The 68,055-nt window shown below is 57.8% G+C and overlaps 4 protein-coding genes across 4 annotated transcripts; all 4 read left to right on the forward strand.

Annotated features, from left to right (window-relative positions):
- Nucleotides 1-3,842: 3,842 nt before the first annotated feature.
- On the forward strand, nucleotides 3,843-4,781 carry LOC141476412 (olfactory receptor 14J1-like). The gene has a single exon (XM_074165089.1). The coding sequence runs from the start codon at nucleotides 3,843-3,845 to the stop codon at nucleotides 4,779-4,781; it is 939 nt and encodes a 312-aa protein (XP_074021190.1).
- A 3,945-nt stretch (nucleotides 4,782-8,726) lies between these two features.
- Nucleotides 8,727-9,665, forward strand: LOC141476413 (olfactory receptor 14J1-like). Its single transcript, XM_074165090.1, has one exon. It carries the CDS (start codon nucleotides 8,727-8,729, stop codon nucleotides 9,663-9,665), a length of 939 nt encoding a protein of 312 aa, XP_074021191.1.
- Nucleotides 9,666-23,748: 14,083 nt separating this feature from the next.
- On the forward strand, nucleotides 23,749-26,646 carry LOC141476397 (olfactory receptor 14J1-like). The gene is made up of 3 exons (XM_074165074.1): nucleotides 23,749-23,790; nucleotides 25,390-25,438; nucleotides 25,625-26,646. Exons 1-3 carry the CDS (start codon nucleotides 23,749-23,751, stop codon nucleotides 26,644-26,646), a joined length of 1,113 nt encoding a protein of 370 aa, XP_074021175.1.
- A 14,088-nt stretch (nucleotides 26,647-40,734) lies between these two features.
- Nucleotides 40,735-43,632, forward strand: LOC141476398 (olfactory receptor 14J1-like). Its single transcript, XM_074165075.1, has 3 exons — nucleotides 40,735-40,776; nucleotides 42,376-42,424; nucleotides 42,611-43,632. The coding sequence occupies exons 1-3, from the start codon at nucleotides 40,735-40,737 to the stop codon at nucleotides 43,630-43,632; spliced, it is 1,113 nt and encodes a 370-aa protein (XP_074021176.1).
- Nucleotides 43,633-68,055: the final 24,423 nt, after the last annotated feature.

Genomic DNA, 68,055 nt, shown 5'->3' on the forward strand with positions numbered 1-68,055 from the left:
TAGGGGTGGGCTAGCGCTGGCCAGGCCGCCAGGCTCTCTGGCCCCACGTCTCCAGGCCTCGGGGCTTTTTCCTCTGGTTTGCCCCTTCTGTGGGCAGAGACAGGGGCCACCGTGCCCTGAGCACGAGGGGGTCTGAGGGGTCACTGCTGCCTGTGCTGTCGGCCAGGGAGACTGTGTTTGGGCCATCACCGGAGGGAGAAACGGGCCCTCATAAGACAGAGCTCAGAGGCAACGGGGGAGGACAGGGCTGGCCACGGGCCCTGCACCCGGGCTTGCCCGCTCTGTGCGCTTGCCCAAAGGCCCTCCTGAAGCCAAAGGAAGGGACCTCCTGAGGAAGATGATGGCAACTGTAATGGCCCACGTTGAGGAGGCACCTTCTTTGGCCTCAGAGGGGAGGCAAAGAGACGGCGGGGTCAGGAGGTGTCTCCTGGGGACGGAGCTGGGGCTTTCCCATCGCAGGGGATGTAGAACCATGGAATCATGGACTGGTTTGGGTGGAAAGGACCTTGGAGCGCCAGCAGCTGCCCAAGTGAAATGCCAGCTGATGCCCAAATAAAGACCAAAGGAACCTTGTCCTACTCCTGATGGCCATGGCCGTTTTTAGAGGTGTTCACACGAACGGTCGCTGTCAGGAACCGCAGGGACAGCTGATCTGTCTCTTTTCCATCACCTGAATTTCCCAGCTCTCCAGTGACTACAGTGTTCGTCCCCACGTTGCCCTATAGCATTCAGGGCAGGTTCTCAATTTCGTGTCCAAATCCAGGCCCACAGAACTCCATGAGACGCGGAGGGTGGATGGACCACACAAGACCTAGAGGAAAGCAGTTCCCATTGCAGGGGGGTGCATGACAGGCACCCCAACGGCACCGCAGAGAGTGCCACTTGTTGCCCGTGTGGTGCCGTGGGACACCCCCCCGCATTTGGGGAGTACACCCTGTTTTTCCAGCGGCTCCCAGAGGGGCTCAGTAAACCCCAAAACTGGGAGTGAGGAGGGTTCAGCTGGGGGAGGAGGCGGCAGTCAGAGAGGAGGGTGCACCCCCATTACTTACGGCACCAACCATTATTTAGGGCACCCCTGATTATTCAGGACGCACCATTTCCACCTCCCAGCCTTCCCCATCCCTCTAGGGCAGCCCATGTGCCCCCTGACACCAAATAAGCCCCCCACCCAAAACCGCAGAGCACCCCAGATTCCCACTGCCCCACCCCAGGGTCCCACTGCTCCCTAAAATCCATTTTACGCCCCCAAAATAGAACGGTGTCCACCCTAAGTTATCCGCCTTCCCCCTCACGGCGTCTTCCGCTGCGCAGGCGGGTGGTGAAATCCCCCCTGGGGTTGCGGGGCGCAGGTTTCCCCCTCGTCCCATACCCCAGGGCCTGCCTGAGGGGAGTTCGCCGCCTCAGCCGCGGCTGCCATTTTGTCACCTCTTCCCCCCCCGAGGGAAAGGCTCTGGTGGCGCCTTACGAGGGGCAGTGTCAGCACAGGTGCTTTAAATCCCTTTCTTTTGGTAAAACCGGCTATTTTGGGTGGTTTGCGGGTGATCGTATCTTGGTTTTACCAGTTGAAACCACGCGGCGCGGCCATTTTGTGGCCCTGAGGGGAAAGGCAGGGGGGGCACTTTTCCTGCCTTTTTCTCCACCCGAGGAGCTCCCTGCAGGAGCGCGGGGGCGGGGTGAGTGCAGCCGCTGGCCCAATGGCAGCACGAAGACGGGGGGGGTGGGTGGGACAAGGGTGGTGGGTGAGCCAATGGGAGGCGGGGCTTGCCAGGGGTGGGCGGGGCAGAAGGGCAGGGCACGCAGGGGCGGCCTGAGGGAAAGTGAGTAACGGTGGTGGCAAAGGGTCGTTTTAACAGGTCCCAGGGGGTCTGTGGCCTGGCTGAAGGGGGCAAAAGCGAGGAGGGGATGCGGGAGAGGGCGATGGGGACGCCCTCGTTGCGGTTTCAGTCCGCCCGACGCTTCTTTCTCCCTCAGAACGGCTGCGAGAAATGTCCCAGAGGAAGCGCTGTCCTTCCTGCTGTCCAGCCATCCACCTAACTCTGACAAGAAAACCATCACCAAACCATGTCCCTAAGTACTATGTCAACCGACCTTCTAAATCCCTCCAGGCACGGTGCCTCAACCACTTCCCTGGGCAGCCCATTCCAACGCTTAATAACCCTTTGGGTGTAAAAATTTCTCCTAATCTCCAATCTGAACCTCCCCTGGCACAACTTGAGGCCATTTCCTCTTGTCCCGTCGCCTGTGACTTGGGAGAAGAGACCGACACCCCCCAACCCCCCCGGCTACCCCCTCCTTTCAGGGAGTTTTAGAGAGAGCGAGAAGGTCTCCCCTCAGCCTCCTTTTCTCCAGGCTGAACGCCCCCAGCTCCCTCGGCCTCTCCTCACAAGACTTGTTCTCCAGACCCCTCACCAGCTCCGTTGCCCTTCTCTGGTCCCTTGGATGTTGCACCTCCTGGCCCATAGACTGGGAAAGGCACCCTGTAGGGTGCTGCACCTGGGGAGGAGTAACCCCATGCACCAGTACAGGTTGGGGCTGGCCTGCCGGAGAGCAGCTCTGTGGAAAAAGACCTGGGATTCCTGGTGGACAACAGGATGACCATGAGCCAGCAATGTGCCCTTGTGGCCAAGAAGGCCAATGGCATCCTGGGGTGCATCAAGAAGAGCCAGCAGGTGGCCAGCAGGTTGAGGGAGGTCATCCTCCCCCTCTGCTCTGCCCTGGGGAGGCCCCATCTGGAGCACTGGGTCTAGTTCTGGCCTCCCCAGTTCAAGAAGGACAGGGAACCGCTGGAGAGGGTACAGCAAAGGGCTACCAAGATGATGAGGGGACTAGAATATCTCTTTGATGGGGAAAGTCTGAGAGACCTGGGTCTTTTCCGCCGGAGAAGAGAAGGCTGAGAGGGGATCTCATCATATGCTTATAAATATCTAATGGGTGGGTGTCAAGAGGATGGGGTCAGGCTCTTCTCAGTGGTGCCTGGTGACAGGACAAGAGGCAATGGGCACAAGCTGGAACACAGGAAATTCCGTTTGAACGTGTGGAAAAACTTCTTTACTTTGAGGGTGGCAGAGCCCTTGGAACAGGCTGCCCAGAGAGGGTGTGCAGTCTCCTTCTCTAGGGATCTTCAAACCCCCGTGGGACAGGTTCCTGTCCAGCCTGCTCTGGGTGACCCTGCTCTGGCAGGGGCTTGGATTGGATGATCTCTGAAGGTCCCTTCAGTCACAATGAATCTCACTACAGGCACAGCCTCTCTCAATGTTGTCCAGGTCCTTCTCAGGGGAACATCTGGGCGCGCTGGCCCTCCAGCTCCGAGGTGGCAGCCGAGGGCAGCTGAGAACAGGGCTGGTGGAGACACTGGCTGTCCTCACTCCACACACAGGGACAGTCCCATTGCCTCACAGGACCCACAAGGGCTTCTCCTGGAGAGAAGCAGAAATGGCAAGGATTTCTGCCTTAAAAATAACGCTCACTGTGGCGGGGCAAGAAGAAACAAATAAACCCAAATCTCCACAGCTCTGCTCTTGCAGAGTGTCACCTTTGGGAGTGACAAAGCTGATAATCCCTCTAATGCCACAGGTGGGTTTTAGCTGTTATGACTCCCGGTTCCTGTATCTCTATTGCTGTAGGGCAGGACTGACTCCTCCAGAACCCACCGCGGAGCCCTCTGCTCCTCGGGGGATCCTCAGCCAGCACCCACCAGACTTCAGCCAAAGGTCTTTCTGAAAGGGGAGAGGTGACCTGGGGGGTTTCCATGACAACCAGAATACGTTTTGCTCATAGACATCTACCTGAACTTGTCACAGACTTTTCCTCTTACAACAGGTCCCCATGCCCCGAGGCAGCAAATGTCCAATGGCAGCTCCATCACTGTGTTCCTCCTCCTGGCATTCGCAGACACACGGGAACTGCAGCTCTTGCACTTCTGGCTCTTCCTGGGCATCTACCTGGCTGCCCTCCTGGGAAACGGCCTCATCATCACTGCCATCGCCTGTGACCACCGCCTCCACACCCCCATGTACTTCTTCCTTCTCAACCTCTCCCTCCTCGACCTGGGCTCCATCTCCACCACTGTCCCCAAATCCATGGCCAGTTCCCTCTGGAACACCACGGCCATCTCCCACACGGGATGTGCTGTCCAACTCTTTTTCTTTCTCTTCCTGATGTCAGCAGAGTTTTCTCTTCTCACCATCATGGCCTACGACCGCTACGTTGCCATCTGCAAACCCCTGCACTACGGGACCCTCCTGGGCAGCAGAGCTTGTGTCCACATGGCAGCTGCTGCCTGGGGCACTGGGTTTCTCGACGCTCTCCTGCACACAGTCAATACATTTTCCCTACCCCTCTGCCAGGGCAATGCCCTGGACCAGTTCTTCTGTGAGATCCCCCAGATCCTCAAGCTCTCCTGCTCAGGCTCCTACCTCAGGGATGTTGGGGTTGTTGTCGTTAGTGTCTGTTTAGCATTTGGTTGTTTTGTTTTCATCGTGCTGTCCTATGTGCAGATCTTCAGGGCTGTGCTGAGGATCCCCTCTGAGCAGGGACGGCACAAAGCCTTTTCCACGTGCCTCCCTCACCTGGCCGTGGTCTCTCTGGTTGTCACCACGGGCATGTTTGCCTACCTGAAGCCGCTCTCCATCTCCTCCCCATCCCTAGACCTGGTGGTGGCTGTGCTGTACTCGGTGGTTCCTCCGGCAGTGAACCCCCTCATCTACAGCATGAGGAACCAGGAGCTCAAGGATGCCCTGAGGAAAACTATGACTCGGTGTTTTTCAAAAGCAATGAACTAGCCATCTTCATCTCCATAGCAGTCACAATGAATCTCACTACAGGCACAGCCTCTCGCACGTATTTTGGGGTGGTGGTGTTATACTTGCGAGAAAGTTGTTTACAAAAAAAATGTCTTTTTTCATACCATTTCTAACTTGGTCCTTGCCTGTCCTGTGTGACCCAGAGACTGTGTAAATGAGGCGCTGCGCTGAGTGCTTAAATAAAATAAAGGACACTCATTGACTTGGTTGTCTGAGATCTTTCCACCAGGACCTTCTCTGGAGCTGCGGGGGCAGTGGGGGTGTGTGGAGCTGAAGGGGAAAGGAGCCCCAGCACAGCCAGGGAGCACCAGTGCTTGGTCTCCACTGAGTTGTTCTGTCTTCACTTCCACACTCTCCTTTTGAGCCCTTGCACGAGTGTAAGGCCTGAGTGCTCTTGGAGCTTGGTCAGAGTCCTACAGTGTGGCTGTCATAGAATCATAGAATGGATTGGGTTGGAAGGGACCTTAAAGACCACCCAGTGCCACCCCCTGCCCTGCCCTGGGGACACCTCCCACCACACCAGGTTGCTCCAAGCCCCCTCCAGCCTGGCCTTGAACCCCTCCAGGGATGGGGCAGCCACAGCTTCTCTGGGCAACCTGGGCCAGGCTCTCACCACCCTCACAGCAAAGAAGTTCTTTCCCAGATCTCATCTCAATCTCCCCTCTTTCAGGTTAAAACTCTTCCCCCTCATCCCATGGCTCCCCTCACTGATCAAGAGTCCTTCCCCAGCTTTCCTGGAGCCCCTTGAGGGACTGGAAGGGGCTCCAAGGTCTCCCCGGAGCCTTCTCTTCTCCAGGCTGAACCCCCCCAACTCTCTCAGCCTGTCCTCACAGCAGAGGGGCTCCAGCTCTCGCAGCATCTCCGTGGGCTCCTCTGGACCCGCTCCAACAGGTCCATGTCCTTCCTGTGCTGAGGACTAAAAGCTGGACACAGGGCTCCAGGGGGGGTCTCCCCAGAGCGGCAGAATCCCTCCCCCCCCTCCCTCGCCCTGCTGGCCACGCTGCTGGGGATGCCGCCCAGGATGCGGTTGGCTTTCCGGGCTGCCAGCGCACAGTGATGGGTCATGTTGAGTTTCTCAGCCACCAACATCCCCATGTCCTTCTCCTCAGGGCTGCTCTCCAGCCATTCTCCTCCCAGCCGGTATTTATACCTGGATCACACATTCCACACCAGCCCCCCAGGAGTGGAACCAGGCAAGCTCACAGTTGCCCTAACATTTCCAAAATCCTGTGTGTGTGCAAAGCTTTGCTTCAGAGCAGAGACATGGCACGGAGAAAACCCAGCTGAATGTCTTTCCTGCCCTACGACCACCAGAAGACGTAATTCACTAAACTGAAGACATCCCCCCAGCTTGGATAAAAGAGCTCCCGCTGCTTTCCTCTTCCTGGTGTCCTGCCTAATGACAGGACAAGGAAAGGGAACGCTCACGCCAAACTCTTTTCCTAAAAGGAGAAATGACACCGCTGGAAATTAGTGTCTCTCCCCAGCTGAGGGAGGAAACATCAGGGATTCCTTCAGCCTGTTTCACAGCAGGTTCCCCTGGAGCCCTGAGGACACCTGGAGGGAGCCCAGAGGGGGCAGAGAAAGTGCCACCTTGGGCTGGTCCCCTGCTGCTGAGCTGGGCCGGGCTCCTGGGACGGAGGGAGCTCCTGGCCACGGGGCAGCGCGGCAGAGAGACAGCTCTGCCCAGGAGCAGGGCTGGGGGCACTGCCTGCAGGCAGCGAGGGGAGAGGTTAAAGGCTGTCTGGGGTGGGAGGAAGGTGAGAGCTCACCGGAGGGGAACTCTTCACAGCCCTTGACTGGGTAAGTCTCTGGGTTCCAGGCAGTGAAGCTGCAGTTGCTGAAGGGATTTCCAGAAGGCAGAACATGACATAGTATACGGAGTCTTTCCAGAGGACTCTCCTCTGCTTTAGAGGAGAAGGATGTGCTGCAGAGCAGGGATTCCCAGTTACACCAGGACAGGGCATGAGGACTCAGTTTGCCCAGAGACGGCTGCAGGGGGTGAAGGTGGGTGTGCAGCCAGGGGTGCCCAGGGCTGTCCTTCAGAGCAGGGTCCCTGCACCCCAGGGGGCTGTGTGCTGGGGCAGGGACTCTGCCGCCAGGGTCAGCTCAGCCTGCCTGGGGAGCTCCCCACGGCAGTGTGGGGAGAAGCTGTGGCTGGAAGAAACCCCTCCTGGCAAAGCAGGGTCCTTCTGCTGCCGAGAGTGTGCCGCCTGGGGCAGGTTTGCTGCAGTTCCAGCTCAGCCTCGGGCATCACCTTGGGGACATTCAAGAAGAACATCAAGGTAGCATTTTCCGGAAAGGTAACAGGGCTTTGCTTTGAGTTTTCCACCTTTGGTGGGCTGGGTGGGCAGCGGGAGATGGGCATTTATTTCCCTGCTCTGGAGGAGGCACTGAGCCCCCAGTTCTAGTAGGGACCTGGCCAAGCTGCTCCTGAGCCCCTGCACTCCCAGAGATGCCCCTGGGCAGTGCCCGGCTGCCAGGAGGGGTCTGCAGGGCAGAGCTGGGCACCCAGCGGGTGGGATGGGGTCTGTGAGCACAGACAGGGAGGAGACCTGGGCACAGAGAAACAGCCCCCGGCAGGGACTTCTCCAGGAAGCAGAGACACAGGAGAGGGAGCTGCTCCCAAAAGTGCCGTGGGAGGGGGGGCCGGGCGCTGCAGATGCCTCCCCTGGAGCAAGCCCCAGGTCTCTTCTGCCACCCAGCAGAGCCTTCCCTTCCAAAGCCATGGGGTCCATGGCTTGAGTAACCTCCTGAGCCCATGGAACCCTGTTGAGAAGAAACTCCGAGTACCCATTTGTTTGTCCCTGAACTGCCTCCACTAACAGGAAGATTGGGAATTTCTCCATTTCCCCCCTCCTGTTCACACTGCCTTTGTTCCCAGCTGAGCTGGGAGTCTGGGTCCAGCAGAGGCCCCGGAGATGCTGGGAGGGCTGGAGCCCCTCTGCTGCGAGGACAGGCTGAGAGAGGTGGGGGGATTCAGCCTGGAGAAGAGAATTCGGGGCAATGCTGTTTGCAGGGCTCAGGGAGCCAGTTTTCCATTCAGAACATACGCTCTTGAGGACATTCAGTGATTTCCCTGCCGGGGGTGTGTGTGCTGTGCTGCAGGCTGTCCTCCAGAAGGGCACAGCTCTCCGGTTGCATCTCTCTGTTGCCCAGCAGCCCCCCGGTGCCAAGGCCATGGAGGTGCTGCTGGAAGGCTGTGTGCGAGCGGCCGGAATGGGCCCTCCAGGTCCCTGGCTGGGAGTGGAGAGCTGAGGTATCCCTCAGGAAGGATGAGGCAGTAGGAAGAGCTTGGAGATCTGCACTTGGAAATGGGATTCACCCACTCTCAATGTTGTCCAGGTCCTTCTCAGGGGAACATCTGGGCGCGCTGGCCCTCCAGCTCCGAGGTGGCAGCCGAGGGCAGCTGAGAACAGGGCTGGTGGAGACACTGGCTGTCCTCACTCCACACACAGGGACAGTCCCGTTGCCTCACAGGACCCACAAGGGCTTCTCCTGGAGAGAAGCAGAAATGGCAAGGATTTCTGCCTTAAAAATAACGCTCACTGTGGCGGGGCAAGAAGAAACAAATAAACCCAAATCTCCACAGCTCTGCTCTTGCAGAGTGTCACCTTTGGGAGTGACAAAGCTGATAATCCCTCTAATGCCACAGGTGGGTTTTAGCTGTTATGATTCCCGGTTCCTGTATCTCTATTGCTGTAGGGCAGGACTGACTCCTCCAGAACCCACCGCGGAGCCCTCTGCTCCTCGGGGGATCCTCAGCCAGCACCCACCAGACTTCAGCCAAAGGTCTTTCTGAAAGGGGAGAGGTGACCTGGGGGGTTTCCATGACAACCAGAATACGTTTTGCTCATAGACATCTACCTGAACTTGTCACAGACTTTTCCTCTTACAACAGGTCCCCATGCCCCGAGGCAGCAAATGTCCAATGGCAGCTCCATCACTGTGTTCCTCCTCCTGGCATTCGCAGACACACGGGAACTGCAGCTCTTGCACTTCTGGCTCTTCCTGGGCATCTACCTGGCTGCCCTCCTGGGAAACGGCCTCATCATCACTGCCATAGCCTGTGACCACCGCCTCCACACCCCCATGTACTTCTTCCTTCTCAACCTCTCCCTCCTCGACCTGGGCTCCATCTCCACCACTCTCCCCAAATCCATGGCCAGTTCCCTCTGGAACACCACGGCCATCTCCCACACGGGATGTGCTGTCCAACTCTTTTTCTTTCTCTTCCTGATGTCAGCAGAGTTTTCTCTTCTCACCATCATGGCCTACGACCGCTACGTTGCCATCTGCAAACCCCTGCACTACGGGACCCTCCTGGGCAGCAGAGCTTGTGTCCACATGGCAGCTGCTGCCTGGGGCACTGGGTTTCTCGACGCTCTCCTGCACACAGTCAGTACATTTTCCCTACCCCTCTGCCAGGGCAATGCCCTGGACCAGTTCTTCTGTGAGATCCCCCAGATCCTCAAGCTCTCCTGCTCAGGCTCCTACCTCAGGGATGTTGGGGTTGTTGTCGTTAGTGTCTGTTTAGCATTTGGTTGTTTTGTTTTCATTGTGCTGTCCTATGTGCAGATCTTCAGGGCCGTGCTGAGGATCCCCTCTGAGCAGGGACGGCACAAAGCCTTTTCCACGTGCCTCCCTCACCTGGCCGTGGTCTCTCTGGTTGTCACCACGGGCATGTTTGCCTACCTGAAGCCGCCCTCCATCTCCTCCCCATCCCTAGACCTGGTGGTGGCTGTGCTGTACTCGGTGGTTCCTCCGGCAGTGAACCCCCTCATCTACAGCATGAGGAACCAGGAGCTCAAGGATGCCCTGAGGAAAACTATGACTCGGTGTTTTTCAAAAGCAATGAACTAGCCATCTTCATCTCCATAGCAGTCACAATGAATCTCACTACAGGCACAGCCTCTCGCACGTATTTTGGGGTGGTGGTGTTATACTTGCGAGAAAGTTGTTTACAAAAAAAATGTCTTTTTTCATACCATTTCTAACTTGGTCCTTGCCTGTCCTGTGTGACCCAGAGACTGTGTAAATGAGGCGCTGCGCTGAGTGCTTAAATAAAATAAAGGACACTCATTGACTTGGTTGTCTGAGATCTTTCCACCAGGACCTTCTCTGGAGCTGCGGGGGCAGTGGGGGTGTGTGGAGCTGAAGGGGAAAGGAGCCCCAGCACAGCCAGGGAGCACCAGTGCTTGGTCTCCACTGAGTTGTTCTGTCTTCACTTCCACACTCTCCTTTTGAGCCCTTGCACGAGTGTAAGGCCTGAGTGCTCTTGGAGCTTGGTCAGAGTCCTACAGTGTGGCTGTCATAGAATCATAGAATGGATTGGGTTGGAAGGGACCTTAAAGACCACCCAGTGCCACCCCCTGCCCTGCCCTGGGGACACCTCCCACCACACCAGGTTGCTCCAAGCCCCCTCCAGCCTGGCCTTGAACCCCTCCAGGGATGGGGCAGCCACAGCTTCTCTGGGCAACCTGGGCCAGGCTCTCACCACCCTCACAGCAAAGAAGTTCTTTCCCAGATCTCATCTCAATCTCCCCTCTTTCAGGTTAAAACTCTTCCCCCTCATCCCATGGCTCCCCTCTCTGATCAAGAGTCCTTCCCCAGCTTTCCTGGAGCCCCTTGAGGGACTGGAAGGGGCTCTAAGGTCTCCCCGGAGCCTCCTCTTCTCCAGGCTGAACCCCCCCAACTCTCTCAGCCTGTCCTCACAGCAGAGGGGCTCCAGCCCTCCCAGCATCTCCGGGGCCTCCTCTGGACCAGCTCCAACAGGTCCATGTCCTTCCTGTGCTGAGGACTAAAAGCTGGACACAGGACTCCAGGGGGGGTCTCCCCAGCGCGGAGCAGAGGGACAGAATCCCTCCCCCCCTCCCTCGCCCTGCTGGCCACGCTGCTGGGGATGCAGGCCAGGATAGCGGGGTTTCTGGGCTGCCAGCGCACGTTGTTGGCTCGTGTGGAGCTTCTCAGCCACCAACACCCCCAAGTCCTTCTCCTCAGGGCTGCTCTCCAGCCGTTCTCCACCCAACCTGTATTTGTGCCTGGGATTGCCGTGACCCAGGGGCAGGACCTTGCACTTGTTGGGTTAGTATCTTGTGGGCCAGCAGGAGGCACATGGCTGCCAAGGTGTCCGTGAGGTCACTGCTGTCTCTGGAGGGGACAGGCCAACAGCAGGAATGTGGCTGGGAAAGGGGGCTGCCAGGTCACTTCTTTCTGCACTCGCTGGTAGGTCAGCCCTTGAGTCATGGCTGGGCAATTTTAGGCTCAGGTCGGGCAGTGTCTCTGACAGGCCAGCAGAAGGCATCTGGAGGGCAATAGGTTGTTTTTTTCAATTAGGTGAGGGAAAAGAAATCTCAATCAAAGCGGGGCATTGTGGTGCTAGAGGTCACCCACAGGGAGTCTGGATCAGCCCACGCCTCGGTGTTTCAACGAAAATCCAGCAAGGATGCAGAGACATCAGGGAAGATACAGAAATGCTGGGGTGAGAGCCCGGTGGGAAAGCAGGATGGACGCCAACAGACTGAGGGGAAAGGGATAAGGTGTGGGACGGTGTAGGACAACCTGCAGTAGAGACGTCACAGGGCTCTGGCGAGGCTGCAAGGCCCAACAGGACTGAGGTCTTTGTCCCCTTAGCTTAGGGCAGCTTCCTCTGCCACCGAGGCCTAAAAGGAGGAACTTTGTTTGGAGGCTCTGGACTTCATTCCTTCCTTTGCCCTGCTTGGGGAGGCCGGGAGGTGTTGCCCAGCCCTTGAACGCTTGGCCTTGCTCCCCCTCACACCCGATCACCCCAGGAAGGGCCCTGAGCCCCACCTGAGGGGCAGGAACTGCCTTCCCAGGGCCTGGCGGTCAGGGATTGGCCTTTCTGCTCCATCAAACAAACCGAGGGGTTCCTCAGCATCTGAGCTGCCTGCACAGCACCTTTGCCAACCTGCAATCATGGCCTCCTGTGATCTGCTCTAACGAGTCCCTGGGGAGGCTTGGCCAGTAACGGCCCTCAGTGGGGCCCATTAATGCTTCCAGGTGCTCTGAGTTTTTTTTCTCAGTTGGATTTCTTGAGCACTTTGTTTGCTCTTCTCTCAGGAACTGAGGTTCGTGGACTGAGGGGCAAATACACCGTGGGGCTCATTAAAATACAGAAAGCCCTAACGAGCTATGTCTCTTCCTGCAATTTTCTTCAAGCCTTCAAGACTTGTACACCTGATTGGAGTCATTTCACAGTGGAAGATTTCAAAGTGCACCTAAACCAACGATGTTTGATTGTAAAGGGTACATTTTACTACTTTTCCGTTTAGAGAAGAGGTGATGGCAGCATTCTGCTGTCGATATTGATGCAGAGGGTCTCCTCAGGAGGTCTGGAGGGGTAGAAAAAGCGGTCCCTTGAGGTCCACCACTGTCTGGACAACCTTGCTCCTCACTACTTCTGACACTAGCCGCCGGGGACTTACATCACTGTTCCTCGCATCAGACTGCTCCACTCAGGTCTGCAGCTGGAGGTTACAGCTCCACCAGCTCTCCTCGGGGAACTGGCCGCACCCGGCCACAGGAGGAGCTTTCCTATTTGTCACAAAAGAAAAGCAAAGCACAATAAAGTTCCATAAACAACACCACTCAGCAACTATCCGCTAAGTATGTGTCTTTCTACAAGGGCCAATCTTATGAGAACTGTATTAGATATAGATAGATTGATGGATAGATAGATGGGTGGGTAGATAGATGGATGGATGGATGGAGAGATAGAAAGAAAAAGATAGATATGAACATAACATAAAGTGTTGTGTAAAGGGAAGATTTGGCTACAGTAAGACAGACAAGCTTTTAGAACCTGCAGTTCACAGCGGCAGCAAAGGTTAGAGGTATTCATAGGGGCTACAAAGATGATGAGGGGCCTAGAACATCTCTCTTACGATAAAAAGGCTGAGGGACTTGGGTCTGTTTAGTCTGGAGAAGAGAAGACTGAGGGGGGATCTGATCAACGCCTATAAATACTTAAAGGGTGGGTGTCAGGAGGATGGGGCCAGCCATTTTTTGGTGGTGCCCAGTGACAGGACAAGAGGGGATCCTCAAACTCCCAGGGGATCTTCAAACCCCCGTGGGACAGGTTCCTGTCCAGCCTGCTCTGGGTGACCCTGCTCTGGCAGGGGCTTGGATTGGATGATCTCTGAAGGTCCCTTCCAACCGCTACCATGCTGTGATTCTGTGATTAACTAGTCCTGTCTGTAGGACTGACGTACAAGTATCTTGCATCCTGTACAAATTGCCAACGAGTGGTGAAGTTAAATCGACTCAGCTGGCCTTTTAAAACGGAGCGTTACTGTCTTCGGGCTGAATCGTGTTTTGTTGATGTTTGATAGTGCCCTGTAGCCATAAGGACTTGCTCTTTTTGCATCTTACTGCCCCAAAAATGACTTGCAGCGCGTGAGGTTGCCGAGTAGTGAAACGTACGTGTGTGTGTGCTCGCGTACCGGCAGGGCCCACCTTAAATCGGTCAGTAGCTGTGGTAGTTCACGTGCTAGAAAGGAGTGGAAATAAACCTACCCTTCCTCTGTGCTTTTACAGGCTCAAAGCAGCAGCGGTTCTGTCTCAGAAGCAGAAGCTTTCACACGCTGTCCGGTTCTTCAATTTGCAGTGGCGTTATGTCAGCAGCGGAAAGAAGCTTTGCCATAAGCATACGGAGAGGGAAAACACAACCCAACCAAACCAAATATGGGAGAAAGAAAAAAACACAGGGAGAGTGACTGCTTTGAATTAACTTCATTGATTGCTTTTGTGTTGTGCTTTGTTTAAAGGCCCAAGTCTGCCTATAGCGCTTCGTCTCACTCTGGAATTTCGAAGCTACTCCAAGTCAAGACCAGGTTCTTCCCGCTCTCGCTCCTGCTCTCGGTCATTTAGGCGTTCCCCGTCTCGTTCCTATTCGCGATCGCCACCGTATCCAAGAAGAGGCAAAGGCAAGGTCCAGTGTATGGTGTGAGAGCTTCCTATGGCAGAGCTGTTGATGTTAGAGTTCCATTTGAAAAGGAAAGATACAGAGAACGGGAAAGGACCTCTAGAGGATGGTGTGAAAAGTTTTCCAGGGGCCATGCTGTTGGCGCTCAACCTCGACCTGGTCCAGTAAAGAGAGAGAACTGTTCTCCGGACAGGTTTGGTCCACCTGGGACCAGAGGAGAGAAATCACCATATGCTCGGGGACGTAGGGAGGATTCTGCAGGAGTGGGGCTGCAGGTGTTGGCGCTGTGGGGCACGTGTGGACTTGGTTCCCTCCTGCCCCTACGAGCCGTTCTGGCATCACGCCTGGGGTGTGTCTAATCCCTTCAGAGCCATCCATCGCCAGGCACAGGCCAGTCAGTCCAACTGGGAACAGCCCCAGAGCTCTTTATTTCGTATTGATAGCTGCATGCCCGCAGCTGAGGTGAGAGGCCTCCCGGCCCTTGGCTAAGAGCCACTGCCGCAGCCGCCGCTCCTGGCACCTTCTCCTCTGCTGCGGTTCCAGCATCTGGTGCTGGGGAGGAAGAAAGAGAAGGGTCTGATCGTATGGACGGGGAGAAGGCAGAGAAATCCTGCAGGCGTAGCTCAGGCCACCTGTGTTGGGATCTGCTTGCCATGAGGCGTCTGTGGAGTGGGAGAGGCCCCTGATGCCCGGGCCCATGAGAAGGTCCCGGGGGCAGCTGGTCAGCCTGGGGCTGAGTCCGGTGGGGCCGAGACCTTGGGTGTCCCGTACACGTGTCCCCCCTGGGGGCAGGACTCTGCAAGGGAAGGACACGCTCTCTGGTTTGGAAAGGAGAGCGCCCTCCATCAGAGGGATCCATCCCTCTGCCTTCAGCCAGGACTTTTACATCCCCCGTGGAAAGCCGGTTCTGGGTGCCCAGGCAGCCCCCCTGGGTGTCAGGGAGTTCCAGCCCAAAGCCAGCCTCCAAGACCTGCTTCTGTCTCACGAGGGCTGTGGGAGAAATGCCCTCTTTGCCCCGGGACTGCCCTCGGTGGAGGCAGGGGCCCTGCAGCCGGGGGCGGCACCATCCCTTTTTGGAGACACTTACCAGGGGAGCTGCCTCTGCTGCTCTTGACGCCGCCTGTGGTGCTCAGCGACGTGCTTGTAGATGCCCCTCTGTGTCTGGTGCGGCTCCAGCCTTCTGAGGACCTGGGCGGCTCGTGGGGAAAGGTGGCTGCGACAACAGGGAAAGGTCATCCCTCAGCCTCTGCCGGAGACCCCTCCGCCTCTCCCCGCTCCAGCCCCTGCGCCCACCCTGCGGGTGAGTTTTGGGCCTCGGCTGTGTGGGTAACCCCGGTCGTGCCCGGGGCAGGAGACACCGGAGGCTGTCCTATGGCACCCCAGGACGCAGGGACGGGGAACCTGGACATCTGTGTGTGGTCACGGCTGCTGGACTGCTCCAGGCTGTGCCAGAGCCGGCGCACACTTACTCAGGCCGCAGTCTCTCCCGCTGGGCTGCTGCTGCCCTCTCCTCCGCGGGGAGAGGATTTTCAGCCTTCCTCCACCTCCAGTTGACCTCCCTTCTCCTGGGCTGGGCTGGAGGGTGGGGAGTCCAAGCGTCTTCAGTGCCGAGGGCCTGCCAAGGAGGAGACGCTCTCAGCAAACGGCAAACAGAGGTGCCGTTTCCCAGAGGACCTCCCGTGAAAGGAGCCCGCAGCAGGACCTGGGCGCAGGAGACTCAGCACCGCGTGCCCGTCATCACGGCCGGCGGCTGCTTTCGCCCCTCGCGTCCTGCCGCCGATCTCTCCCGCACGGGGATGAGCGGGCAAAGCCCTGGCCTGCAGCGGGGGTCAGTCCTGCTCCCACCCCCGGAGACCTGCCCCCCGGGTGGCTGCTGCTCCCAGCGGTGTCACTCGCCGCCCGTACCTGGGGCGGCTCTCGGTCCTGCCCTGCAGACCAGGCTTCCCACGCCGCCGCTTCTGCCTTAGCTTGCTGCAGCCGCTCTTGCCACCGGGTCTTTGATTGGTCCCACTCTGCAGACAGCTGCCGGACCTCCTGGAGAGGATAGAAATGCAGCAGCAGGCAGGATTAGTCTCAGCTCCTGGAGGGGCTTCCTTCGGCTCTGAGCCACGTTGGCGCCCCTTGCCTCAGCCGGCAGCGCTTTGCCCCGCACAGATCCAGGGGCGTGGAGTCACGCCACGCTCCTCCACTCATGGCAATCGCAGCCGAGTGACCAAAGACCTCCACTGTCAGCAGCCTAGAAAGGACCTGGACGCTCTCCATAGCCCCTGGCCAGAATAAAGTGTTTCGTTACAACCCAGGGGGCAATAACCAGCGGGAAGGGTCCGCAGAACCTTCCTTTTCACCAAGAAGATGTGAAGGAGGGGACAGACAGGGGACAATGAAAACAGGCCAAGGGACCCTTTGGGGATGGCTCTCCGCACAAAGAGGATTTGCCAAGTCTCAAGCGGCACGGTAGTCAGAGCAAGGCAGAGCAGGTACCTGCAGCGCTCTCCTGCAGCCTTCAGAGGACGGGAGCGCAGCGGTGGGCCTGGCTGGAGGCGCAGGCTCCTGCCTGTCGGCCTTCTCCGAGCTGGGGGAGCTGCCTGGACATGGCGGGAGCACACTGCAAAGAGACAGCAGGAGGAGTCGGTGTGAGCACGGGGCAGGTTGCTCTCCCATTTTCATCTGGGATCAAAGCTCCCCAGGCTGGAAGAAGAAGAGGCAAGGGAGGTGAGGCCGTTTCCCGTGGGAAGGGGGAGCCTTTCCTGAGCCACATCAGGCGGATGGGATGGAGACGCGGCAGAGAGGACTGCCCCTCAGGTCTGCTGGAAGGGCAAGCCAAGGGATGTGGGGCGCACCCAGCATCTGCCACCTTCCCCGCTAAGGGGCCTGGGATGAGGCAAAGAAGCTCCTGAAAACCGCGGGGCACGTGCCGGGCACCTTCCCGAGTCCCTGCAGCTGGAGTGGCCAAAGGGCATGTCTCTCCTACATGGGCTCGGGGATCCCTTTCGTCCCACCCAAGGAGGTCTCACCTGGAAGAAGTCTTCTTCCCCATGTCTTGCTGCCTTGTGCCCGGGCTCTGGCTTGGCAGCACGGGGAGGGAAAGGTTCCTCGGCCTCTGCAGCACCTTCTCAAGAAGCCCCTCGGTAGCTGGGAAAGGAGGACGCTCTTCAGAGCAGCCCCGTGGGGAGCGCGTCTGAACCGGGCTGCGGTCACCCAGCGTGGGGAAGGGCTCGCCCCGGAGAGCTGGGACGCGGTTCCCGTACCTCTTCTCATCCTGTGCTGTTCTGAAGCCTTCCTCTGCTGGGTGGCCAGAGCCTTGACCACCGCTCTGCTGATCACAACGAACCGAAACCTGGAAAGCAAACGATGACACAGGCTTGAAGAAGGGTGACCCCGGCCCTCTGCAGCTCTCTCCCCAGCGCTTTTCCCTCCTGGCTGTCGTGCGAGGCACGGCATCCCTTTCCCTCTGCGGCCATGTACAGCTCTTATTTGCAACCTGTCCCCAGTGCCACAAAACGTAGCTTCAAGTCCTCTCTGCGTGCAGCCGGTTCTCTCTGCTGGCAATGACGGTGGGCTGGGGGCGAGAAGCACCATCACAATGCCCGGTCACTCCAGGAGAATACACGCCTAGCCCAAACTCGGCATCAGTGAACCAGAAGCCAGGCACTCGAGGACTGATCCCTGACTCGCTGCCGAGTGTCGAGCCCCAACAGCGCGCGCTCCTGAGCAGGAGCTGGGAAGCCCCCCGCTCAGTCGGTCGAGGGCTGCAGAGGAACCGCACTCACTTGGGGAAGGCGTAGTCGGGAGCAGTCGGCGTCCCCCGAGCGGTGCTCGCTCCCCCGGAGATCGCTGCACCCGGCATCCACAGCCTCTGCAAAGTGGCACAGAGCTGTTAGAAGCTTTCCAAGGCAGTTTCCTCTTGGCTCCTCATGGAAGCAGATGTGCCTCCTGCTCCAAAAGAAAGCCACTTCTCCAAAGCCCTCTCCCAAACCCTCCTCCACGAACGCTAGCCCTTGCTTTGCTCTGCTCTGCTCTGGAGAAGCTGCACAGCAAACACGGAGACCGCGCAATAGAACGCTGCCAGGCTCTTTGTAGGGCAAGGACCCAGAACCTCAGCAGAAACTTTCTCTGCCGACGCAGAAGTCAGTGGGGGTGAGCGTGGGGAAAGGCCCTTTGACTGGCCGGCCACGTCCAGGCTGGCCAACGGCGACGGGGCTGCTCACCCTTCCGTAGGCTTCCCTACGGAAGACACTGAAGCCCCCTCCAAACCCGAGCCACTCACGGTGCGAAGCAGCGCGATCCGGCTGGCCTTGCTCTCCAGCCCTGTGACGCAGTCGTAATAAAACCGCATGCACAGGACATCGTCTCGGCAGGACAGAACGCCAATGTCCTTGAAGGTGAAGGAGAGGCGCTGCCTGTTCCTCAGTTGGAAAGAGTACAAGAGTATGGTCTCTCGCACACAGTCCTCCACCATGTGCCGCGGGAAGGAGGTGGCTTGCGAGAGCCACCTGTAGTTCAACGGCTTGATCTTGGCATCGTCTGCAAGGAGGAGGAACATCGTCACTGCCACGGCAGGCTGAATTTCCATGTCAGATCCATAACAGAACGCCACAGAAAGGGGCGTTTATGAAAACAGTTCTTGGGGAGGGGTTGGTTTGTTCTGGGGGAGGGAGCTCAAGCCGTCCCCCGACCTTTGGAGGCAATTCTCTACTTCTCCCAGCCCTTTCCAAAGGGCACGCAGCTGCCCCCGGACGTGGAAGGGGGAAAGTGGAGGCTGGCCGCTGCCTTCTCACCGGGGATAGTCACTGTCTGGAACATGAGCTCCTGCAGACACGCCCCATCAATGCCCAGCTGGAAGACTGGTCTTCGAACCATAAGCACCTCCCTTTCATCCTGGAACCGCTCTTGGACCAGAGCGAAGGTCCCGAGTCCTGGGAGCAGGACACCCTGCCCGGGAAAAAAGACAAAGGCTGATGAGTGAGTACTTCAGAGACAGGAAAAGTGAGAGCTCTGCAAAAGGCCCAAGGTCTCCGTTTGTTTCCTCCCCCTCCTCAAAACGTTTGCTAACGTCCCTTGGCAAGAGAAGATCCCAGGCATTTGCAGCAGAGGGAATACCCCTGGGACTGATTCCCGGGGCTTATCCTTGGCCCTTGGCCCAGCGTAAGCCCCTCTCTCTCTGCCTGGTGTCTCCACTCTGACCGTAGCAAAGGGTGAAGCCCTATCGTCTGCCGAATGCTTTCTCAGACAAGATCTGGACTTGGTTTCTCTCCTGCTTGACCAAGCAGCAGCTCTCAGCGGACGGGGTTGTCTTGGTGTGCTGCCACGATGCCCAGGGAGGGAGCGCTCCCCGGGCCCAGGCTCTCCAGGGCAAAGGGGTGCAAGCCGCCAGCCCACCTTGTCCAGCTTCAGCTGTCCCAGGATGTACGCAGACACAGCGTCCCAGATAGCCACAATCTCTGGAAAGCAAGGGAAAGAGGTGTCAGGCTCGGGGCCAGGCAGCTCACAGCCTCTCACAAGCTCCTCGCCCAGGGGGACAGAGACAGGCATCCACAAACAGCCCAGACAAACACCGCCATGGCGGCTGCGGAGCTGGGCTGTGCCCCCCAATCTCAGAGTGCCAGCCTTACTCTGCTCCCGGGGCAGGGCTGGAGCAGAAATGGGGACGTGGGAAGGGCTCAGGACCAGGGCCGTGGCCATCGAACCCCCAGAAAGGGATGGCACCCCAGAGCCCACAAGGTGATCTGCCGGCTTGGTGGCACGTGAGGATCCCGTGGGAAGGAACAGAGGTTCTCCCAAAGGAGAGCAGTTCCAGGTGAAGGGCTGATTTGCAGCACAGGCATTTCTCGCTGCCTCATGAGAGCCTTGTGAGAACTGGGGGACACCTCAGTCCCCAGGACCCCTTTTGGTCCCAGGGCCAGAACCCCAAGAGGTACCAGCTCCCAGGGCAAGCTGGCCCTGGGTGGCCTCCCTGGCGAGGGGACCGAGACCTTCCCACAGGAGCCTCGGGGCTGAGGGCAGCCCCAGCATCACCACCCGGGAGTCCTGGTTGCCACAGTGTCCCCGGGGCCTTCAGGCAGGGCTCTGGCTCTGGCTCTGGCTCTGGCAGCCCCCAGCCCTGTGCAGCCACCCCCACAGCCCAGCAGCTGCAGCTCTGGACACTGGAGAGCCCCGGTGCGAGCCCTCGGGAAGAAGCTCCCAAAAAACTCTTACCCTCGGTGGAGAGACACAGGAGCGTGGGGAACAAGCTGCTCAGCTCCAAGGTGATGCCCACGGTGTGGCAGCCCTCCATGGCGCTTGCCCGCTTGCCCTCAGCTCAGGGAAAGGGCTGCTCTTGCAGCTCCTCGCCCAAAACTCCTCTGCGACGTGCCCCTGCTCTGCCTGTCAGCGAGGGTCCCCCAGCGCAGCCCCGCTGCCTCCCGACCCCGCTCCCGGCTGTGGAGCAGCTCCCAAGGGCCGCCGTGGGGAGCCCCGGAGCAGTGCCCAGCCGTGGCCAAGCCTCGCCGGGAAGTGCCGGCCCTGCCACGGCGCTGGGGAGACCTCCCTTGGGATGTGGGGCCTCCCTCGGTGACATCAGCCGGCGTCACCTGAAGGTGCATTATGACGCCAGCAGGGAGGCGGCACAGCTGGGGAGAGAGGAGAGAGGGTTCCCCTCTTGTGCTGGGAAGCAGTTATGCCTCGCTTTCTCCCCAGTCCGTTTCCAAAAATCCCACCTGTCCCCTGCGCCAACGTGTCCCTGCCACTGGGAGCCCGTCCGGGCGGGTGGGCTCTGGGGCTTGGCTGCGGTTGGGCAGTGACAAGAGATGGCATCGAAGGCCTGTGGGATGCAAGAGCCCCCCCAGTGTGCCCAAGCACCCCTCCCGGCAGGAGCAGGATGGGCTTTACTGCACGGCTTTGGGCTGGGCTGGAGCTGATGTTCTCCAGAGCAGCCCAGGCGGTGCCGTGCTTTGGATCCGTGAGCAAAACAGTCCTGGTGGTAACACAGGTGTCTGCATGGATTTTTTTGGGGGGGGGTGGGGGTGGGGGTGGGCACGATTTTTGGGTGACACCCTGTCCTGGCTTGAGGTAAAACAGAACTAATTTTCTGTTCAGTAATTTTACCTTCTTAGCTGGGCCTCTTCTAACCAACTAAACTCTGAAAATTAACAGCATATTGTTCAGAAACTGTTCGCTCTCAGAGTGATAAGACCTGATTGTACCAAGGAATGGTGTGCAGAGAGGCCCTTGCTTATCCATATTGCTATAACAACCAAGGTCAGGTAAATTTGTTATTTGCCCCGCAGGAGGGCCGGAAGCGGAAAAGCGTAGAGGGGTCACACCTGTAGGGAGGAACGGACAGGACAGGCGACCCAAACCTGACCAACAGGGTATTCCATCCCATCTGCCCCATGCTCAGTGTAAAAGCTGAGGGATCAGAGGGTCAATGCCAGCAATGTGCCCTTGTGGCCAAGAAGGCCAATGGCATCCTGGGGTGCATCAAGAAGAGCCAGCAGGTGGCCAGCAGGTTGAGGGAGGTCATCCTCCCCCTCTGCTCTGCCCTGGGGAGGCCCCATCTGGAGCACTGGGTCTAGTTCTGGCCTCCCCAGTTCAAGAAGGACAGGGAACCGCTGGAGAGGGTACAGCAAAGGGCTACCGAGATGATGAGGGGCCTAGAACATCTCTCTTACGAGGAAAGTCTGAGGGACTTGGGTCTGTTTAGTCTGGAGAAGAGAAGACTGAGGGGGGAATCTGATCAACGCCTATAAATACTTAAATGGTGTGTGTCAGGAAGATGGGGAGTCTTTTTTCAGTGGTGCCCAGTGACAGGACAAGAGGGAACGGGCACAAACGTGGACATACAAAGTTGCATCTAAACATGAGGAGGAACTTCTTTCCTGCGAGGGTGGCAGAGCCCTGGAACAGGCTGCCCAGAGAGGTGGTGGAGTCTCCTTCTCTGGAGACATTCAAAACCCATCTGGACACCTTCCTGGGCAACCTGCTCTGGGTGGACCTGCTTTGGCAGGGGGTTGGAGGAGATGGTCTCCAGAGGTCCCTTCCAATACCATATCATTCTGTGATTCTGTGACCCCTGACCTGACCCATAGCCACTGCTGGCTCTTCTCCTTGGGAGTCCTGCCTCGAGTCACCAAGGCGTGGGACACCTTGCTGGGGAAGGCTGTGGCAAAGAGAACGTGGAGAATCTCAGCTCTATCTACATCTGCTCTCAAATCTAGCAGTGACCGCACATTATCTTTGGTTCTTTAGTTGGTCCCATAATAGTAAATGTGCACAATGATGCCCTTGAATTGCCTTTCCAGGTTGGACTGACTTTCAGTCTGGACTATTGCTGTTCCTGGAAGATGCTGGTCTGGACGACCAGCTGTATTCAGCTCTCCACCACGCCTGGGCAGTTTATTCCATCAGTGCCACAGCTCTGTCTCCAACGGGAAGAGTTCCAGCTCGTCCTGTCCCTGCTGAGGGCTTTGCCGCACATTTGGGCTGAAGCATAGAATGATCGAATGGTTTGGGTTGGAAGGGACCTTAAAGATCATCTAGTCCCACCCCCTGCCCTGGGCAGGGACACCTCCCACCACACCAGGTTGCTCCAAGCCCCGTCCAACCTGGCCTTGAACCCCTCCAGGGATGGGGCAGCCACAGCTTCTCTGGGCAACCTGGGCCAGGCTCTCACCACCCTCACAGCAAAGAAGTTCTTTCCCAGATCTCATCTCAATCTCCCCTCTTTCAGGTTAAAACTCTTCCCCCTCATCCCATGGCTCCCCTCACTGATCAAGAGTCCTTCCCCAGCTTTCCTGGAGCCCCTTGAGGGACTGGAAGGGGCTCCAAGGTCTCCCCAGAGCCTCCTCTTCTCCAGGCTGAACCCCCCCAACTCTCTCAGCCTGTCCTCACAGCAGAGGGGCTCCAGCTCTCGCAGCATCTCCGTGGGCTCCTCTGGACCCGCTCCAACAGGTCCACGTCCTTCCTGTGCTGAGGACTAAAAGCTGGACACAGGGCTCCAGGGGGGGTCTCCCCAGAGCGGCAGAATCCCTCCCCCCCCTCCCTCGCCCTGCTGGCCACGCTGCTGGGGATGCCGCCCAGGATGCGGTTGGCTTTCCGGGCTGCCAGCGCACAGTGATGGGTCATGTTGAGTTTCTCAGCCACCAACATCCCCATGTCCTTCTCCTCAGGGCTGCTCTCCAGCCATTCTCCTCCCAGCCGGTATTTATACCTGGATCACACATTCCACACCAGCCCCCCAGGAGTGGAACCAGGCAAGCTCACAGTTGCCCTAACATTTCCAAAATCCTGTGTGTGTGCAAAGCTTTGCTTCAGAGCAGAGACATGGCACGGAGAAAACCCAGCTGAATGTCTTTCCTGCCCTACGACCACCAGAAGACGTAATTCACTAAACTGAAGACATCCCCCCAGCTTGGATAAAAGAGCTCCCGCTGCTTTCCTCTTCCTGGTGTCCTGCCTAATGACAGGACAAGGAAAGGGAACGCTCACGCCAAACTCTTTTCCTAAAAGGAGAAATGACACCGCTGGAAATTAGTGTCTCTCCCCAGCTGAGGGAGGAAACATCAGGGATTCCTTCAGCCTGTTTCACAGCAGGTTCCCCTGGAGCCCTGAGGACACCTGGAGGGAGCCCAGAGGGGGCAGAGAAAGTGCCACCTTGGGCTGGTCCCCTGCTGCTGAGCTGGGCCGGGCTCCTGGGACGGAGGGAGCTCCTGGCCACGGGGCAGCGCGGCAGAGAGACAGCTCTGCCCAGGAGCAGGGCTGGGGGCACTGCCTGCAGGCAGCGAGGGGAGAGGTTAAAGGCTGTCTGGGGTGGGAGGAAGGTGAGAGCTCACCGGAGGGGAACTCTTCACAGCCCTTGACTGGGTAAGTCTCTGGGTTCCAGGCAGTGAAGCTGCAGTTGCTGAAGGGATTTCCAGAAGGCAGAACATGACATAGTATATGGAGTCTTTCCAGAGGACTCTCCTCTGCTTTAGAGGAGAAGGATGTGCTGCAGAGCAGGGATTCCCAGTTACACCAGGACAGGGCATGAGGACTCAGTTTGCCCAGAGACGGCTGCAGGGGGTGAAGGTGGGTGTGCAGCCAGGGGTGCCCAGGGCTGTCCTTCAGAGCAGGGTCCCTGCACCCCAGGGGGCTGTGTGCTGGGGCAGGGACTCTGCCGCCAGGGTCAGCTCAGCCTGCCTGGGGAGCTCCCCACGGCAATGTGGGGAGAAGCTGTGGCTGGAAGAAACCCCTCCTGGCAAAGCAGGGTCCTTCTGCTGCCGAGAGTGTGCCGCCTGGGGCAGGTTTGCTGCAGTTCCAGCTCAGCCTCGGGCATCACCTTGGGGACATTCAAGAAGAACATCAAGGTAGCATTTTCCGGAAAGGTAACAGGGCTTTGCTTTGAGTTTTCCACCTTTGGTGGGCTGGGTGGGCAGTGGGAGATGGGCATTTATTTCCCTGCTCTGGAGGAGGCACTGAGCCCCCAGTTCTAGTAGGGACCTGGCCAAGCTGCTCCTGAGCCCCTGCACTCCCAGAGATGCCCCTGGGCAGTGCCCGGCTGCCAGGAGGGGTCTGCAGGGCAGAGCTGGGCACCCAGCGGGTGGGACGGGGTCTGTGAGCACAGACAGGGAGGAGACCTGGGCACAGAGAAACAGCCCCCGGCAGGGACTTCTCCAGGAAGCAGAGACACAGGAGAGGGAGCTGCTCCCAAAAGTGCCGTGGGAGGGGGGGCCGGGCGCTGCAGATGCCTCCCCTGGAGCAAGCCCCAGGTCTCTTCTGCCACCCAGCAGAGCCTTCCCTTCCAAAGCCATGGGGTCCATGGCTTGAGTAACCTCCTGAGCCCATGGAACCCTGTTGAGAAGAAACTCCGAGTACCCATTTGTTTGTCCCTGAACTGCCTCCACTAACAGGAAGATTGGGAATTTCTCCATTTCCCCCCTCCTGTTCACACTGCCTTTGTTCCCAGCTGAGCTGGGAGTCTGGGTCCAGCAGAGGCCCCGGAGATGCTGGGAGGGCTGGAGCCCCTCTGCTGCGAGGACAGGCTGAGAGAGCTGGGGGGATTCAGCCTGGAGAAGAGAATTCGGGGCAATGCTGTTTGCAGGGCTCAGGGAGCCAGTTTTCCATTCAGAACATACGCTCTTGAGGACATTCAGTGATTTCCCTGCCGGGGGTGTGTGTGCTGTGCTGCAGGCTGTCCTCCAGAAGGGCACAGCTCTCCAGTTGCATCTCTCTGTTGCCCAGCAGCCCCCCGGTGCCAAGGCCATGGAGGTGCTGCTGGAAGGCTGTGTGCGAGCGGCCGGAATGGGCCCTCCAGGTCCCTGGCTGGGAGTGGAGAGCTGAGGTATCCCTCAGGAAGGATGAGGCAGTAGGAAGAGCTTGGAGATCTGCACTTGGAAATGGGATTCACCCACTCTCAATGTTGTCCAGGTCCTTCTCAGGGGAACATCTGGGCGCGCTGGCCCTCCAGCTCCGAGGTGGCAGCCGAGGGCAGCTGAGAACAGGGCTGGTGGAGACACTGGCTGTCCTCACTCCACACACAGGGACAGTCCCGTTGCCTCACAGGACCCACAAGGGCTTCTCCTGGAGAGAAGCAGAAATGGCAAGGATTTCTGCCTTAAAAATAACGCTCACTGTGGCGGGGCAAGAAGAAACAAATAAACCCAATTCTCCACAGCTCTGCTCTTGCAGAGTGTCACCTTTGGGAGTGACAAAGCTGATAATCCCTCTAATGCCACAGGTGGGTTTTAGCTGTTATGACTCCCGGTTCCTGTATCTCTATTGCTGTAGGGCAGGACTGACTCCTCCAGAACCCACCGCGGAGCCCTCTGCTCCTCGGGGGATCCTCAGCCAGCACCCACCAGACTTCAGCCAAAGGTCTTTCTGAAAGGGGAGAGGTGACCTGGGGGGTTTCCATGACAACCAGAATACGTTTTGCTCATAGACATCTACCTGAACTTGTCACAGACTTTTCCTCTTACAACAGGTCCCCATGCCCCGAGGCAGCAAATGTCCAATGGCAGCTCCATCACTGTGTTCCTCCTCCTGGCATTCGCAGACACACGGGAACTGCAGCTCTTGCACTTCTGGCTCTTCCTGGGCATCTACCTGGCTGCCCTCCTGGGAAACGGCCTCATCATCACTGCCATCGCCTGTGACCACCGCCTCCACACCCCCATGTACTTCTTCCTTCTCAACCTGTCCCTCCTCGACCTGGGCTCCATCTCCACCACTCTCCCCAAATCCATGGCCAGTTCCCTCTGGAACACCACGGCCATCTCCCACACGGGATGTGCTGTCCAACTCTTTTTCTTTCTCTTCCTGATGTCAGCAGAGTTTTCTCTTCTCACCATCATGGCCTACGACCGCTACGTTGCCATCTGCAAACCCCTGCACTACGGGACCCTCCTGGGCAGCAGAGCTTGTGTCCACATGGCAGCTGCTGCCTGGGGCACTGGGTTTCTCGACGCTCTCCTGCACACAGTCAGTACATTTTCCCTACCCCTCTGCCAGGGCAATGCCCTGGACCAGTTCTTCTGTGAGATCCCCCAGATCCTCAAGCTCTCCTGCTCAGGCTCCTACCTCAGGGATGTTGGGGTTGTTGTCGTTAGTGTCTGTTTAGCATTTGGTTGTTTTGTTTTCATCGTGCTGTCCTATGTGCAGATCTTCAGGGCCGTGCTGAGGATCCCCTCTGAGCAGGGACGGCACAAAGCCTTTTCCACGTGCCTCCCTCACCTGGCCGTGGTCTCTCTGGTTGTCACCACGGGCATGTTTGCCTACCTGAAGCCGCCCTCCATCTCCTCCCCATCCCTAGACCTGGTGGTGGCTGTGCTGTACTCGGTGGTTCCTCCGGCAGTGAACCCCCTCATCTACAGCATGAGGAACCAGGAGCTCAAGGATGCCCTGAGGAAAACTATGACTCGGTGTTTTTCAAAAGCAATGAACTAGCCATCTTCATCTCCATAGCAGTCACAATGAATCTCACTACAGGCACAGCCTCTCGCACGTATTTTGGGGTGGTGGTGTTATACTTGCGAGAAAGTTGTTTACCAAAAAAATGTCTTTTTTCATACCATTTCTAACTTGGTCCTTGCCTGTCCTGTGTGACCCAGAGACTGTGTAAATGAGGCGCTGCGCTGAGTGCTTAAATAAAATAAAGGACACTCATTGACTTAGTTGTCTGAGATCTTTCCACCAGGACCTTCTCTGGAGCTGCGGGGGCAGTGGGGGTGTGTGGAGCTGAAGGGGAAAGGAGCCCCAGCACAGCCAGGGAGCACCAGTGCTTGGTCTCCACTGAGTTGTTCTGTCTTCACTTCCACACTCTCCTTTTGAGCCCTTGCACGAGTGTAAGGCCTGAGTGCTCTTGGAGCTTGGTCAGAGTCCTACAGTGTGGCTGTCATAGAATCATAGAATGGATTGGGTTGGAAGGGACCTTAAAGACCACCCAGTGCCACCCCCTGCCCTGCCCTGGGGACACCTCCCACCACACCAGGTTGCTCCAAGCCCCCTCCAGCCTGGCCTTGAACCCCTCCAGGGATGGGGCAGCCACAGCTTCTCTGGGCAACCTGGGCCAGGCTCTCACCACCCTCACAGCAAAGAAGTTCTTTCCCAGATCTCATCTCAATCTCCCCTCTTTCAGGTTAAAACTCTTCCCCCTCATCCCATGGCTCCCCTCTCTGATCAAGAGTCCTTCCCCAGCTTTCCTGGAGCCCCTTGAGGGACTGGAAGGGGCTCTAAGGTCTCCCCGGAGCCTCCTCTTCTCCAGGCTGAACCCCCCCAACTCTCTCAGCCTGTCCTCACAGCAGAGGGGCTCCAGCCCTCCCAGCATCTCCGGGGCCTCCTCTGGACCAGCTCCAACAGGTCCATGTCCTTCCTGTGCTGAGGACTAAAAGCTGGACACAGGACTCCAGGGGGGGTCTCCCCAGCGCGGAGCAGAGGGACAGAATCCCTCCCCCCCTCCCTCGCCCTGCTGGCCACGCTGCTGGGGATGCAGGCCAGGATAGCGGGGTTTCTGGGCTGCCAGCGCACGTTGTTGGCTCGTGTGGAGCTTCTCAGCCACCAACACCCCCAAGTCCTTCTCCTCAGGGCTGCTCTCCAGCCGTTCTCCACCCAACCTGTATTTGTGCCTGGGATTGCCGTGACCCAGGGGCAGGACCTTGCACTTGTTGGGTTAGTATCTTGTGGGCCAGCAGGAGGCACATGGCTGCCAAGGTGTCCGTGAGGTCACTGCTGTCTCTGGAGGGGACAGGCCAACAGCAGGAATGTGGCTGGGAGAGGGGGCTGCCAGGTCACTTCTTTCTGCACTCGCTGGTAGGTCAGCCCTTGAGTCATGGCTGGGCTTTTAGGCTCAGGTCGGGCAGTGTCTCTGACAGGCCAGCAGAAGGCATCTGGAGGGCAATGGGTTGTTTTTTTCAATTAGGTGAGGGAAAAGAAATCTCAATCAAAGCGGGGCATTGTGGTGCTAGAGGTCACCCACAGGGAGTCTGGATCAGCCCACGCCTCGGTGTTTCAACGAAAATCCAGCAAGGATGGAGAGACATCAGGGAAGATACAGAAATGCTGGGGTGAGAGCCCGGTGGGAAAGCAGGATGGACGCCAACAGACTGAGGGGAAAGGGATAAGGTGTGGGACGGTGTAGGACAACCTGCAGTAGAGACGTCACAGGGCTCTGGCGAGGCTGCAAGGCCCAACAGGACTGAGGTCTTTGTCCCCTTAGCTTAGGGCAGCTTCCTCTGCCACCGAGGCCTAAAAGGAGGAACTTTGTTTGGAGGCTCTGGACTTCATTCCTTCCTTTGCCCTGCTTGGGGAGGCCGGGAGGTGTTGCCCAGCCCTTGAACGCTTGGCCTTGCTCCCCCTCACACCCGATCACCCCAGGAAGGGCCCTGAGCCCCACCTGAGGGGCAGGAACTGCCTTCCCAGGGCCTGGCGGTCAGGGATTGGCCTTTCTGCTCCATCAAACAAACCGAGGGGTTCCTCAGCATCTGAGCTGCCTGCACAGCACCTTTGCCAACCTGCAATCATGGCCTCCTGTGATCTGCTCTAACGAGTCCCTGGGGAGGCTTGGCCAGTAACGGCCCTCAGTGGGGCCCATTAATGCTTCCAGGTGCTCTGAGTTTTTTTTCTCAGTTGGATTTCTTGAGCACTTTGTTTGCTCTTCTCTCAGGAACTGAGGTTCGTGGACTGAGGGGCAAATACACCGTGAGGCTCATTAAAATACAGAAAGCCCTAACGAGCTATGTCTCTTCCTGCAATTTTCTTCAAGCCTTCAAGACTTGTACACCTGATTGGAGTCATTTCACAGTGGAAGATTTCAAAGTGCACCTAAACCAACGATGTTTGATTGTAAAGGGTACATTTTACTACTTTTCCGTTTAGAGAAGAGGTGATGGCAGCATTCTGCTGTCGATATTGATGCAGAGGGTCTCCTCAGGAGGTCTGGAGGGGTAGAAAAAGCGGTCCCTTGAGGTCCACCACTGTCTGGACAACCTTGCTCCTCACTACTTCTGACACTAGCTGCCGGGGACTTACATCACTGTTCCTCGCATCAGACTGCTCCACTCAGGTCCGCAGCTGGAGGTTACAGCTCCACCAGCTCTCCTCGGGGAACTGGCCGCACCCAGGCACAGGAGGAGCTTTCCTATTTGTCACAAAAGAAAAGCAAAGCACAATAAAGTTCCATAAACAACACCACTCAGCAACTATCCGCTAAGTATGTGTCTTTCTACAAGGGCCAATCTTATGAGAACTGTATTAGATATAGATAGATTGATGGATAGATAGATGGGTGGGTAGATAGATGGATGGATGGATGGAGAGATAGAAAGAAAAAGATAGATATGAACATAACATAAAGTGTTGTGTAAAGGGAAGATTTGGCTACAGTAAGACAGACAAGCTTTTAGAACCTGCAGTTCACAGCGGCAGCAAAGGTTAGAGGTATTCATAGGGGCTACAAAGATGATGAGGGGCCTAGAACATCTCTCTTACGATAAAAAGGCTGAGGGACTTGGGTCTGTTTAGTCTGGAGAAGAGAAGACTGAGGGGGGATCTGATCAACGCCTATAAATACTTAAAGGGTGGGTGTCGGGAGGATGGGGCCAGCCATTTTTTGGTGGTGCCCAGTGACAGGACAAGAGGGGATCCTCAAACTCCCAGGGGATCTTCAAACCCCCGTGGGACAGGTTCCTGTCCAGCCTGCTCTGGGTGACCCTGCTCTGGCAGGGGCTTGGATTGGATGATCTCTGAAGGTCCCTTCCAACCGCTACCATGCTGTGATTCTGTGATTAACTAGTCCTGTCTGTAGGACTGACGTACAAGTATCTTGCATCCTGTACAAATTGCCAACGAGTGGTGAAGTTAAATCGACTCAGCTGGCCTTTTAAAACGGAGCGTTACTGTCTTCGGGCTGAATCGTGTTTTGTTGATGTTTGATAGTGCCCTGTAGCCGTAAGGACTTGCTCTTTTTGCATCTTACTGCCCCAAAAATGACTTGCAGCGCGTGAGGTTGCCGAGTAGTGAAACGTACGTGTGTGTGTGCTCGCGTACCGGCAGGGCCCACCTTAAATCGGTCAGTAGCTGTGGTAGTTCACGTGCTAGAAAGGAGTGGAAATAAACCTACCCTTCCTCTGTGCTTTTACAGGCTCAAAGCAGCAGCGGTTCTGTCTCAGAAGCAGAAGCTTTCACACGCTGTCCGGTTCTTCAATTTGCAGTGGCGTTATGTCAGCAGCGGAAAGAAGCTTTGCCATAAGCATACGGAGAGGGAAAACACAACCCAACCAAACCAAATATGGGAGAAAGAAAAAAACACAGGGAGAGTGACTGCTTTGAATTAACTTCATTGATTGCTTTTGTGTTGTGCTTTGTTTAAAGGCCCAAGTCTGCCTATAGCGCTTCGTCTCACTCTGGAATTTCGAAGCTACTCCAAGTCAAGACCAGGTTCTTCCCGCTCTCGCTCCTGCTCTCGGTCATTTAGGCGTTCCCCGTCTCGTTCCTATTCGCGATCGCCACCGTATCCAAGAAGAGGCAAAGGCAAGGTCCAGTGTATGGTGTGAGAGCTTCCTATGGCAGATCTGTTGATGTTAGAGTTCCATTTGAAAAGGAAAGATACAGAGAACGGGAAAGGACCTCTAGAGGATGGTGTGAAAAGTTTTCCAGGGGCCATGCTGTTGGCGCTCAACCTCGACCTCCAGTAAAGAGAGAGAACTGTTCTCCGGACAGGTTTGGTCCACCTGGGACCAGAGGAGAGAAATCACCATATGCTCGGGGACGTAGGGAGGATTCTGCAGGAGTGGGGCTGCAGGTGTTGGCGCTGTGGGGCACATGTGGACTTGGTTCCCTCCTGCCCCTACGAGCCGTTCTGGCATCACGCCTGGGGTGTGTCTAATCCCTTCAGAGCCATCCATCGCCAGGCACAGGCCAGTCAGTCCAACTGGGAACAGCCCCAGAGCTCTTTATTTCGTGTTGATAGCTGCATGCCCGCAGCTGAGGTGAGAGGCCTCCCGGCCCTTGGCTAAGAGCCACTGCCGCAGCCGCCGCTCCCGGCACCTTCTCCTCTGCTGCGGTTCCAGCATCTGGTGCTGGGGAGGAAGAAAGAGAAGGGTCTGATCGTATGGACGGGGAGAAGGCAGGGAAATCCTGCAGGCGTAGCTCAGGCCACCTGTGTTGGGATCTGCTTGCCATGAGGCATCTGTGGAGTGGGAGAGGCCCCTGATGCCCGGGCCCATGAGAAGGTCCCGGGGGCAGCTGGTCAGCCTGGGGCTGAGTCCGGTGGGGCCGAGACCTTGGGTGTCCCGTACACGTGTCCCCCCTGGGGGCAAGGCGTCTTGGGGCAGGACTCTGCAAGGGAAGGACACGCTCTCTGGTTTGGAAAGGAGAGCGCCCTCCATCAGAGGGATCCATCCCTCTGCCTTCAGCCAGGACTTTTACATCCCCCGTGGAAAGCCGGTTCTGGGTGCCCAGGCAGCCCCCCTGGGTGTCAGGGAGTTCCAGCCCAAAGCCAGCCTCCAAGACCTGCTTCTGTCTCACGAGGGCTGTGGGAGAAATGCCCTCTTTGCCCCGGGACTGCCCTCGGTGGAGGCAGGGGCCCTGCAGCCGGGGGCGGCACCATCCCTTTTTGGAGACACTTACCAGGGGAGCTGCCTCTGCTGCTCTTGACGCCGCCTGTGGTGCTCAGCGACGTGCTTGTAGATGCCCCTCTGTGTCTGGTGCGGCTCCAGCCTTCTGAGGACCTGGGCGGCTCGTGGGGAAAGGTGGCTGCGACAACAGGGAAAGGTCATCCCTCAGCCTCTGCCGGAGACCCCTCCGCCTCTCCCCGCTCCAGCCCCTGCGCCCACCCTGCGGGTGAGTTTTGGGCCTCGGCTGTGTGGGTAACCCCGGTCGTGCCCGGGGCAGGAGACACCGGAGGCTGTCCTATGGCACCCCAGGACGCAGGGACGGGGAACCTGGACATCTGTGTGTGGTCACGGCTGCTGGACTCCTCCAGGCTGTGCCAGAGCCGGCGCACACTTACTCAGGCCGCAGTCTCTCCCGCTGGGCTGCTGCTGCCCTCTCCTCCGCGGGGAGAGGATTTTCAGCCTTCCTCCACCTCCAGTTGACCTCCCTTCTCCTGGGCTGGGCTGGAGGGTGGGGAGTCCAAGCGTCTTCAGTGCCGAGGGCCTGCCAAGGAGGAGACGCTCTCAGCAAACGGCAAACAGAGGTGCCGTTTCCCAGAGGACCTCCCGTGAAAGGAGCCCGCAGCAGGACCTGGGCGCAGGAGACTCAGCACCGCGTGCCCGTCATCACGGCCGGCGGCTGCTTTCGCCCCTCGCGTCCTGCCGCCGATCTCTCCCGCACGGGGATGAGCGGGCAAAGCCCTGGCCTGCAGTGGGGGTCAGTCCTGCTCCCACCCCCGGAGACCTGCCCCCCGGGTGGCTGCTGCTCCCAGCGGTGTCACTCGCCGCCCGTACCTGGGGCGGCTCTCGGTCCTGCCCTGCAGACCAGGCTTCCCACGCCGCCGCTTCTGCCTTAGCTTGCTGCAGCCGCTCTTGCCACCGGGTCTTTGATTGGTCCCACTCTGCAGACAGCTGCCGGACCTCCTGGAGAGGATGGAAATGCAGCAGCAGGCAGGATTAGTCTCAGCTCCTGGAGGGGCTTCCTTCGGCTCTGAGCCACGTTGGCGCCCCTTGCCTCAGCCGGCAGCGCTTTGCCCCGCACAGATCCAGGGGCGTGGAGTCACGCCACGCTCCTCCACTCATGGCAATCGCAGCCGAGTGACCAAAGACCTCCACTGTCAGCAGCCTAGAAAGGACCTGGACGCTCTCCATAGCCCCTGGCCAGAATAAAGTGTTTCGTTACAACCCAGGGGGCAATAACCAGCGGGAAGGGTCCGCAGAACCTTCCTTTTCACCAAGAAGATGTGAAGGAGGGGACAGACAGGGGACAATGAAAACAGGCCAAGGGACCCTTTGGGGATGGCTCTCCGCACAAAGAGGATTTGCCAAGTCTCAAGCGGCACGGTAGTCAGAGCAAGGCAGAGCAGGTACCTGCAGCGCTCTCCTGCAGCCTTCAGAGGACGGGAGCGCAGCGGTGGGCCTGGCTGGAGGCGCAGGCTCCTGCCTGTCGGCCTCCTCCGAGCTGGGGGAGCTGCCTGGACATGGCGGGAGCACACTGCAAAGAGACAGCAGGAGGAGTCGGTGTGAGCACGGGGCAGGTTGCTCTCCCATTTTCATCTGGGATCAAAGCTCCCCAGGCTGGAAGAAGAAGAGGCAAGGGAGGTGAGGCCGTTTCCCGTGGGAAGGGGGAGCCTTTCCTGAGCCACATCAGGCGGATGGGATGGAGACGCGGCAGAGAGGACTGCCCCTCAGGTCTGCTGGAAGGGCAAGCCAAGGGATGTGGGGCGCACCCAGCATCTGCCACCTTCCCCGCTAAGGGGCCTGGGATGAGGCAAAGAAGCTCCTGAAAACCGCGGGGCACGTGCCGGGCACCTTCCCGAGTCCCTGCAGCTGGAGTGGCCAAAGGGCATGTCTCTCCTACATGGGCTCGGGGATCCCTTTCGTCCCACCCAAGGAGGTCTCACCTGGAAGAAGTCTTCTTCCCCATGTCTTGCTGCCTTGTGCCCGGGCTCTGGCTTGGCAGCACGGGGAGGGAAAGGTTCCTCGGCCTCTGCAGCACCTTCTCAAGAAGCCCCTCGGTAGCTGGGAAAGGAGGACGCTCTTCAGAGCAGCCCCGTGGGGAGCGCGTCTGAACCGGGCTGCGGTCACCCAGCGTGGGGAAGGGCTCGCCCCGGAGAGCTGGGACGCGGATCCCGTACCTCTTCTCATCCTGTGCTGTTCTGAAGCCTTCCTCTGCTGGGTGGCCAGAGCCTTGACCACCGCTCTGCTGATCACAACGAACCGAAACCTGGAAAGCAAACGATGACACAGGCTTGAAGAAGGGTGACCCCGGCCCTCTGCAGCTCTCTCCCCAGCGCTTTTCCCTCCTGGCTGTCGTGCGAGGCACGGCATCCCTTTCCCTCTGCGGCCATGTACAGCTCTTATTTGCAACCTGTCCCCAGTGCCACAAAACGTAGCTTCAAGTCCTCTCTGCGTGCAGCCGGTTCTCTCTGCTGGCAATGACGGTGGGCTGGGGGCGAGAAGCACCATCACAATGCCCGGTCACTCCAGGAGAATACACGCCTAGCCCAAACTCGGCATCAGTGAACCAGAAGCCAGGCACTCGAGGACTGATCCCTGACTCGCTGCCGAGTGTCGAGCCCCAACAGCGCGCGCTCCTGAGCAGGAGCTGGGAAGCCCCCCGCTCAGTCGGTCGAGGGCTGCAGAGGAACCGCACTCACTTGGGGAAGGCGTAGTCGGGAGCAGTCGGCGTCCCCCGAGCGGTGCTCGCTCCCCCGGAGATCGCTGCACCCGGCATCCACAGCCTCTGCAAAGTGGCACAGAGCTGTTAGAAGCTTTCCAAGGCAGTTTCCTCTTGGCTCCTCATGGAAGCAGATGTGCCTCCTGCTCCAAAAGAAAGCCACTTCTCCAAAGCCCTCTCCCAAACCCTCCTCCACGAACGCTAGCCCTTGCTTTGCTCTGCTCTGGAGAAGCTGCACAGCAAACACGGAGACCGCGCAATAGAACGCTGCCAGGCTCTTTGTAGGGCAAGGACCCAGAACCTCAGCAGAAACTTTCTCTGCCGACGCAGAAGTCAGTGGGGGTGAGCGTGGGGAAAGGCCCTTTGACTGGCCGGCCACGTCCAGGCTGGCCAACGGCGACGGGGCTGCTCACCCTTCCGTAGGCTTCCCTACGGAAGACACTGAAGCCCCCTCCAAACCCGAGCCACTCACGGTGCGAAGCAGCGCGATCCGGCTGGCCTTGCTCTCCAGCCCTGTGACGCAGTCGTAATAAAACCGCATGCACAGGACATCGTCTCGGCAGGACAGAACGCCAATGTCCTTGAAGGTGAAGGAGAGGCGCTGCCTGTTCCTCAGTTGGAAAGAGTACAAGAGTATGGTCTCTCGCACACAGTCCTCCACCATGTGCCGCGGGAAGGAGGTGGCTTGCGAGAGCCACCTGTAGTTCAACGGCTTGATCTTGGCATCGTCTGCAAGGAGGAGGAACATCGTCACTGCCACGGCAGGCTGAATTTCCATGTCAGATCCATAACAGAACGCCACAGAAAGGGGTGTTTATGAAAACAGTTCTTGGGGAGGGGTTGGTTTGTTCTGGGGGAGGGAGCTCAAGCCGTCCCCCGACCTTTGGAGGCAATTCTCTACTTCTCCCAGCCCTTTCCAAAGGGCACGCAGCTGCCCCCGGACGTGGAAGGGGGAAAGTGGAGGCTGGCCGCTGCCTTCTCACCGGGGATAGTCACTGTCTGGAACATGAGCTCCTGCAGACACGCCCCATCAATGCCCAGCTGGAAGACTGGTCTTCGAACCATAAGCACCTCCCTTTCATCCTGGAACCGCTCTTGGACCAGAGCGAAGGTCCCGAGTCCTGGGAGCAGGACACCCTGCCCGGGAAAAAAGACAAAGGCTGATGAGTGAGTACTTCAGAGACAGGAAAAGTGAGAGCTCTGCAAAAGGCCCAAGGTCTCCGTTTGTTTCCTCCCCCTCCTCAAAACGTTTGCTAACGTCCCTTGGCAAGAGAAGATCCCAGGCATTTGCAGCAGAGGGAATACCCCTGGGACTGATTCCCGGGGCTTATCCTTGGCCCTTGGCCCAGCGTAAGCCCCTCTCTCTCTGCCTGGTGTCTCCACTCTGACCGTAGCAAAGGGTGAAGCCCTATCGTCTGCCGAATGCTTTCTCAGACAAGATCTGGACTTGGTTTCTCTCCTGCTTGACCAAGCAGCAGCTCTCAGCGGACGGGGTTGTCTTGGTGTGCTGCCACGATGCCCAGGGAGGGAGCGCTCCCCGGGCCCAGGCTCTCCAGGGCAAAGGGGTGCAAGCCGCCAGCCCACCTTGTCCAGCTTCAGCTGTCCCAGGATGTACGCAGACACAGCGTCCCAGATAGCCACAATCTCTGGAAAGCAAGGGAAAGAGGTGTCAGGCTCGGGGCCAGGCAGCTCACAGCCTCTCACAAGCTCCTCGCCCAGGGGGACAGAGACAGGCATCCACAAACAGCCCAGACAAACACCGCCATGGCGGCTGCGGAGCTGGGCTGTGCCCCCCAATCTCAGAGTGCCAGCCTTACTCTGCTCCCGGGGCAGGGCTGGAGCAGAAATGGGGACGTGGGAAGGGCTCAGGACCAGGGCCGTGGCCATCGAACCCCCAGAAAGGGATGGCACCCCAGAGCCCACAAGGTGATCTGCCGGCTTGGTGGCACGTGAGGATCCCGTGGGAAGGAACAGAGGTTCTCCCAAAGGAGAGCAGTTCCAGGTGAAGGGCTGATTTGCAGCACAGGCATTTCTCGCTGCCTCATGAGAGCCTTGTGAGAACTGGGGGACACCTCAGTCCCCAGGACCCCTTTTGGTCCCAGGGCCAGAACCCCAAGAGGTACCAGCTCCCAGGGCAAGCTGGCCCTGGGTGGCCTCCCTGGCGAGGGGACCGAGACCTTCCCACAGGAGCCTCGGGGCTGAGGGCAGCCCCAGCATCACCACCCGGGAGTCCTGGTTGCCACAGTGTCCCCGGGGCCTTCAGGCAGGGCTCTGGCTCTGGCTCTGGCTCTGGCAGCCCCCAGCCCTGTGCAGCCACCCCCACAGCCCAGCAGCTGCAGCTCTGGACACTGGAGAGCCCCGGTGCGAGCCCTCGGGAAGAAGCTCCCAAAAAACTCTTACCCTCGGTGGAGAGACACAGGAGCGTGGGGAACAAGCTGCTCAGCTCCAAGGTGATGCCCACGGTGTGGCAGCCCTCCATGGCGCTTGCCCGCTTGCCCTCAGCTCAGGGAAAGGGCTGCTCTTGCAGCTCCTCGCCCAAAACTCCTCTGCGACGTGCCCCTGCTCTGCCTGTCAGCGAGGGTCCCCCAGCGCAGCCCCGCTGCCTCCCGACCCCGCTCCCGGCTGTGGAGCAGCTCCCAAGGGCCGCCGTGGGGAGCCCCGGAGCAGTGCCCAGCCGTGGCCAAGCCTCGCCGGGAAGTGCCGGCCCTGCCACGGCGCTGGGGAGACCTCCCTTGGGATGTGGGGCCTCCCTCGGTGACATCAGCCGGCGTCACCTGAAGGTGCATTATGACGCCAGCAGGGAGGCGGCACAGCTGGGGAGAGAGGAGAGAGGGTTCCCCTCTTGTGCTGGGAAGCAGTTATGCCTCGCTTTCTCCCCAGTCCGTTTCCAAAAATCCCACCTGTCCCCTGCGCCAACGTGTCCCTGCCACTGGGAGCCCGTCCGGGCGGGTGGGCTCTGGGGCTTGGCTGCGGTTGGGCAGTGACAAGAGATGGCATCGAAGGCCTGTGGGATGCAAGAGCCCCCCCAGTGTGCCCAAGCACCCCTCCCGGCAGGAGCAGGATGGGCTTTACTGCACGGCTTTGGGCTGGGCTGGAGCTGATGTTCTCCAGAGCAGCCCAGGCGGTGCCGTGCTTTGGATCCGTGAGCAAAACAGTCCTGGTGGTAACACAGGTGTCTGCATGGATTTTTTTGGGGGGGGGTGGGGGTGGGGGTGGGCACGATTTTTGGGTGACACCCTGTCCTGGCTTGAGGTAAAACAGAACTAATTTTCTGTTCAGTAATTTTACCTTCTTAGCTGGGCCTCTTCTAACCAACTAAACTCTGAAAATTAACAGCATATTGTTCAGAAACTGTTCGCTCTCAGAGTGATAAGACCTGATTGTACCAAGGAATGGTGTGCAGAGAGGCCCTTGCTTATCCATATTGCTATAACAACCAAGGTCAGGTAAATTTGTTATTTGCCCCGCAGGAGGGCCGGAAGCGGAAAAGCGTAGAGGGGTCACACCTGTAGGGAGGAACGGACAGGACAGGCGACCCAAACCTGACCAACAGGGTATTCCATCCCATCTGCCCCATGCTCAGTGTAAAAGCTGAGGGATCAGAGGGTCAATGCCAGCAATGTGCCCTTGTGGCCAAGAAGGCCAATGGCATCCTGGGGTGCATCAAGAAGAGCCAGCAGGTGGCCAGCAGGTTGAGGGAGGTCATCCTCCCCCTCTGCTCTGCCCTGGGGAGGCCCCATCTGGAGCACTGGGTCTAGTTCTGGCCTCCCCAGTTCAAGAAGGACAGGGAACCGCTGGAGAGGGTACAGCAAAGGGCTACCGAGATGATGAGGGGCCTAGAACATCTCTCTTACGAGGAAAGTCTGAGGGACTTGGGTCTGTTTAGTCTGGAGAAGAGAAGACTGAGGGGGGAATCTGATCAACGCCTATAAATACTTAAATGGTGTGTGTCAGGAAGATGGGGAGTCTTTTTTCAGTGGTGCCCAGTGACAGGACAAGAGGGAACGGGCACAAACGTGGACATACAAAGTTGCATCTAAACATGAGGAGGAACTTCTTTCCTGCGAGGGTGGCAGAGCCCTGGAACAGGCTGCCCAGAGAGGTGGTGGAGTCTCCTTCTCTGGAGACATTCAAAACCCATCTGGACACCTTCCTGGGCAACCTGCTCTGGGTGGACCTGCTTTGGCAGGGGGTTGGAGGAGATGGTCTCCAGAGGTCCCTTCCAATACCATATCATTCTGTGATTCTGTGACCCCTGACCTGACCCATAGCCACTGCTGGCTCTTCTCCTTGGGAGTCCTGCCTCGAGTCACCAAGGCGTGGGACACCTTGCTGGGGAAGGCTGTGGCAAAGAGAACGTGGAGAATCTCAGCTCTATCTACATCTGCTCTCAAATCTAGCAGTGACCGCACATTATCTTTGGTTCTTTAGTTGGTCCCATAATAGTAAATGTGCACAATGATGCCCTTGAATTGCCTTTCCAGGTTGGACTGACTTTCAGTCTGGACTATTGCTGTTCCTGGAAGATGCTGGTCTGGACGACCAGCTGTATTCAGCTCTCCACCACGCCTGGGCAGTTTATTCCATCAGTGCCACAGCTCTGTCTCCAACGGGAAGAGTTCCAGCTCGTCCTGTCCCTGCTGAGGGCTTTGCCGCACATTTGGGCTGAAGCATAGAATGATCGAATGGTTTGGGTTGGAAGGGACCTTAAAGATCATCTAGTCCCACCCCCTGCCCTGGGCAGGGACACCTCCCACCACACCAGGTTGCTCCAAGCCCCGTCCAACCTGGCCTTGAACCCCTCCAGGGATGGGGCAGCCACAGCTTCTCTGGGCAACCTGGGCCAGGCTCTCACCACCCTCACAGCAAAGAAGTTCTTTCCCAGATCTCATCTCAATCTCCCCTCTTTCAGGTTAAAACTCTTCCCCCTCATCCCATGGCTCCCCTCACTGATCAAGAGTCCTTCCCCAGCTTTCCTGGAGCCCCTTGAGGGACTGGAAGGGGCTCCAAGGTCTCCCCAGAGCCTCCTCTTCTCCAGGCTGAACCCCCCCAACTCTCTCAGCCTGTCCTCACAGCAGAGGGGCTCCAGCTCTCGCAGCATCTCCGTGGGCTCCTCTGGACCCGCTCCAACAGGTCCACGTCCTTCCTGTGCTGAGGACTAAAAGCTGGACACAGGGCTCCAGGGGGGGTCTCCCCAGAGCGGCAGAATCCCTCCCCCCCCTCCCTCGCCCTGCTGGCCACGCTGCTGGGGATGCCGCCCAGGATGCGGTTGGCTTTCCGGGCTGCCAGCGCACAGTGATGGGTCATGTTGAGTTTCTCAGCCACCAACATCCCCATGTCCTTCTCCTCAGGGCTGCTCTCCAGCCATTCTCCTCCCAGCCGGTATTTATACCTGGATCACACATTCCACACCAGCCCCCCAGGAGTGGAACCAGGCAAGCTCACAGTTGCCCTAACATTTCCAAAATCCTGTGTGTGTGCAAAGCTTTGCTTCAGAGCAGAGACATGGCACGGAGAAAACCCAGCTGAATGTCTTTCCTGCCCTACGACCACCAGAAGACGTAATTCACTAAACTGAAGACATCCCCCCAGCTTGGATAAAAGAGCTCCCGCTGCTTTCCTCTTCCTGGTGTCCTGCCTAATGACAGGACAAGGAAAGGGAACGCTCACGCCAAACTCTTTTCCTAAAAGGAGAAATGACACCGCTGGAAATTAGTGTCTCTCCCCAGCTGAGGGAGGAAACATCAGGGATTCCTTCAGCCTGTTTCACAGCAGGTTCCCCTGGAGCCCTGAGGACACCTGGAGGGAGCCCAGAGGGGGCAGAGAAAGTGCCACCTTGGGCTGGTCCCCTGCTGCTGAGCTGGGCCGGGCTCCTGGGACGGAGGGAGCTCCTGGCCACGGGGCAGCGCGGCAGAGAGACAGCTCTGCCCAGGAGCAGGGCTGGGGGCACTGCCTGCAGGCAGCGAGGGGAGAGGTTAAAGGCTGTCTGGGGTGGGAGGAAGGTGAGAGCTCACCGGAGGGGAACTCTTCACAGCCCTTGACTGGGTAAGTCTCTGGGTTCCAGGCAGTGAAGCTGCAGTTGCTGAAGGGATTTCCAGAAGGCAGAACATGACATAGTATATGGAGTCTTTCCAGAGGACTCTCCTCTGCTTTAGAGGAGAAGGATGTGCTGCAGAGCAGGGATTCCCAGTTACACCAGGACAGGGCATGAGGACTCAGTTTGCCCAGAGACGGCTGCAGGGGGTGAAGGTGGGTGTGCAGCCAGGGGTGCCCAGGGCTGTCCTTCAGAGCAGGGTCCCTGCACCCCAGGGGGCTGTGTGCTGGGGCAGGGACTCTGCCGCCAGGGTCAGCTCAGCCTGCCTGGGGAGCTCCCCACGGCAGTGTGGGGAGAAGCTGTGGCTGGAAGAAACCCCTCCTGGCAAAGCAGGGTCCTTCTGCTGCCGAGAGTGTGCCGCCTGGGGCAGGTTTGCTGCAGTTCCAGCTCAGCCTCGGGCATCACCTTGGGGACATTCAAGAAGAACATCAAGGTAGCATTTTCCGGAAAGGTAACAGGGCTTTGCTTTGAGTTTTCCACCTTTGGTGGGCTGGGTGGGCAGCGGGAGATGGGCATTTATTTCCCTGCTCTGGAGGAGGCACTGAGCCCCCAGTTCTAGTAGGGACCTGGCCAAGCTGCTCCTGAGCCCCTGCACTCCCAGAGATGCCCCTGGGCAGTGCCCGGCTGCCAGGAGGGGTCTGCAGGGCAGAGCTGGGCACCCAGCGGGTGGGACGGGGTCTGTGAGCACAGACAGGGAGGAGACCTGGGCACAGAGAAACAGCCCCCGGCAGGGACTTCTCCAGGAAGCAGAGACACAGGAGAGGGAGCTGCTCCCAAAAGTGCCGTGGGAGGGGGGGCCGGGCGCTGCAGATGCCTCCCCTGGAGCAAGCCCCAGGTCTCTTCTGCCACCCAGCAGAGCCTTCCCTTCCAAAGCCATGGGGTCCATGGCTTGAGTAACCTCCTGAGCCCATGGAACCCTGTTGAGAAGAAACTCCGAGTACCCATTTGTTTGTCCCTGAACTGCCTCCACTAACAGGAAGATTGGGAATTTCTCCATTTCCCCCCTCCTGTTCACACTGCCTTTGTTCCCAGCTGAGCTGGGAGTCTGGGTCCAGCAGAGGCCCCGGAGATGCTGGGAGGGCTGGAGCCCCTCTGCTGCGAGGACAGGCTGAGAGAGCTGGGGGGATTCAGCCTGGAGAAGAGAATTCGGGGCAATGCTGTTTGCAGGGCTCAGGGAGCCAGTTTTCCATTCAGAACATACGCTCTTGAGGACATTCAGTGATTTCCCTGCCGGGGGTGTGTGTGCTGTGCTGCAGGCTGTCCTCCAGAAGGGCACAGCTCTCCAGTTGCATCTCTCTGTTGCCCAGCAGCCCCCCGGTGCCAAGGCCATGGAGGTGCTGCTGGAAGGCTGTGTGCGAGCGGCCGGAATGGGCCCTCCAGGTCCCTGGCTGGGAGTGGAGAGCTGAGGTATCCCTCAGGAAGGATGAGGCAGTAGGAAGAGCTTGGAGATCTGCACTTGGAAATGGGATTCACCCACTCTCAATGTTGTCCAGGTCCTTCTCAGGGGAACATCTGGGCGCGCTGGCCCTCCAGCTCCGAGGTGGCAGCCGAGGGCAGCTGAGAACAGGGCTGGTGGAGACACTGGCTGTCCTCACTCCACACACAGGGACAGTCCCGTTGCCTCACAGGACCCACAAGGGCTTCTCCTGGAGAGAAGCAGAAATGGCAAGGATTTCTGCCTTAAAAATAACGCTCACTGTGGCGGGGCAAGAAGAAACAAATAAACCCAATTCTCCACAGCTCTGCTCTTGCAGAGTGTCACCTTTGGGAGTGACAAAGCTGATAATCCCTCTAATGCCACAGGTGGGTTTTAGCTGTTATGACTCCCGGTTCCTGTATCTCTATTGCTGTAGGGCAGGACTGACTCCTCCAGAACCCACCGCGGAGCCCTCTGCTCCTCGGGGGATCCTCAGCCAGCACCCACCAGACTTCAGCCAAAGGTCTTTCTGAAAGGGGAGAGGTGACCTGGGAGGTTTCCATGACAACCAGAATACGTTTTGCTCATAGACATCTACCTGAACTTGTCACAGACTTTTCCTCTTACAACAGGTCCCCATGCCCCGAGGCAGCAAATGTCCAATGGCAGCTCCATCACTGTGTTCCTCCTCCTGGCATTCGCAGACACACGGGAACTGCAGCTCTTGCACTTCTGGCTCTTCCTGGGCATCTACCTGGCTGCCCTCCTGGGAAACGGCCTCATCATCACTGCCATAGCCTGTGACCACCGCCTCCACACCCCCATGTACTTCTTCCTTCTCAACCTGTCCCTCCTCGACCTGGGCTCCATCTCCACCACTCTCCCCAAATCCATGGCCAGTTCCCTCTGGAACACCACGGCCATCTCCCACACGGGATGTGCTGTCCAACTCTTTTTCTTTCTCTTCCTGATGTCAGCAGAGTTTTCTCTTCTCACCATCATGGCCTACGACCGCTACGTTGCCATCTGCAAACCCCTGCACTACGGGACCCTCCTGGGCAGCAGAGCTTGTGTCCACATGGCAGCTGCTGCCTGGGGCACTGGGTTTCTCGACGCTCTCCTGCACACAGTCAGTACATTTTCCCTACCCCTCTGCCAGGGCAATGCCCTGGACCAGTTCTTCTGTGAGATCCCCCAGATCCTCAAGCTCTCCTGCTCAGGCTCCTACCTCAGGGATGTTGGGGTTGTTGTCGTTAGTGTCTGTTTAGCATTTGGTTGTTTTGTTTTCATCGTGCTGTCCTATGTGCAGATCTTCAGGGCCGTGCTGAGGATCCCCTCTGAGCAGGGACGGCACAAAGCCTTTTCCACGTGCCTCCCTCACCTGGCCGTGGTCTCTCTGGTTGTCACCACGGGCATGTTTGCCTACCTGAAGCCGCCCTCCATCTCCTCCCCATCCCTAGACCTGGTGGTGGCTGTGCTGTACTCGGTGGTTCCTCCGGCAGTGAACCCCCTCATCTACAGCATGAGGAACCAGGAGCTCAAGGATGCCCTGAGGAAAACTATGACTCGGTGTTTTTCAAAAGCAATGAACTAGCCATCTTCATCTCCATAGCAGTCACAATGAATCTCACTACAGGCACAGCCTCTCGCACGTATTTTGGGGTGGTGGTGTTATACTTGCGAGAAAGTTGTTTACCAAAAAAATGTCTTTTTTCATACCATTTCTAACTTGGTCCTTGCCTGTCCTGTGTGACCCAGAGACTGTGTAAATGAGGCGCTGCGCTGAGTGCTTAAATAAAATAAAGGACACTCATTGACTTAGTTGTCTGAGATCTTTCCACCAGGACCTTCTCTGGAGCTGCGGGGGCAGTGGGGGTGTGTGGAGCTGAAGGGGAAAGGAGCCCCAGCACAGCCAGGGAGCACCAGTGCTTGGTCTCCACTGAGTTGTTCTGTCTTCACTTCCACACTCTCCTTTTGAGCCCTTGCACGAGTGTAAGGCCTGAGTGCTCTTGGAGCTTGGTCAGAGTCCTACAGTGTGGCTGTCATAGAATCATAGAATGGATTGGGTTGGAAGGGACCTTAAAGACCACCCAGTGCCACCCCCTGCCCTGCCCTGGGGACACCTCCCACCACACCAGGTTGCTCCAAGCCCCCTCCAGCCTGGCCTTGAACCCCTCCAGGGATGGGGCAGCCACAGCTTCTCTGGGCAACCTGGGCCAGGCTCTCACCACCCTCACAGCAAAGAAGTTCTTTCCCAGATCTCATCTCAATCTCCCCTCTTTCAGGTTAAAACTCTTCCCCCTCATCCCATGGCTCCCCTCTCTGATCAAGAGTCCTTCCCCAGCTTTCCTGGAGCCCCTTGAGGGACTGGAAGGGGCTCTAAGGTCTCCCCGGAGCCTCCTCTTCTCCAGGCTGAACCCCCCCAACTCTCTCAGCCTGTCCTCACAGCAGAGGGGCTCCAGCCCTCCCAGCATCTCCGGGGCCTCCTCTGGACCAGCTCCAACAGGTCCATGTCCTTCCTGTGCTGAGGACTAAAAGCTGGACACAGGACTCCAGGGGGGGTCTCCCCAGCGCGGAGCAGAGGGACAGAATCCCTCCCCCCCTCCCTCGCCCTGCTGGCCACGCTGCTGGGGATGCAGGCCAGGATAGCGGGGTTTCTGGGCTGCCAGCGCACGTTGTTGGCTCGTGTGGAGCTTCTCAGCCACCAACACCCCCAAGTCCTTCTCCTCAGGGCTGCTCTCCAGCCGTTCTCCACCCAACCTGTATTTGTGCCTGGGATTGCCGTGACCCAGGGGCAGGACCTTGCACTTGTTGGGTTAGTATCTTGTGGGCCAGCAGGAGGCACATGGCTGCCAAGGTGTCCGTGAGGTCACTGCTGTCTCTGGAGGGGACAGGCCAACAGCAGGAATGTGGCTGGGAGAGGGGGCTGCCAGGTCACTTCTTTCTGCACTCGCTGGTAGGTCAGCCCTTGAGTCATGGCTGGGCTTTTAGGCTCAGGTCGGGCAGTGTCTCTGACAGGCCAGCAGAAGGCATCTGGAGGGCAATGGGTTGTTTTTTTCAATTAGGTGAGGGAAAAGAAATCTCAATCAAAGCGGGGCATTGTGGTGCTAGAGGTCACCCACAGGGAGTCTGGATCAGCCCACGCCTCGGTGTTTCAACGAAAATCCAGCAAGGATGGAGAGACATCAGGGAAGATACAGAAATGCTGGGGTGAGAGCCCGGTGGGAAAGCAGGATGGACGCCAACAGACTGAGGGGAAAGGGATAAGGTGTGGGACGGTGTAGGACAACCTGCAGTAGAGACGTCACAGGGCTCTGGCGAGGCTGCAAGGCCCAACAGGACTGAGGTCTTTGTCCCCTTAGCTTAGGGCAGCTTCCTCTGCCACCGAGGCCTAAAAGGAGGAACTTTGTTTGGAGGCTCTGGACTTCATTCCTTCCTTTGCCCTGCTTGGGGAGGCCGGGAGGTGTTGCCCAGCCCTTGAACGCTTGGCCTTGCTCCCCCTCACACCCGATCACCCCAGGAAGGGCCCTGAGCCCCACCTGAGGGGCAGGAACTGCCTTCCCAGGGCCTGGCGGTCAGGGATTGGCCTTTCTGCTCCATCAAACAAACCGAGGGGTTCCTCAGCATCTGAGCTGCCTGCACAGCACCTTTGCCAACCTGCAATCATGGCCTCCTGTGATCTGCTCTAACGAGTCCCTGGGGAGGCTTGGCCAGTAACGGCCCTCAGTGGGGCCCATTAATGCTTCCAGGTGCTCTGAGTTTTTTTTCTCAGTTGGATTTCTTGAGCACTTTGTTTGCTCTTCTCTCAGGAACTGAGGTTCGTGGACTGAGGGGCAAATACACCGTGAGGCTCATTAAAATACAGAAAGCCCTAACGAGCTATGTCTCTTCCTGCAATTTTCTTCAAGCCTTCAAGACTTGTACACCTGATTGGAGTCATTTCACAGTGGAAGATTTCAAAGTGCACCTAAACCAACGATGTTTGATTGTAAAGGGTACATTTTACTACTTTTCCGTTTAGAGAAGAGGTGATGGCAGCATTCTGCTGTCGATATTGATGCAGAGGGTCTCCTCAGGAGGTCTGGAGGGGTAGAAAAAGCGGTCCCTTGAGGTCCACCACTGTCTGGACAACCTTGCTCCTCACTACTTCTGACACTAGCTGCCGGGGACTTACATCACTGTTCCTCGCATCAGACTGCTCCACTCAGGTCCGCAGCTGGAGGTTACAGCTCCACCAGCTCTCCTCGGGGAACTGGCCGCACCCAGGCACAGGAGGAGCTTTCCTATTTGTCACAAAAGAAAAGCAAAGCACAATAAAGTTCCATAAACAACACCACTCAGCAACTATCCGCTAAGTATGTGTCTTTCTACAAGGGCCAATCTTATGAGAACTGTATTAGATATAGATAGATTGATGGATAGATAGATGGGTGGGTAGATAGATGGATGGATGGATGGAGAGATAGAAAGAAAAAGATAGATATGAACATAACATAAAGTGTTGTGTAAAGGGAAGATTTGGCTACAGTAAGACAGACAAGCTTTTAGAACCTGCAGTTCACAGCGGCAGCAAAGGTTAGAGGTATTCATAGGGGCTACAAAGATGATGAGGGGCCTAGAACATCTCTCTTACGATAAAAAGGCTGAGGGACTTGGGTCTGTTTAGTCTGGAGAAGAGAAGACTGAGGGGGGATCTGATCAACGCCTATAAATACTTAAAGGGTGGGTGTCGGGAGGATGGGGCCAGCCATTTTTTGGTGGTGCCCAGTGACAGGACAAGAGGGGATCCTCAAACTCCCAGGGGATCTTCAAACCCCCGTGGGACAGGTTCCTGTCCAGCCTGCTCTGGGTGACCCTGCTCTGGCAGGGGCTTGGATTGGATGATCTCTGAAGGTCCCTTCCAACCGCTACCATGCTGTGATTCTGTGATTAACTAGTCCTGTCTGTAGGACTGACGTACAAGTATCTTGCATCCTGTACAAATTGCCAACGAGTGGTGAAGTTAAATCGACTCAGCTGGCCTTTTAAAACGGAGCGTTACTGTCTTCGGGCTGAATCGTGTTTTGTTGATGTTTGATAGTGCCCTGTAGCCGTAAGGACTTGCTCTTTTTGCATCTTACTGCCCCAAAAATGACTTGCAGCGCGTGAGGTTGCCGAGTAGTGAAACGTACGTGTGTGTGTGCTCGCGTACCGGCAGGGCCCACCTTAAATCGGTCAGTAGCTGTGGTAGTTCACGTGCTAGAAAGGAGTGGAAATAAACCTACCCTTCCTCTGTGCTTTTACAGGCTCAAAGCAGCAGCGGTTCTGTCTCAGAAGCAGAAGCTTTCACACGCTGTCCGGTTCTTCAATTTGCAGTGGCGTTATGTCAGCAGCGGAAAGAAGCTTTGCCATAAGCATACGGAGAGGGAAAACACAACCCAACCAAACCAAATATGGGAGAAAGAAAAAAACACAGGGAGAGTGACTGCTTTGAATTAACTTCATTGATTGCTTTTGTGTTGTGCTTTGTTTAAAGGCCCAAGTCTGCCTATAGCGCTTCGTCTCACTCTGGAATTTCGAAGCTACTCCAAGTCAAGACCAGGTTCTTCCCGCTCTCGCTCCTGCTCTCGGTCATTTAGGCGTTCCCCGTCTCGTTCCTATTCGCGATCGCCACCGTATCCAAGAAGAGGCAAAGGCAAGGTCCAGTGTATGGTGTGAGAGCTTCCTATGGCAGATCTGTTGATGTTAGAGTTCCATTTGAAAAGGAAAGATACAGAGAACGGGAAAGGACCTCTAGAGGATGGTGTGAAAAGTTTTCCAGGGGCCATGCTGTTGGCGCTCAACCTCGACCTCCAGTAAAGAGAGAGAACTGTTCTCCGGACAGGTTTGGTCCACCTGGGACCAGAGGAGAGAAATCACCATATGCTCGGGGACGTAGGGAGGATTCTGCAGGAGTGGGGCTGCAGGTGTTGGCGCTGTGGGGCACATGTGGACTTGGTTCCCTCCTGCCCCTACGAGCCGTTCTGGCATCACGCCTGGGGTGTGTCTAATCCCTTCAGAGCCATCCATCGCCAGGCACAGGCCAGTCAGTCCAACTGGGAACAGCCCCAGAGCTCTTTATTTCGTGTTGATAGCTGCATGCCCGCAGCTGAGGTGAGAGGCCTCCCGGCCCTTGGCTAAGAGCCACTGCCGCAGCCGCCGCTCCCGGCACCTTCTCCTCTGCTGCGGTTCCAGCATCTGGTGCTGGGGAGGAAGAAAGAGAAGGGTCTGATCGTATGGACGGGGAGAAGGCAGGGAAATCCTGCAGGCGTAGCTCAGGCCACCTGTGTTGGGATCTGCTTGCCATGAGGCATCTGTGGAGTGGGAGAGGCCCCTGATGCCCGGGCCCATGAGAAGGTCCCGGGGGCAGCTGGTCAGCCTGGGGCTGAGTCCGGTGGGGCCGAGACCTTGGGTGTCCCGTACACGTGTCCCCCCTGGGGGCAAGGCGTCTTGGGGCAGGACTCTGCAAGGGAAGGACACGCTCTCTGGTTTGGAAAGGAGAGCGCCCTCCATCAGAGGGATCCATCCCTCTGCCTTCAGCCAGGACTTTTACATCCCCCGTGGAAAGCCGGTTCTGGGTGCCCAGGCAGCCCCCCTGGGTGTCAGGGAGTTCCAGCCCAAAGCCAGCCTCCAAGACCTGCTTCTGTCTCACGAGGGCTGTGGGAGAAATGCCCTCTTTGCCCCGGGACTGCCCTCGGTGGAGGCAGGGGCCCTGCAGCCGGGGGCGGCACCATCCCTTTTTGGAGACACTTACCAGGGGAGCTGCCTCTGCTGCTCTTGACGCCGCCTGTGGTGCTCAGCGACGTGCTTGTAGATGCCCCTCTGTGTCTGGTGCGGCTCCAGCCTTCTGAGGACCTGGGCGGCTCGTGGGGAAAGGTGGCTGCGACAACAGGGAAAGGTCATCCCTCAGCCTCTGCCGGAGACCCCTCCGCCTCTCCCCGCTCCAGCCCCTGCGCCCACCCTGCGGGTGAGTTTTGGGCCTCGGCTGTGTGGGTAACCCCGGTCGTGCCCGGGGCAGGAGACACCGGAGGCTGTCCTATGGCACCCCAGGACGCAGGGACGGGGAACCTGGACATCTGTGTGTGGTCACGGCTGCTGGACTCCTCCAGGCTGTGCCAGAGCCGGCGCACACTTACTCAGGCCGCAGTCTCTCCCGCTGGGCTGCTGCTGCCCTCTCCTCCGCGGGGAGAGGATTTTCAGCCTTCCTCCACCTCCAGTTGACCTCCCTTCTCCTGGGCTGGGCTGGAGGGTGGGGAGTCCAAGCGTCTTCAGTGCCGAGGGCCTGCCAAGGAGGAGACGCTCTCAGCAAACGGCAAACAGAGGTGCCGTTTCCCAGAGGACCTCCCGTGAAAGGAGCCCGCAGCAGGACCTGGGCGCAGGAGACTCAGCACCGCGTGCCCGTCATCACGGCCGGCGGCTGCTTTCGCCCCTCGCGTCCTGCCGCCGATCTCTCCCGCACGGGGATGAGCGGGCAAAGCCCTGGCCTGCAGTGGGGGTCAGTCCTGCTCCCACCCCCGGAGACCTGCCCCCCGGGTGGCTGCTGCTCCCAGCGGTGTCACTCGCCGCCCGTACCTGGGGCGGCTCTCGGTCCTGCCCTGCAGACCAGGCTTCCCACGCCGCCGCTTCTGCCTTAGCTTGCTGCAGCCGCTCTTGCCACCGGGTCTTTGATTGGTCCCACTCTGCAGACAGCTGCCGGACCTCCTGGAGAGGATGGAAATGCAGCAGCAGGCAGGATTAGTCTCAGCTCCTGGAGGGGCTTCCTTCGGCTCTGAGCCACGTTGGCGCCCCTTGCCTCAGCCGGCAGCGCTTTGCCCCGCACAGATCCAGGGGCGTGGAGTCACGCCACGCTCCTCCACTCATGGCAATCGCAGCCGAGTGACCAAAGACCTCCACTGTCAGCAGCCTAGAAAGGACCTGGACGCTCTCCATAGCCCCTGGCCAGAATAAAGTGTTTCGTTACAACCCAGGGGGCAATAACCAGCGGGAAGGGTCCGCAGAACCTTCCTTTTCACCAAGAAGATGTGAAGGAGGGGACAGACAGGGGACAATGAAAACAGGCCAAGGGACCCTTTGGGGATGGCTCTCCGCACAAAGAGGATTTGCCAAGTCTCAAGCGGCACGGTAGTCAGAGCAAGGCAGAGCAGGTACCTGCAGCGCTCTCCTGCAGCCTTCAGAGGACGGGAGCGCAGCGGTGGGCCTGGCTGGAGGCGCAGGCTCCTGCCTGTCGGCCTCCTCCGAGCTGGGGGAGCTGCCTGGACATGGCGGGAGCACACTGCAAAGAGACAGCAGGAGGAGTCGGTGTGAGCACGGGGCAGGTTGCTCTCCCATTTTCATCTGGGATCAAAGCTCCCCAGGCTGGAAGAAGAAGAGGCAAGGGAGGTGAGGCCGTTTCCCGTGGGAAGGGGGAGCCTTTCCTGAGCCACATCAGGCGGATGGGATGGAGACGCGGCAGAGAGGACTGCCCCTCAGGTCTGCTGGAAGGGCAAGCCAAGGGATGTGGGGCGCACCCAGCATCTGCCACCTTCCCCGCTAAGGGGCCTGGGATGAGGCAAAGAAGCTCCTGAAAACCGCGGGGCACGTGCCGGGCACCTTCCCGAGTCCCTGCAGCTGGAGTGGCCAAAGGGCATGTCTCTCCTACATGGGCTCGGGGATCCCTTTCGTCCCACCCAAGGAGGTCTCACCTGGAAGAAGTCTTCTTCCCCATGTCTTGCTGCCTTGTGCCCGGGCTCTGGCTTGGCAGCACGGGGAGGGAAAGGTTCCTCGGCCTCTGCAGCACCTTCTCAAGAAGCCCCTCGGTAGCTGGGAAAGGAGGACGCTCTTCAGAGCAGCCCCGTGGGGAGCGCGTCTGAACCGGGCTGCGGTCACCCAGCGTGGGGAAGGGCTCGCCCCGGAGAGCTGGGACGCGGATCCCGTACCTCTTCTCATCCTGTGCTGTTCTGAAGCCTTCCTCTGCTGGGTGGCCAGAGCCTTGACCACCGCTCTGCTGATCACAACGAACCGAAACCTGGAAAGCAAACGATGACACAGGCTTGAAGAAGGGTGACCCCGGCCCTCTGCAGCTCTCTCCCCAGCGCTTTTCCCTCCTGGCTGTCGTGCGAGGCACGGCATCCCTTTCCCTCTGCGGCCATGTACAGCTCTTATTTGCAACCTGTCCCCAGTGCCACAAAACGTAGCTTCAAGTCCTCTCTGCGTGCAGCCGGTTCTCTCTGCTGGCAATGACGGTGGGCTGGGGGCGAGAAGCACCATCACAATGCCCGGTCACTCCAGGAGAATACACGCCTAGCCCAAACTCGGCATCAGTGAACCAGAAGCCAGGCACTCGAGGACTGATCCCTGACTCGCTGCCGAGTGTCGAGCCCCAACAGCGCGCGCTCCTGAGCAGGAGCTGGGAAGCCCCCCGCTCAGTCGGTCGAGGGCTGCAGAGGAACCGCACTCACTTGGGGAAGGCGTAGTCGGGAGCAGTCGGCGTCCCCCGAGCGGTGCTCGCTCCCCCGGAGATCGCTGCACCCGGCATCCACAGCCTCTGCAAAGTGGCACAGAGCTGTTAGAAGCTTTCCAAGGCAGTTTCCTCTTGGCTCCTCATGGAAGCAGATGTGCCTCCTGCTCCAAAAGAAAGCCACTTCTCCAAAGCCCTCTCCCAAACCCTCCTCCACGAACGCTAGCCCTTGCTTTGCTCTGCTCTGGAGAAGCTGCACAGCAAACACGGAGACCGCGCAATAGAACGCTGCCAGGCTCTTTGTAGGGCAAGGACCCAGAACCTCAGCAGAAACTTTCTCTGCCGACGCAGAAGTCAGTGGGGGTGAGCGTGGGGAAAGGCCCTTTGACTGGCCGGCCACGTCCAGGCTGGCCAACGGCGACGGGGCTGCTCACCCTTCCGTAGGCTTCCCTACGGAAGACACTGAAGCCCCCTCCAAACCCGAGCCACTCACGGTGCGAAGCAGCGCGATCCGGCTGGCCTTGCTCTCCAGCCCTGTGACGCAGTCGTAATAAAACCGCATGCACAGGACATCGTCTCGGCAGGACAGAACGCCAATGTCCTTGAAGGTGAAGGAGAGGCGCTGCCTGTTCCTCAGTTGGAAAGAGTACAAGAGTATGGTCTCTCGCACACAGTCCTCCACCATGTGCCGCGGGAAGGAGGTGGCTTGCGAGAGCCACCTGTAGTTCAACGGCTTGATCTTGGCATCGTCTGCAAGGAGGAGGAACATCGTCACTGCCACGGCAGGCTGAATTTCCATGTCAGATCCATAACAGAACGCCACAGAAAGGGGTGTTTATGAAAACAGTTCTTGGGGAGGGGTTGGTTTGTTCTGGGGGAGGGAGCTCAAGCCGTCCCCCGACCTTTGGAGGCAATTCTCTACTTCTCCCAGCCCTTTCCAAAGGGCACGCAGCTGCCCCCGGACGTGGAAGGGGGAAAGTGGAGGCTGGCCGCTGCCTTCTCACCGGGGATAGTCACTGTCTGGAACATGAGCTCCTGCAGACACGCCCCATCAATGCCCAGCTGGAAGACTGGTCTTCGAACCATAAGCACCTCCCTTTCATCCTGGAACCGCTCTTGGACCAGAGCGAAGGTCCCGAGTCCTGGGAGCAGGACACCCTGCCCGGGAAAAAAGACAAAGGCTGATCAGCGAGTACTTCAGAGACAGGAAAAGTGAGAGCTCTGCAAAAGGCCCAAGGTCTCCGTTTGTTTCCTCCCCCTCCTCAAAACGTTTGCTAACGTCCCTTGGCAAGAGAAGATCCCAGGCATTTGCAGCAGAGGGAATACCCCTGGGACTGATTCCCGGGGCTTATCCTTGGCCCTTGGCCCAGCGTAAGCCCCTCTCTCTCTGCCTGGTGTCTCCACTCTGACCGTAGCAAAGGGTGAAGCCCTATCGTCTGCCGAATGCTTTCTCAGACAAGGTCTGGACTTGGTTTCTCTCCTGCTTGACCAAGCAGCAGCTCTCAGCAGACGGGGTTGTCTTGGTGTGCTGCCACGATGCCCAGGGAGGGAGCGCTCCCCGGGCCCAGGCTCTCCAGGGCAAAGGGGTGCAAGCCGCCAGCCCACCTTGTCCAGCTTCAGCTGTCCCAGGATGTACGCAGACACAGCGTCCCAGATAGCCACAATCTCTGGAAAGCAAGGGAAAGAGGTGTCAGGCTCGGGGCCAGGCAGCTCACAGCCTCTCACAAGCTCCTCGCCCAGGGGGACAGAGACAGGCATCCACAAACAGCCCAGACAAACACCGCCATGGCGGCTGCGGAGCTGGGCTGTGCCCCCCAATCTCAGAGTGCCAGCCTTACTCTGCTCCCGGGGCAGGGCTGGAGCAGAAATGGGGACGTGGGAAGGGCTCAGGACCAGGGCCGTGGCCATCGAACCCCCAGAAAGGGATGGCACCCCAGAGCCCACAAGGTGATCTGCCGGCTTGGTGGCACGTGAGGATCCCGTGGGAAGGAACAGAGGTTCTCCCAAAGGAGAGCAGTTCCAGGTGAAGGGCTGATTTGCAGCACAGGCATTTCTCGCTGCCTCATGAGAGCCTTGTGAGAACTGGGGGACACCTCAGTCCCCAGGACCCCTTTTGGTCCCAGGGCCAGAACCCCAAGAGGTACCAGCTCCCAGGGCAAGCTGGCCCTGGGTGGCCTCCCTGGCGAGGGGACCGAGACCTTCCCACAGGAGCCTCGGGGCTGAGGGCAGCCCCAGCATCACCACCCGGGAGTCCTGGTTGCCACAGTGTCCCCGGGGCCTTCAGGCAGGGCTCTGGCTCTGGCTCTGGCTCTGGCAGCCCCCAGCCCTGTGCAGCCACCCCCACAGCCCAGCAGCTGCAGCTCTGGACACTGGAGAGCCCCGGTGCGAGCCCTCGGGAAGAAGCTCCCAAAAAACTCTTACCCTCGGTGGAGAGACACAGGAGCGTGGGGAACAAGCTGCTCAGCTCCAAGGTGATGCCCACGGTGTGGCAGCCCTCCATGGCGCTTGCCCGCTTGCCCTCAGCTCAGGGAAAGGGCTGCTCTTGCAGCTCCTCGCCCAAAACTCCTCTGCGACGTGCCCCTGCTCTGCCTGTCAGCGAGGGTCCCCCAGCGCAGCCCCGCTGCCTCCCGACCCCGCTCCCGGCTGTGGAGCAGCTCCCAAGGGCCGCCGTGGGGAGCCCCGGAGCAGTGCCCAGCCGTGGCCAAGCCTCGCCGGGAAGTGCCGGCCCTGCCACGGCGCTGGGGAGACCTCCCTTGGGATGTGGGGCCTCCCTCGGTGACATCAGCCGGCGTCACCTGAAGGTGCATTATGACGCCAGCAGGGAGGCGGCACAGCTGGGGAGAGAGGAGAGAGGGTTCCCCTCTTGTGCTGGGAAGCAGTTATGCCTCGCTTTCTCCCCAGTCCGTTTCCAAAAATCCCACCTGTCCCCTGCGCCAACGTGTCCCTGCCACTGGGAGCCCGTCCGGGCGGGTGGGCTCTGGGGCTTGGCTGCGGTTGGGCAGTGACAAGAGATGGCATCGAAGGCCTGTGGGATGCAAGAGCCCCCCCAGTGTGCCCAAGCACCCCTCCCGGCAGGAGCAGGATGGGCTTTACTGCACGGCTTTGGGCTGGGCTGGAGCTGATGTTCTCCAGAGCAGCCCAGGCGGTGCCGTGCTTTGGATCCGTGAGCAAAACAGTCCTGGTGGTAACACAGGTGTCTGCATGGATTTTTTGGGGGGGGGGGGGGTGGGGGTGGGGGTGGGCACGATTTTTGGGTGACACCCTGTCCTGGCTTGAGGTAAAACAGAACTAATTTTCTGTTCAGTAATTTTACCTTCTTAGCTGGGCCTCTTCTAACCAACTAAACTCTGAAAATTAACAGCATATTGTTCAGAAACTGTTCGCTCTCAGAGTGATAAGACCTGATTGTACCAAGGAATGGTGTGCAGAGAGGCCCTTGCTTATCCGTATTGCTATAACAACCAAGGTCAGGTAAATTTGTTATTTGCCCCGCTGGAGGGCCGGAAGCGGAAAAGCGTAGAGGGGTCACACCTGTAGGGAGGAACGGACAGGACAGGCGACCCAAACCTGACCAACAGGGTATTCCATCCCATCTGCCCCATGCTCAGTGTAAAAGCTGAGGGATCAGAGGGTCAATGCCTCTTCCTTCGACGGCCGACGGCCGAGGAGGACCCTGTCTGTTCGTCTGCCTTTCATCCCGATGCGAGCATTCCTGACTCCAGCTCCGGAATCCAGCTCCTGTCCATCACCGAGTCCAGCCTGGGACTTTCCCCTGTGCCTGCTGGGGACGTGATCGTCATCCTGGGAGCTTGATAGGGTTTTGTATATACCGTGTACTTTTTTTCCCTTCTTTTTTCTTTTCTTCTTCTTCTTCTTCATTAATTCATTATTTATTAATATTTTCATTAAAGTAGTTTAGTTTTTTCTAAACTCATAAATCTCTTTTATCTCTTCCTCTCCTCTCTTTTCCTTAAGGGGGGGGAGGGAGGGGCCATCTGTCGTTCTGATTGGTCAATCCGGTCAAAACCACGACAGATTTATTGGCGCCCAACGTGGGGCTCGACTGTGGTACGACTAGAGCTCTGGTAGATTGTCTGAATAGTTTGAATTCCAGCTTGCTCAGAGATTAAAACAGACGGTTCACATCATGTTTTTAGACGGAATATGGTATCGTATCTTGATGGGGATTTCTTCCAGGTTACTTGATTCGGCACTGTAGAATTTGCCTTACGTGTTGTGTAATTTACTTGCTCTTTGTGTCTGCACGCGGTGGTTCAAACGTGGTATTCTGATATTGTGTTTGATCCTGATCCATACTGTGATTGAATGGCTGGTTTCTTTACCGAGATTCCTCGGGCATTCCGTACTGAATTCTGTTGCTACTTATACTTCCAATTTTACCTCGGGAATGTTTACTTCACCCTTTACTGCTCAGGCGAAATCGTCACCATCAGAGACAGAGGATGCAGCCCCTTTGGATAGCGTGAATGACAGCTGCGTTCTTAAAATCATTATTTGAGCGTCGATATTGCTGCATGGGCTGCAGGGGTGGTTTCTCTTTAAACCTTGGTGCAGAAATGCGACATGCGCTGACGCTGACCCTACTCAGGCTCCATCGGCACCGGTACAAGCTGCTCCGGTGACCAGAAGGAAAAGGAGGAGGTCAGCTCAGCCCTCTGTCCCTTGTGACAAAGACCAAGTAAAGCCAGACGGCAGGGGGGAGGACTCTGCTGCCCAGGAAAGTGGTTGAGGCACCATCCCTGGAGGTATTCAAGAGAGGAGTTGACATGGTGCTCAGGGATATGGATTAGTGTTGGGTGGTGTTTTGTGTGTGTTTTTTTCTTTGGTTTTTTTTGTTGGGTTTGGTGGTTAGTGGGTTTTTTGGGGGTTTTTTTGTGGTTTTTTGTTTGTTTGTTTGTTTTGTTTGTTTTTTTTGTTTGTTTAATCGGTTGGACTAGATGATCTTAAAAGGTCCCTTCCAACCTAGGTGATTCTGTGATTCTGTGATTCTGTGAGATGCAGAAGAGGGTCCTTCTAAAGCCCACAAGGGAGAGGCTCCTGCGCCGGCAAAGGAGGAGGACTCAGATACAGAGATAATTATTAAGTCCTTCTCTATGAAGGATTTGCGGAATATAAGGAAGGATTTTAGCCGTAATGACGGTGAGACACTTGTCTCCTGGTTGCTCCGATGCTGGGATAACGCAGCTGGTTGCATGGAATTAGATGGTGCAGAAGCTAGGCAGTTAGGAAACCTGTCCAAAGAGGCCGGTACAGAAAAAGCTCTTGGGGAAAAGTCACAGGCTCTCAGTCTCTGGAGGCGACTCCTATCAGCACCCCCCCCCCCAAGGTTCTCACCTCGGTGTCGCTTCTCCCCCGCCAGGGTCTCACCTTGGTGTTCCCCTCGACGATGGCGGGGTCGACGCAGATGGACTCCACTCGGAGAACACGGACGGGGGAAAAAGGGGGCCACTGATGCCCCCTCCCCCGTGCTGTGAGCACCCCCAAAGCAGTGCTGCTGCCTCCCCATGCTGTGAACACCCCCCGAAACAGTGCCACTCCCCCCCTGTGCTGTGAAAACCTGCCCCTTGGCTGTGGAAGCACGTTATCCCTGAAGATCCAGGAGAGATTCGGCCCCTTTTGCCTCTGGGACGGTCCCAGCAGCTCCTCAGCGAGGTGGGATCAGCTCTCCCGCAGTCCTGTGGGGATGAGTCTGCCAGTTCTCCTGTTTCTCCACCCTCTGCCCAGACCCAGAGGGACATGGACAGGATGGAGGTGGCTCCTGTGACCCTCATGAAGTTCCAGCAGGCCAAGTGCAAGGTCCTGCCCCTGGGTCACGGCAATCCCAGGCACAAATACAGGTTGGGTGGAGAACGGCTGGAGAGCAGCCCTGAGGAGAAGGACTTGGGGGTGTTGGTGGCTGAGAAGCTCCACACGAGCCAACAACGTGCGCTGGCAGCCCAGAAACCCCGCTATCCTGGCCTGCATCCCCAGCAGCGTGGCCAGCAGGGCGAGGCGGGGATTCTGCCCCTCTGCTCTGCTCTGCTCTGGGGAGACCCCCCCACCCCAGTGCTGCCTCCAGCTCTGCGGCCACCAACATCAGAAAGAAAAGGAGCTGTTGGAGCAGGGCCAGAGGAGGCCAGGGAGATGCTGGGAGGGCTGGAGCCCCTCTGCTGCGAGGACAGGCTGAGAGAGGTGGGGAGATTCAGCCTGCAGAAGAGAAGGCTCCGGGGAGACCTTAGAGCCCCTTCCCTAAAGGGGCTCCAGGAAAGCGTGACCTGGAGGAGGAACAAGGTCTTTTTTTGGGCCCTTGGAGGAGAATGAGGCATCTTTGTCCTCGACAATGCCCTTCATCGACCCTGCTCCCGGAGTATCACGTCAGCCGTGCTCCGAAGCGTCTCCCTCGTCGCGGCCACGAGCTGAACCCCGGGAACGGGAGAAGAGGGAGCTCTGGCAAAGCCGCAGCAGATGCCACAAGGGCCCTGAAAAGTGCTCTTTTTGGGGGAAAAGTCTCTCTGTGTGTGCACTGTGGAATAATTCCTAAAATATAATTTTTATTAGAAATATATAGCATTGTTCACACATTAAGGAAAGGTATAAAATCGAAACGTTTCCAGGGTGGAACGCAGCGGCAGCTGGTGTGCGAGGAATCCGCTACATCTATGACTCCCTGAACAATATTGCTTGCAAAAGCAACACGGAGGATGGAGTGGAGTGAAGATTCCACGGCCAAGCTCTGTGATTACACAGCAGAATGGGAACAAGCTGATCCTATGGAACTGATAAGCGGCATGCTTGCCACCCTGAGCCAACAGTCTGTCAAATTTTGATGAAATGCTGTTCTTTGTGTGAACTTTGCTCGTTATAATGTCATTATAATACCAAAACACACCTCCAGCCCGAAGGCTGCCCGCCTCCAAGGTGCGACCACTCCTCCTTGAGTCTGCGCCCTGAAGTTTTGGTAAACTATACCTTTAAATGCGAGGCGAGAGGATTTTACACCAATCATAATAAAGGTACGTATGACTAGACTCACTCAAACTCCACCTTGAAGGTAAAAAATAGTATAAAAATAGCCCGAGAAAGGGGGGATGCTGGGGAAGACACCATCGTAAACAAGTCAGGCAGGACCCCATCAGGGACTGCCTCTGACTCCCGGGACCAGTCGAGGGGCTGAGCCGTTCTTCCCCCCCATAGGGACGCCTGTGGGTCAGACTTAGACTGTGCCGAGTGCTTCCTCGGGGAACTCAGAAATCTCTCTAGAGGGTTATCTTTTTACATTTATAGCCAGGCTGTGTTGTTTGGAACTTTGTTGCGCACTTTGTACCATTAACAATATTTTTACTTGCCCGTGCTTTGCAGACAGTGTATTTATCTGCTGCTTAAATAAACTGCACTGTTTAAGTAGCTAGCCGTTTGGGTTTCTCACTGAACGCGACCAGACACTGAAGTGCGGCCGTGCTAGTTCGTGAGCACGACTAGACTGAAGGCGCAGTCCACCGTCAGTGTATCCAGAATCGTGATAGTTTAAAATATATTAAACGCGACTGGGCTGATAGTGGTGTATTGGGCATCACTCAGAATTTAAACCCAGCCGCCCCGAGCCTCCCACCTCGGTGAGGAGTGTTAGAACGAAAGGGGCTTTATTTTCTGCCAAAGCTATGCTGCCTCTTCACGCAACAGTGCGCCGTTTGCAAAAACCCTCCTCCGGGTCAGGACAGGAGCATCTTGGCACGCACGGACCTGCGGGATCCCACCCTCGGTGGGGCAGCGCTGGTTTGAGCGTCCCCCTTTTCCCTGGCCTTGTGACTTGTGATTCCATTGGGAGCGGAGCCGGTTTGAGGTTGCCCAGTCCCCGGGAGAGGTGGCCCAAAGCTCCCCCGTCTCCTGTTGGGGCTCTCCGGCCTCAGCGCGGGCAGGAGGCGAGAGACGCGTCGCAGCCTCTCGACGGAGATTGCGCTGACTCAGCCGGATGGGATGGTTTTGAAGTTTGCAGCCACCATGGGGCGGGTGGTAGCCAGCTGGGCCGGTGTTGGCCTTCCTGCTGGCGTCAGGCAACACGGCCTTCCTGCTGGCGTCAGGCAACGGATGGATCCCTCCTTAGACTCGGTGGGAGACAACATCCCAAAGGGGCGGAAACCCACAGAGGAGCCAGGAGATGGGCAAGATGCCCCCCGGAGTGGCCCGTGGCCACTGACGCGCTTTTCTGCACCTTGGATCCCCCCGTGGGGCTGGAGGGAGCCCGGGAGACTGGGGACGGCCTGGCCAAGAGCAGGGAGAAAGCGCGGGACAGGACTTTGGCTGGTGGCCACGAGCCCAGCTCCGGCCAGGAGCGCAGTTGGGCACTGTGCCTCCAGATCTGGGCTAGCGCTGGCCGGGCCGGCCAGGCCCTTTGGCCCAGTGTCCCCAGGGCTAGGCTTGTGCTGGCCAGGCCGGCTGGCCACTTTGTCCCCATGTCGCTAGGGGTGGGCTAGCGCTGGCCAGGCCGCCAGGCTCTCTGGCCCCACGTCTCCAGGCCTCGGGGCTTTTTCCTCTGGTTTGCCCCTTCTGTGGGCAGAGACAGGGGCCACCGTGCCCTGAGCACGAGGGGGTCTGAGGGGTCACTGCTGCCTGTGCTGTCGGCCAGGGAGACTGTGTTTGGGCCATCACCGGAGGGAGAAACGGGCCCTCATAAGACAGAGCTCAGAGGCAACGGGGGAGGACAGGGCTGGCCACGGGCCCTGCACCCGGGCTTGCCCGCTCTGTGCGCTTGCCCAAAGGCCCTCCTGAAGCCAAAGGAAGGGACCTCCTGAGGAAGATGATGGCAACTGTAATGGCCCACGTTGAGGAGGCACCTTCTTTGGCCTCAGAGGGGAGGCAAAGAGACGGCGGGGTCAGGAGGTGTCTCCTGGGGACGGAGCTGGGGCTTTCCCATCGCAGGGGATGTAGAACCATGGAATCATGGACTGGTTTGGGTGGAAAGGACCTTGGAGCGCCAGCAGCTGCCCAAGTGAAATGCCAGCTGATGCCCAAATAAAGACCAAAGGAACCTTGTCCTACTCCTGATGGCCATGGCCGTTTTTAGAGGTGTTCACACGAACGGTCGCTGTCAGGAACCGCAGGGACAGCTGATCTGTCTCTTTTCCATCACCTGAATTTCCCAGCTCTCCAGTGACTACAGTGTTCGTCCCCACGTTGCCCTATAGCATTCAGGGCAGGTTCTCAATTTCGTGTCCAAATCCAGGCCCACAGAACTCCATGAGACGCGGAGGGTGGATGGACCACACAAGACCTAGAGGAAAGCAGTTCCCATTGCAGGGGGGTGCATGACAGGCACCCCAACGGCACCGCAGAGAGTGCCACTTGTTGCCCGTGTGGTGCCGTGGGACACCCCCCCGCATTTGGGGAGTACACCCTGTTTTTCCAGCGGCTCCCAGAGGGGCTCAGTAAACCCCAAAACTGGGAGTGAGGAGGGTTCAGCTGGGGGAGGAGGCGGCAGTCAGAGAGGAGGGTGCACCCCCATTACTTACGGCACCAACCATTATTTAGGGCACCCCTGATTATTCAGGACGCACCATTTCCACCTCCCAGCCTTCCCCATCCCTCTAGGGCAGCCCATGTGCCCCCTGACACCAAATAAGCCCCCCACCCAAAACCGCAGAGCACCCCAGATCCCCACTGCCCCACCCCAGGGTCCCACTGCTCCCTAAAATCCATTTTACGCCCCCAAAATAGAACGGTGTCCACCCTAAGTTATCCGCCTTCCCCCTCACGGCGTCTTCCGCTGCGCAGGCGGGTGGTGAAATCCCCCCTGGGGTTGCGGGGCGCAGGTTTCCCCCTCGTCCCATACCCCAGGGCCTGCCTGAGGGGAGTTCGCCGCCTCAGCCGCGGCTGCCATTTTGTCACCTCTTCCCCCCCCGAGGGAAAGGCTCTGGTGGCGCCTTACGAGGGGCAGTGTCAGCACAGGTGCTTTAAATCCCTTTCTTTTGGTAAAACCGGCTATTTTGGCTGGTTTGCGGGTGATCGTATCTTGGTTTTACCAGTTGAAACCACGCGGCGCGGCCATTTTGTGGCCCTGAGGGGAAAGGCGGGGGGGGCACTTTTCCTGCCTTTTTCTCCACCCGAGGAGCTCCCTGCAGGAGCGCGGGGGCGGGGTGAGTGCAGCCGCTGGCCCAATGGCAGCACGAAGACGGGGGGGGTGGGTGGGACAAGGGGGGTGGGTGAGCCAATGGGAGGCGGGGCTTGCCAGGGGTGGGCGGGGCAGAAGGGCAGGGCACGCAGGGGCGGCCTGAGGGAAAGTGAGTAACGGTGGTGGCAAAGGGTCGTTTCAACAGGTCCCGGGGGGTCTGTGGCCTGGCTGAAGGGGGCAAAAGCGAGGAGGGGATGCGGGAGAGGGCGATGGGGACGCCCTCGTTGCGGTTTCAGTCCGCCCGACGCTTCTTTCTCCCTCAGAACGGCTGCGAGAAATGTCCCAGAGGAAGCGCTGTCCTTCCTGCTGTCCAGCCATCCACCTAACTCTGACAAGAAAACCATCACCGAACCATGTCCCTAAGTACTATGTCAACCGACCTTCTAAATCCCTCCAGGCACGGTGCCTCAACCACTTCCCTGGGCAGCCCATTCCAACGCTTAATAACCCTTTGGGTGTAAAAATTTCTCCTAATCTCCAATCTGAACCTCCCCTGGCACAACTTGAGGCCATTTCCTCTTGTCCCGTCGCCTGTGACTTGGGAGAAGAGACCGACACCCCCAACCCCCCCGGCTACCCCCTCCTTTCAGGGAGTTTTAGAGAGAGCGAGAAGGTCTCCCCTCAGCCTCCTTTTCTCCAGGCTGAACACCCCCAGCTCCCTCGGCCTCTCCTCACAAGACTTGTTCTCCAGACCCCTCACCAGCTCCGTTGCCCTTCTCTGGTCCCTTGGATGTTGCACCTCCTGGCCCATAGACTGGGAAAGGCACCCTGTAGGGTGCTGCACCTGGGGAGGAGTAACCCCATGCACCAGTACAGGTTGGGGCTGGCCTGCCGGAGAGCAGCTCTGTGGAAAAAGACCTGGGATTCCTGGTGGACAACAGGATGACCATGAGCCAGCAATGTGCCCGTGTGGCCAAGAAGGCCAATGGCATCCTGGGGTGCATCAAGAAGAGCCAGCAGGTGGCCAGCAGGTTGAGGGAGGTCATCCTCCCCCTCTGCTCTGCCCTGGGGAGGCCCCATCTGGAGCACTGGGTCTAGTTCTGGCCTCCCCAGTTCAAGAAGGACAGGGAACCGCTGGAGAGGGTACAGCAAAGGGCTACCAAGATGATGAGGGGACTAGAATATCTCTTTGATGGGGAAAGTCTGAGAGACCTGGGTCTTTTCCGCCGGAGAAGAGAAGGCTGAGAGGGGATCTCATCATATGCTTATAAATATCTAATGGGTGGGTGTCAAGAGGATGGGGTCAGGCTCTTCTCAGTGGTGCCTGGTGACAGGACAAGAGGCAATGGGCACAAGCTGGAACACAGGAAATTCCGTTTGAACGTGTGGAAAAACTTCTTTACTTTGAGGGTGGCAGAGCCCTTGGAACAGGCTGCCCAGAGAGGGTGTGCAGTCTCCTTCTCTAGGGATCTTCAAACCCCCGTGGGACAGGTTCCTGTCCAGCCTGCTCTGGGTGACCCTGCTCTGGCAGGGGCTTGGATTGGATGATCTCTGAAGGTCCCTTCCAACCGCTACCATGCTGTGATTCTGTGATTAACTAGTCCTGTCTGTAGGACTGACGTACAAGTATCTTGCATCCTGTACAAATTGCCAACGAGTGGTGAAGTTAAATCGACTCAGCTGGCCTTTTAAAACGGAGCGTTACTGTCTTCGGGCTGAATCGTGTTTTGTTGATGTTTGATAGTGCCCTGTAGCCATAAGGACTTGCTCTTTTTGCATCTTACTGCCCCAAAAATGACTTGCAGCGCGTGAGGTTGCCGAGTAGTGAAACGTACGTGTGTGTGTGCTCGCGTACCGGCAGGGCCCACCTTAAATCGGTCAGTAGCTGTGGTAGTTCACGTGCTAGAAAGGAGTGGAAATAAACCTACCCTTCCTCTGTGCTTTTACAGGCTCAAAGCAGCAGCGGTTCTGTCTCAGAAGCAGTGCATCAGGTCAGGAGGACGCGCAGCGACACTCGGAGGCGCAGGGTGGTAGCACAGCTTGCTCGGAGAGCGCCTGACAACACCCTGCCGAGCGGGCTGAAGGAGCGGCGTGTCGGGCGGACTCGCCGCGGCACACGGAGGAGCAAGGTAGTAGGGCGGCGAGCTCGGGAGAGCCCCGCAGAAGCTTTCACATGCTGTCCGGTTCTTCAATTTGCAGTGGCGTTATGTCAGCAGCAGAAAGAAGCTTTGCTCTGCGTTGGTCCATTTACTCAGGCAGCATTCAGTATCATCCTTAAAGGGGTATCTGTCCTCTACAGCTGATAGGAGTCGCCTCCAGAGACTGAGAGCCTGTGACTTTTCCCCAAGAGCTTTTTCTGTACCGGCCTCTTTGGACAGGTTTCCTAACTGCCTAGCTTCTGCACCATCTAATTCCATGCAACCAGCTGCGTTATCCCAGCATCGGAGCAACCAGGAGACAAGTGTCTCACCGTCATTACGGCTAAAATCCTTCCTTATATTCCGCAAATCCTTCATAGAGAAGGATTTAATAATTGTCGCTGTATCTGAGTCCTCCTCCTTTGCCGGCGCAGGAGCCTCTCCCTTGTGGGCTTTAGAAGGACCCTCTTCTGCATCTCCATCAGAAGAGTCCTCCCCCCTGCCGTCTGGCTTTACTTGGTCTTTGTCACAAGGGACAGAGGGCTGAGCTGACCTCCTCCTTTTCCTTCTGGTCACCGGAGCAGCTTGTACCGGTGCCGATGGAGTCTGAGTAGGGTCAGCGTCAGCGCATGTCGCATTTCTGCACCAAGGTTTAAAGAGAAACCACCCCTGCAGCCCATGCAGCAATATCGACGCTCAAATAATGATTTTAAGAATGCAGCTGTCATTCACGCTATCCAAAGGGGCTGCATCCTCTGTCTCTGATGGTGACGATTTCGCCTGAGCAGTAAAGGGTGAAGTAAACATTCCCGAGGTAAAATTGGAAGTATAAGTAGCAACAGAATTCAGTACGGAATGCCCGAGGAATCTCGGTAAAGAAACCAGCCATTCAATCACAGTATGGATCAGGATCAAACACAATATCAGAATACCACGTTTGAACCACCGCGTGCAGACACAAAGAGCAAGTAAATTACACAACACGTAAGGCAAATTCTACAGTGCCGAATCAAGTAACCTGGAAGAAATCCCCATCAAGATACGATACCATATTCCGTCTAAAAACATGATGTGAACCGTCTGTTTTAATCTCTGAGCAAGCTGGAATTCAAACTATTCAGACAATCTACCAGAGCTCTAGTCGTACCACAGTCGAGCCCCACGTTGGGCGCCAATAAATCTGTCGTGGTTTTGACCGGATTGACCAATCAGAACGACAGATGGCCCCTCCCTCCCCCCCCTTAAGGAAAAGAGAGGAGAGGAAGAGATAAAAGAGATTTATGAGTTTAGAAAAAACTAAACTACTTTAATGAAAATATTAATAAATAATGAATTAATGAAGAAGAAGAAGAAGAAAAGAAAAAAGAAGGGAAAAAAAGTACACGGTATATACAAAACCCTATCAAGCTCCCAGGATGACGATCACGTCCCCAGCAGGCACAGGGGAAAGTCCCAGGCTGGACTCGGTGATGGACAGGAGCTGGATTCCGGAGCTGGAGTCAGGAATGCTCGCATCGGGATGAAAGGCAGACGAACAGACAGGGTCCTCCTCGGCCGTCGGCCGTCGAAGGAAGAGGCATTGACCCTCTGATCCCTCAGCTTTTACACTGAGCATGGGGCAGATGGGATGGAATACCCTGTTGGTCAGGTTTGGGTCGCCTGTCCTGTCCGTTCCTCCCTACAGGTGTGACCCCTCTATGCTTTTCCGCTTCCGGCCCTCCAGCGGGGCAAATAACAAATTTACCTGACCTTGGTTGTTATAGCAATACGGATAAGCAAGGGCCTCTCTGCACACCATTCCTTGGTACAATCAGGTCTTATCACTCTGAGAGCGAACAGTTTCTGAACAATATGCTGTTAATTTTCAGAGTTTAGTTGGTTAGAAGAGGCCCAGCTAAGAAGGTAAAATTACTGAACAGAAAATTAGTTCTGTTTTACCTCAAGCCAGGACAGGGTGTCACCCAAAAATCGTGCCCACCCCCACCCCCACCCCCCCCCAAAAAAATCCATGCAGACACCTGTGTTACCACCAGGACTGTTTTGCTCACGGATCCAAAGCACGGCACCGCCTGGGCTGCTCTGGAGAACATCAGCTCCAGCCCAGCCCAAAGCCGTGCAGTAAAGCCCATCCTGCTCCTGCCGGGAGGGGTGCTTGGGCACACTGGGGGGGCTCTTGCATCCCACAGGCCTTCGATGCCATCTCTTGTCACTGCCCAACTGCAGCCAAGCCCCAGAGCCCACCCGCCCAGACGGGCTCCCAGTGGCAGGGACACGTTGGCGCAGGGGACAGGTGGGATTTTTGGAAACGGACTGGGGAGAAAGCGAGGCATAACTGCTTCCCAGCACAAGAGGGGAACCCTCTCTCCTCTCTCCCCAGCTGTGCCGCCTCCCTGCTGGCGTCATAATGCACCTTCAGGTGACGCCGGCTGATGTCACCGAGGGAGGCCCCACATCCCAAGGGAGGTCTCCCCAGCGCCGTGGCAGGGCCGGCACTTCCCGGCGAGGCTTGGCCACGGCTGGGCACTGCTCCGGGGCTCCCCACGGCGGCCCTTGGGAGCTGCTCCACAGCCGGGAGCGGGGTCGGGAGGCAGCGGGGCTGCGCTGGGGGACCCTCGCTGACAGGCAGAGCAGGGGCACGTCGCAGAGGAGTTTTGGGCGAGGAGCTGCAAGAGCAGCCCTTTCCCTGAGCTGAGGGCAAGCGGGCAAGCGCCATGGAGGGCTGCCACACCGTGGGCATCACCTTGGAGCTGAGCAGCTTGTTCCCCACGCTCCTGTGTCTCTCCACCGAGGGTAAGAGTTTTTTGGGAGCTTCTTCCCGAGGGCTCGCACCGGGGCTCTCCAGTGTCCAGAGCTGCAGCTGCTGGGCTGTGGGGGTGGCTGCACAGGGCTGGGGGCTGCCAGAGCCAGAGCCAGAGCCAGAGCCCTGCCTGAAGGCCCCGGGGACACTGTGGCAACCAGGACTCCCGGGTGGTGATGCTGGGGCTGCCCTCAGCCCCGAGGCTCCTGTGGGAAGGTCTCGGTCCCCTCGCCAGGGAGGCCACCCAGGGCCAGCTTGCCCTGGGAGCTGGTACCTCTTGGGGTTCTGGCCCTGGGACCAAAAGGGGTCCTGGGGACTGAGGTGTCCCCCAGTTCTCACAAGGCTCTCATGAGGCAGCGAGAAATGCCTGTGCTGCAAATCAGCCCTTCACCTGGAACTGCTCTCCTTTGGGAGAACCTCTGTTCCTTCCCACGGGATCCTCACGTGCCACCAAGCCGGCAGATCACCTTGTGGGCTCTGGGGTGCCATCCCTTTCTGGGGGTTCGATGGCCACGGCCCTGGTCCTGAGCCCTTCCCACGTCCCCATTTCTGCTCCAGCCCTGCCCCGGGAGCAGAGTAAGGCTGGCACTCTGAGATTGGGGGGCACAGCCCAGCTCCGCAGCCGCCATGGCGGTGTTTGTCTGGGCTGTTTGTGGATGCCTGTCTCTGTCCCCCTGGGCGAGGAGCTTGTGAGAGGCTGTGAGCTGCCTGGCCCCGAGCCTGACACCTCTTTCCCTTGCTTTCCAGAGATTGTGGCTATCTGGGACGCTGTGTCTGCGTACATCCTGGGACAGCTGAAGCTGGACAAGGTGGGCTGGCGGCTTGCACCCCTTTGCCCTGGAGAGCCTGGGCCCGGGGAGCGCTCCCTCCCTGGGCATCGTGGCAGCACACCAAGACAACCCCGTCTGCTGAGAGCTGCTGCTTGGTCAAGCAGGAGAGAAACCAAGTCCAGACCTTGTCTGAGAAAGCATTCGGCAGACGATAGGGCTTCACCCTTTGCTACGGTCAGAGTGGAGACACCAGGCAGAGAGAGAGGGGCTTACGCTGGGCCAAGGGCCAAGGATAAGCCCCGGGAATCAGTCCCAGGGGTATTCCCTCTGCTGCAAATGCCTGGGATCTTCTCTTGCCAAGGGACGTTAGCAAACGTTTTGAGGAGGGGGAGGAAACAAACGGAGACCTTGGGCCTTTTGCAGAGCTCTCACTTTTCCTGTCTCTGAAGTACTCACTCATCAGCCTTTGTCTTTTTTCCCGGGCAGGGTGTCCTGCTCCCAGGACTCGGGACCTTCGCTCTGGTCCAAGAGCGGTTCCAGGATGAAAGGGAGGTGCTTATGGTTCGAAGACCAGTCTTCCAGCTGGGCATTGATGGGGCGTGTCTGCAGGAGCTCATGTTCCAGACAGTGACTATCCCCGGTGAGAAGGCAGCGGCCAGCCTCCACTTTCCCCCTTCCACGTCCGGGGGCAGCTGCGTGCCCTTTGGAAAGGGCTGGGAGAAGTAGAGAATTGCCTCCAAAGGTCGGGGGACG

The sequence above is a fragment of the Numenius arquata genome, chromosome 31 (assembly GCF_964106895.1).
Source record: "Numenius arquata chromosome 31, bNumArq3.hap1.1, whole genome shotgun sequence".
Classification (NCBI taxonomy): domain Eukaryota; kingdom Metazoa; phylum Chordata; class Aves; order Charadriiformes; family Scolopacidae; genus Numenius; species Numenius arquata.

What these genes read in the sequence shown, in the direction of transcription:
- LOC141476412 (XM_074165089.1), top strand. Translation starts at nt 3,843, where the DNA reads ATGTCCAATGGCAGCTCCATCACTGTGTTCCTCCTCCTGGCATTCGCA.
- LOC141476413 (XM_074165090.1), top strand. Translation starts at nt 8,727, where the DNA reads ATGTCCAATGGCAGCTCCATCACTGTGTTCCTCCTCCTGGCATTCGCA.
- LOC141476397 (XM_074165074.1), top strand. Translation starts at nt 23,749, where the DNA reads ATGAGGACTCAGTTTGCCCAGAGACGGCTGCAGGGGGTGAAG. An exon ending in GACGGCTGCAGGGGGTGAAG is followed by an intron (nt 23,791 to 25,389) that starts GTGGGTGTGCAG and finishes CTGCTCTTGCAG; the next exon opens with AGTGTCACCTTTGGGAGTGA. An exon ending in TAATCCCTCTAATGCCACAG is followed by an intron (nt 25,439 to 25,624) that starts GTGGGTTTTAGC and finishes CATGACAACCAG; the next exon opens with AATACGTTTTGCTCATAGAC.
- LOC141476398 (XM_074165075.1), top strand. Translation starts at nt 40,735, where the DNA reads ATGAGGACTCAGTTTGCCCAGAGACGGCTGCAGGGGGTGAAG. An exon ending in GACGGCTGCAGGGGGTGAAG is followed by an intron (nt 40,777 to 42,375) that starts GTGGGTGTGCAG and finishes CTGCTCTTGCAG; the next exon opens with AGTGTCACCTTTGGGAGTGA. An exon ending in TAATCCCTCTAATGCCACAG is followed by an intron (nt 42,425 to 42,610) that starts GTGGGTTTTAGC and finishes CATGACAACCAG; the next exon opens with AATACGTTTTGCTCATAGAC.